The 70,896-nt window shown below is 49.4% G+C and overlaps 1 protein-coding gene across 1 annotated transcript; it reads right to left on the minus strand.

Moving 5' to 3' along the window:
• Positions 1 to 23,907: 23,907 nt before the first annotated feature.
• Positions 23,908 to 56,191, minus strand: CD9 (CD9 molecule). The gene is made up of 8 exons (XM_037068078.1): positions 55,984 to 56,191; positions 34,947 to 35,049; positions 28,804 to 28,901; positions 28,064 to 28,138; positions 26,466 to 26,564; positions 26,235 to 26,324; positions 25,530 to 25,613; positions 23,908 to 24,413 (listed from the first exon to the last, which is right to left on the minus strand). Exons 1-8 carry the CDS (start codon positions 56,047 to 56,049, stop codon positions 24,348 to 24,350), a joined length of 681 nt encoding a protein of 226 aa, XP_036923973.1. The 5' UTR covers positions 56,050 to 56,191; the 3' UTR covers positions 23,908 to 24,347.
• Positions 56,192 to 70,896: the final 14,705 nt, after the last annotated feature.

A 70,896-nucleotide genomic window follows, 5' to 3' on the forward strand; every position in this document is an offset into this window, starting at 1 on the left:
AAATAATGGTCATAAAGTTGCTGATCGAGGTCAGGAGAACAATGCATGAATGAGGTGAGACTTTCAACAAGGAGGCAGAAAATATAAGGAAGTACCAACCAGAAATCAAAGAGCTGAAGAATATAATTACCAAACTGAAAAACTCAGTAGAAGGGTTCAATAAGAGACGAGTAGAAGGAAGCATCAGTGAACTTGAGGACATGAGAGTGGAATTCGTCCAGTCAGGGGAGCAAAAAGAAAAAGAATGAAAGAGTAAAGGTAAGTTAAGTGACTTATAGGATACCATCAAGAGGAGCAACATTTGCATTACAAGAGTCCCAGGAGGAGAGGGAGAAAGAGCTTTCTCAAGGAAATAATGGCTGAGCTTTCCTAACCTGGGGAAAGAAACAGACTAGAAAGCCAAGAAAATTCCAAGCAAGATGAATGAAGTTTAAAATCCCATGCCGTTTCTGTGGTTTACTTTTCTCTATTTTAGTGTTTAGGGATTGTCCACCGTCTCCAATATTTCCAGCGCTGCTGGAGTCCTGGCAAAGGCGGCCAGAAGGGCAGCTGCCAGAGGCTGTGGAGGAGGAGAGGAGAGGGAGGGGCGTGCCCGTGTGGGCCCTTTGTAGTCAGGTATTTACAAATCTGGAGTTTCTTCCTTGTAACAAATATCAGAGGTATTTTTCCTGGCTCTCAGACTTGGGGAAGGTATCCTGGCCTCCCTGTTCATAGAAGCACATCCAGGAGAGGAAGCGCCTGGGGGTCAGGCAAGGCCAGGCCAACCTGGAGGGGTAAACTAAGGCTCCTGGATGGAAGGGGTCCAGGGGAATTTTGGGATTCCATATGACCATCCTGTTCAAGGCCTCTCCTGAGGGGAGTGGTCCTGAACCATGTGGCCTTGCTTTCTTGGGCCACCGATGATTGGTCCAGCATTGGCACTCACCCAAAGGCAGCCCCAGGGGTCTGTGATGGGCCTGTGCCCATATGGGAGCCATGGTGATGGGCCGGGCCTTTTGGTAGAGGGGCAGAAGCAGGAAGCTGTCCAGAAAGAGCAGAGGAAGAGGCAGCCCACCGGAGAGGTGGTCCTGGGTCCTGAGCACTGCCCCCTTCCTGAATTATGAGGCCCACTGTGTGGCTGCCTCTGGGCTCCCTTTAGAACCTTCTTACTGTCCATTCCTTACAAGAATCCCCTCATTTTTAAACCTGATCGAGCGAGAGTGATTGTAACAACCAGACGAGGCAAGTGAGGCCAGCCCAGACTGCAGAGCCTCCAGTGGTCTGCTCCGTCCCACTCACAGGGCCCGGCTGAGGCCGGCGGCTGCCCACACTTGTGGCAGAAAAGGAATTTATTTTAGCATATTCGATTCCCAGGGAACCCCCTGGTTCCTGAGGTTTGTAGGGATGCCTGAGGCTCTTTCGGGTAAGATTTCAGACTGGAAGCCAAGGTGGGGAGGGGGAGAAAGGAAGGGCCAAGGGGCCGCGGGTAAGAGAGTTTTCAGTCATAGCATCGCAACTTAGATCAGTTGTGGAGTGTGTTTTGCGTGTTACGCATAACAGGCAAACCACCAGTTCACGTTTTAAAGCATATATTTACCTACTTGACTATTTCACAATTCAAAAGGCACAGAAAGGAGTCCTCTGACAATTCTCCTTCCTTTCCATCCGGCAGCTGCCCTCCCCTGGGGTCACCATCTTTGAATTGCTGGCATCCTCCCAGAAATGTTTTATGTACATATAAGCAAACATACTCATATACACATTCTTCCCTATCACATTTATTACAAAAATGTTAGCATATTTTTCCACTGTCCCAAACCTTGTTTTTTTGTTTTGTTTTTTTTTCATTGTAAATCATTTACCAACTTCTCCTCCCTGAGGGCAGATTCGAGACCATTCCTGTACCAACAATGTGGCCCTCACTCACTCGCATTCTTAAAAGGACTTCTGCCAGGGCGACAGGGGGTGGCGGCCCTTTGGGACGGTGCGTGTGCAAGTGTATTCATGTGCATAGATGCACGTGCATGTGTTTGCGTGCATGTTTGCATATGCGTGTGGCCTGCTCTCTCTTCAAGTTCAGTTCCCCTCCCACTAAAGCATGACAAGAATATTCCTCGGGGGTGTTGAGAGGGTGGAATGAGGGCGTGTTGAGAAACTACCTTGTGAATGGTTGAGTCCCAGGCGTGAGAGGCCAGTCTCAGACTGCCGGACTCGGACATCTTGTCCATTTTCCCTTGAGGACACTTCTGACCTCTGCTTCTCTCTCATCCAACTCCACATTCTCGGTCGATGGGTCATCCCCACCACAGGGAGCAAAGAGTAGGTGGTTCCCCCGGGCCTCCCACCCACACTCACCTACTGGTTTACTGGCACCTGCCCCACCTCCTCTCCGGGGCACCTGAAGCCTCCTCAGAAACCGGCCCTACTGTTTACTCAGCCTTCCTCCCCAACTTCTGAATCTGCAACCTCTCTCTTTCCTGGGTCCTTCTGATCAGCACTGGAACTACTCAGACGTTTCCTGTTTGAATAGGTAAACCCTGTCTGCTGGGGGAGGGGGCAAGCCCCCACTCCTGAGTGCGGTGTTGCTGAAATAACGCGGGGGTCTCCCTCTCTAGTGAAGAGGGCTGGGAACCTCTTTCTGGTGCATGGGGTTTCCCAAGTATTGCAGGGGCCTTTCTCCCCAATGCTGGGGACCCCTTCCGGATGGTGGGGCTTCCTCCTTAGAGTAGGGATCCCCCCTCAGCGCAGGGAAATTAGGGCTCAGGGTTTCCAAAGGAGCTGGGCAGCTGCCTCCTCACCGTGAGAGGTCAGAGCCACCCTTCAAATCCTGAAGTTGCCTCCGTAGCGTGGGGAGCTCCCTTCTCATTGCAGTGGCGCCTGGGCCCCCCCTCGAAAAACGCGGGTTTCCTTAGTACGAGTGTACCCTACCTACTGAGTATGGGGGTACTGTGCTGGGGTTTCTTACTCAGCATGGCGGAGCAGTACCCCTCAGGTCTGGGGACTTTCCAGTGCAGCTGCGGGGGCTCCCTCCACCGCGTGGTTACGGGGGAGGGGTGTCTGAAACCACCGCTTTGGTGCACAGGGTTTCTAAAGTAAGGGGGGCAGGGAGGGGGGCGGTCACCCTTTCAAGTGAAGAAGGGTGGGTAACCCCTTCTACAGTTGGGTGTAGAATTCCCAAAGTACTGCAGAATTCCCAAAGTAGTACACAAGTGCAAAAAGAAAACAAAATGGGGAAAAAGAAGAAAAAGAGAGTGAACCCTCTCGTGACCCCACATCACCCTCAGCTGGTTCTCTTTCCCCTTCCATTCACTCCTCAGCCCATTGTGTTGTTTTTAACCCAACGTTTATTCAGCTCCATGTGTCGTCGGGTGCTGTCTAAGCACTTGTGTGTCTTGACCCCTCTAACCCTCAGGACAACAGCCCAAGGAAGCAGGTGCTGTTACTAATCCATTTGACAGACGAGGACGCTGGGGCTGGAAAGGTTAAGAGGGATCACACTGAGTACCATCCACTCACAAGCAGTCAGTCCTGGTGCTGGTCTCAAAACCAGGCTTGGGACGTGCTGGTTCCTTAAATCTCGGTATTCCTGTCTCTCTTCTCATGCTGCCTCCTTTCCTTAGGTGAGCTCATCCATTTCAATGAGCATTGTGTGCTGCCTGACTTCCCTCTTATCCTCTGCCCAGATCTTCCTTCTGACCCAAGCCTCTTGGCTCTCATGGCTACTCGCCCTCTTCAATTGGACATCTCATAGATACTCACAACTGCTCCCAGCTGAATGTAGGACGGGTTTAGCAGCTGGAATGTTTTCACTTGGGTTCTGGAGGCCACGTAGGAGTCTTAGTGGGGGAGGGGAGGGGTAGAATGGGGCGTGTCTGGGAAGGTGGAGGCTTTAGTGAGCCTCCAGCCCCGCCCATGCTCCTCACTGGGTCGGGTACCCTTCCTCGATGAACTCCTTCCTCCTACCTTGGTTTCTGCTTACCCGTCACTTTCCTGGGGAGGTATTTCCTAAGGTCCCTCCTACAGCTCCAGTGCCCTCACTGTGGCTCTCCGTGTCCTCTGCTGCCTGTGTCAGATCACTTCTGATTCTGGATGGTCGTCGCCCGTTTTCTTGCTGGTGCCCTGTCCCCCCCATGTAGCGTTTTGGCAAGTTGGTTTCCCCCTAGATCCCATGTGCACCATGCCTTGCACACAGACAGCACTCCAATATGTGTGCTGTTCCATTCACCGTGACGGGTCAATGACGCAGATCTGTCTGGAACTGTGTGGGAGGAAAAAGAATTGCCAGATGGCGCGGTTGGTTCAAGAGAAGTCGAAGGGAGAAGCATGGAAATGGAAAAAATGGGAATGCAGATAGCAGTGTAGGTGTGTCCTGTCTGGGGTGTCTCTTAACCTGAACATCAAGGGGTGGTAAAAACAGCACGGCTTTCAAAGGTGTGAAATCTAGGTTCAAATCCCGACTCCACCACTTACTGCAGTGTGATCTAGAGAACGTTCCTGAACCTGCTTGTTTCTCATTGACATAGTTTCTGAAACTGCTTGGCATGACACCAGTGAAGCCAAGGCTCTGCTCCTGGTTTTGTCCCTAACCGTGCAAATGGCCTCCCCTCTCCATGCCTCTGCTCCCCATCTGCAAAATGAGAGCTGCGGCCAGAGCGTTTGTAAGGGTACCACTATGCTTAAGGCCCTTTAGCTTGCTGTACATTTCTCGGATTGCGGCTCTGGGCATTGGACTCAGGAGGAACAGCTGTCCTGGAAAGATGAGGTGATGTTTCACCCAGCGATCCTACCCTCCCAAGAAATCACAGCCCTGTCCACCCAGCAGAGCAATTAGAGAAGCTGTTACGTGGACTGAACAGCTCCCACCACAGAGTCTGTCATCACCTCTCAAAAGCATTCTCTTGGGGATTATATGGACTCTGGTCACCTCTCACTAGCAGGGAGGCTGGAATTGCTGATAGGACTCGGAGCTCATGAGACCCCACGGGTTTAAAGAAAGCATTACCTCCTTTCAGCCTCACAGAAGCCCTGGGGACGTGCTCTGACTGAGCACGGAGCACATGGCAGGTATGGGGGGCGCGTGTTAGTTAGGTTTCTAACTAATGCAATAGAATGTGTGTATACAGATCCAGAAAGAGATTTATTTAAAGGATTTGGCTGACATGATTGTGGAGACTGGGGAGTCCAAAGTCTGCAGGGTGGGCTGTCAGGCTGGTGACCCAGGGAAAAGCCAATGTTGTGGTTCAAGTCTGAAGACTGTTTGCTGCAGAATTTCTTCTTGCTCAGGGAAGGCCAGTTTTTTGGTTCCATTCAGACCTTCAACTGATTGGATGCGGCCCACCCTCAGCATGTCGAGAACCTGCTTCATTCAAAGTGCACAGATTTAAATGTAACTCTCATCCCAAAACACCCTCACAAAAACACCCAGAATGATGTTTGACCAAATACCTCGGCACCATGGTCCAGCCAAGTTGACACACAGAACTAACTAACATAGGGGCTGCTCAATCCCTACAGGGGTTGTGGTGCCCATTTACGATGAGGAAACCAAGGCTCAGAGCAGCAAAGATGTTTACTCAGAGCCCCAGAGCTACGGCAACATGTGATTATCAAGGAGGCACCTCCAGGTGGCACATGATAATACTAGAAAAACAACCTTCAAGTGGCCAGAACCGAGACACAAGAGGTCATGATTGGAACCAGGTGGGAGGTTGGGTTACTGTACCTCTCAGTATCTAGTTAGGATTGGCTCATCTTCCCCCTCCCCCCCCCACCCGGCATTGTGAAAAGACCAGTGTCTTCCCAAGGTTTCTAAGATTGCCTGGGGTGGAGGTCGGGATGCATCTCGGGGTCAGTCCTTGCCTGAGTTCCTGCTTCTGCCCAGGACTTGTCACCACTGCCTGCATGCTTCCTGTTTGTCAGCTAGCAACCTTTGTCCTTCATTTCAAAATCCACCTCCTCCCACCCCACCAGGGGACATCTGTGTTTGTGTTAGGCTTCACTGATGGCCTGGGAAAGTGAAGGGAATTCACAGAATGGTGATGCCACCTGCAAATTGGATGTTAGACCAGGTGTTCTTAGGATACAAGGTTCTCTTCGCCATTTCTATAGCTCTGGCTCCGGCTCCCTATTGCTTGGCATTTCTCTCCCCTCATTTCCCTTCCTCTTTATTTCTTTGCCTTCTCTATCACTATCCTCTTCCTCTCAGAAATATAAATCAAATCTCTTCCATTTCCTCTTGCAGGGGAATTCCTCCATCTCTTAATCATCTTGGCTCCGGGTCTCCCTCTAGGTCCCAGGAGTGAGTAAGTGATTTCTGAGAATTCTCCCCACTCCTTGTATTTAATTACATTTTTTCCACGACTATTTATCCCCATTATACTGTGGTCCATCTCTGCACGCCCCGCCCCCCCGCCACCCGGCCCCTGCTTTCTGAGAATTCTTAATGAGAGCAGGCAGGCCTTCTGCCTCCCTGGGTGTTCTAAAAAAGGTGGGGTTTGGTTCTTTCTCCCGCAGGAGTTGGCATGAGGAGGTATCTGAGGCGAACTTGGGCACTGCCCTTCCCACCACCAGCCAGGTGAGAAGGCCACCTCCAACCTGTCTCATCTTTGGCAGGTGAATCTCTGTTTCAAGAAAAGATTCTCAGTCTAACCTCAGCGGGAGGCTCCAGGCTCTGATCCCACACAACACTGAATTGGCCTCTCCTGTGCCCTATGAGTAGGTGCAGTGGCCAGAGGGCAGGAGGGTCTCATTGTGAAATTGCACTTGACATTCTGGCAACTGTCAAATTCTGTGCTCAGTGAATACCCACTGCGGAGTCCATAGTATACCCCTCCATTGGGAATACTTTAGTCTCTTGTATTCGAAGCCCTTCCTACATGCCTCTTAGGTATCTACATACCCTGGTCCCTGTTGTGGGCATTGAAGGCTGGACATGAGGCACCCTGAAATTCATACCTCCAGGTTCCAGAAGCCGTTGGTTCCCGAAGTGAGTGTGGTACTGGAGGCTGGTGCTATGGGCTTTGGAGGCAAAGTAGTTGCACCTTGAATCCTGACTCTGTCATTTTGTGTGTGGATTTGGGTAAATTACTTCACCTCTCTGAACATTAGTTTCTTCATTGGTAAAAATGGGGATCATAACACGTCTGTCGTGAGGGCTGCTCAGAGGACAAAAAAAGGTAAGACATGGCAAGCACTTGGCACCAAACCTACCAGTTTAAGTCAAGGCCCAGGGAGCAGGGAACCTGGGTCCTGCCCTCTGTAGCTTCTGGTCTCTAAGAGCAGTGGGGCCTCACCTGATGAACCCACTGGTCCCCTAGCCCGGCTTTCACTAGGACTTAGAAAAGGCCCCCTGGATGCCATTGGGAGATCTGACCTGGTTTTAGGCAATGTCACTAAGGAGGTCAGTGGGGACCGCATCACTCTCGTAAGCAAAGGCAGATTGACAGCCTGGGGCCCGGAGGTCCAGGAAGCTCATTTATTCAAGTTGAGATGCCCCAGTTCACTGAATGATACCCCCAAATGACCTAGCCTGGGCCATGGGCAGAGGTCCCCTCTGCTGCCTCTTGTGCCTTCCCCTCTCGGTGAGCTGGCAAACTGCACTTAGGGGTGGGTGGCCTTTGAAGAACACAGCATTCTAGCTGAATGCTTGTGTTCTCTTACCCAGAGAGTTTGGACAGAAGAGCAGAAGAGAGTCTAAGTATATTCATTCAATGATTTTCAGTGCCCTAACCAGTGTGGCTCAGTTGGTTGGGTGTTGTCTCGCAAAGCAAAAGGTTGCCAGTTTGATTCCCAGTCAGGGCACATGCTTGGGTTGTGGGTTTGGTCCCCGGTTGGGGCGCGTATGAGAGGCAACTGATCCGTGTTTCTCTCCCAAATCAAAGTTTCTCTCCCTTACTCCCTCCCCACCCTTTCCCTCTCTGTAAAAATAAATAAAACCTAAAGAAATTTTTTTAGTGATGACCTTTGGTGTGTTAGGCAGTGTCAACTTTAGACCTAGCCCTGGTGGCCAGTTCTCCACTTCCCCACCCAGCGTGCTCTTCAGTCCTCTGCTCCACGCACGGACTTGACCCGAGGAGCTCTGGGACTCTGCCCACGGGTCATCCCTGGGCCTCAGTTCCAGCAGAGTAATCTGGAGTCAGCTGGCTCCTGCTGGCTAGTGTGGAGTCATGGAGATTGAGTTGCCAGAATGGTACCGATGAACTGGTTTTGTGTGACTAAATTTGTTTATCTAGACAGAGGCCCAGAAAAGGGTTATTTGCCCAGGGCCTTGCATATCTTGGAGGTGGTCCTAGTTCTGGGCAGTTTGCCAGGCTCTGGAACAAAATAGACAATGTCCTTTTGTCAAAAGGACATTGTCAAATGTCAAAATAGACATTTGTCAAACTGTCCAATGTCAGACAGGTTCCTCCAGGGACTTATATTCTCACTGAGGGAGACAAATTGGGGTCACAGGAACTATGAAAAGGAAGACAGCGGGTTAAGGCGGGTAGATTGCCACCAGGAGGGCTAGGTGGGAAGTGCTCACTGATAAGAGGGCACTTGAAAAGCAGTGAGTGAGAAATGTGCCTCTGCGTATCTGGGGACAAGCTCTCCAGGCGGAAGAAACAGGAAGTGGAAGTGGGTGCTTGCTTGGCCTGAGCCAGAGGGAAAACCACAAGGGCACAGATAGTGGGACCAGTTTCTGCTGTTCAGGCCAAAAACCTTGGAGCCATCCTTGACCTCTCCTATCCGCAAATACTATTATCTTTACCTTCAAAATTATATCCACTTCTCTCTACCTCTTTCCCACTACCCTGGTCCAAGCCACCTTTGTCTCTCACCTGTATTAACCCTGCATCCTCCTCCCTGGTTTCCTGACCATTTATCTATTCTCCAAACAGAGGAGGCTTTTAAAGACGTAAACCAGATCAGCATGCTTCCTCTCCTCAAATCCTATGACAATAGCCCATCTCATTCAGAGTAGAATGCAAAGTCCCTGGAATAGCCTAGGAGACCATCTGGCTTCTTGCTTTCTTTCTGACCTCCTCTCCCTCTTTCCCCCTCTGCTCCAGACTTGCTAGCCTCAGTGCTGTTCCTGGGACCTGTTAGTTCCCTCCTGCCTTAGGCCTTTGCACTGGCTGTTGTATCAAAATAGCTTAACTGTCCTTGTTTACTTCCTAATTGTCTGTTTTCCCTCCCTTAATCAGCTCTTCACAGGCAGGGTCTTTTGTTTTGTTCACTGCTGTCTCTCCAACACCTAGCACAGTGTTGGCACAGAGCGGGAAACTAGGCAACAGTGAGGTCTGTCTGGGAAAAGCCCAGCCATTTTAATATAATGAGATTGGTTCATGTGACATTGGTGTAGCCTAGCAGCCAAGGAGAGTGGACTGGAATGTGCCTATGTGAACAATGATGACTTCACTGTGCTAGCCAGTGGGAGAGGTAGATGCTGTTGAGTGAGCGTGTGTGCTGTCATAGCTGTTGCATTAGAAATGACTGAGTGAGTAGAGCAGCAAATGTGCATCAAACTTTGCATTAACCTGGAATATTTGTCCGTGGAAACTATTTGGATAATTCAGAAGGCCACAGCTGTGGGCAACTTGTGATTGGCAGCTTCATCACAACAACTTGCCTGCTTATGCATCACATCTCATGCAGAGATTTTTGTGAAACATCAAATCACCCAGGTGACTCAGCCCCCTATAGCCCAGATTTGGTGTCCTGTGACTTCTGGCTTTTCCTAAAACTAAAGTCACTTTTGAAAGGGAAGAGATTACAGACCATTGATTAGATTCAGGAAAATACAATGAGGCAGCTGATGGCGACTGGGAGAACTGTGTGAGGTCCCAAGGTGCCTACTTTGAAGGGGACTGAGGTGTCATTGTCCTATGTAATGTTCCTTGTATATAATGTTTTCTTCAATAAACGTCTTTATTTTTTGTATTACATGGCTGGATACCTTCTGGACAGATCTCATATTTATTAAATGAATCAATTAACAGATTATTATGAACTATGTAATCTAAATCAGACAAAGAGAAAGTGACATCATGAGGGTGAAAGGCAGGGGAAAGGTGGTGAGGTGGAGGCACTGGGTAGGGGTGGAAAACAGTGGAACTTGGAGTAGTGGAGGCAATGAGTTTAAGTGACAGGAAAAGATTAGAGAGTGTGACACAGCCTTGCATTGTGACTTTGTCATTTGATCATTATTAGAGGACATCATACAAGCTTAGTTTGTATAGTCTAATACACACCTAGGCTGTATGGCCTACCCTATTGTTCCTTGGCTACAAACCTGTACAGCATGTTACTGTACTGAATACTGAACTGTAGGCAATTACAACACAATGATAATTATTTGTATATGTAAACATATCTAAATATAGAAAAGACAGAGAAAAAAATACTGTACAAAAGATTTTATAAGTGAAGATTTTACAGGGGGACAGGGACCAGAGGGGAGAGGGGAGGGAATTTCAGGGGAAAAGGGGAAGGATTTACAGGAACTAGTATAAAGGACACATGGACAACAACTAAGGGGGTGGAAATGGGAGGGAGGGGGGGAGCACGGTGGGATGGGCTGGGATGGGAGTAAAAGACAGAAAACTGTACTTGAAAAATAATTAAATAAAAAAAAGATTTTACAAGTGATACACCTGTACATACAGGTGTATCATTTGCTGGGAATGAGGCTCACAGGATTAGAAGTGGCTCTGGGAAAGCTGGTGAGTGAGCGGTGAGTCAGTGAAGGCTCTGGACTTTACTGTGCGTCACTGTGGACTTTATAAACACTGCATACTTAGGCTACACTAAATTTATTTTTAAAATTTTTCTTTCTTCAAAGAAAAATTCAACTTAGTTTACTTTATAATTATATAAACTTTTAAATTTTATTAGGTGGAAAGTTACAGTAAGCACTGTGTTACATGGCAACATGACAGCTACGATATCACCAGGTGATAAAAATTTTTCAGCTTTGTTATGATCGTATGGGACCATCAACCTGTACGTGGCCTTCCGTTGAGAGGAATGTCATTACCTGGGGCTTCATGTCGCTTTCTGATCTCTAAAACTGGAGTGAGGTGATGAAAACCGTCTAGGGTAACGTTTTTCAAATTGAGAGACCTGGCTCCTCAGTGAATCACAAAATTAAGCTAGTGCATCTATAAAAACGAAGTAGAACAAACTGGGAAATAGCAGAACACAATGCACGTAGCAAGGGTGAGTATCATATTATAAAACTTCATTTCACTTAGGTATGTGTAGACCTGGGTATTTACATATAATGTGTATGTACACTGAGTCACCCATATGGATGGGTCATGGACAAACAAATTTGGAAGCCACTACCCATGAGAGTGGGTGAGGAGGCTGAAAAGGGAGGGTGTAGGTCATTGGAAAGATTTTACTGTGAATCCTCAAACAACTGAGACTTTACAGGGGTAGTGCGGGAGAGAAAGATATTACTACAGCGTCAAAACTCTAAAACATATCCCAGCAACTGTAGATGATTGTAGCGAGGTGATTCTTAGTCCTTGCTCAACCCGTCCCTGCCCTTCCCCAGCCCAGAATCTGCTCCCCTGCCCCCCTCCCCCCCCGCCCTCCCCCCAGCACTTTTCGAACTCCCTGAGCAGCCTAGCAACCTGCCTCTAATGGAAGGTNCCATGAGAGTGGGTGAGGAGGCTGAAAAGGGAGGGTGTAGGTCATTGGAAAGATTTTACTGTGAATCCTCAAACAACTGAGACTTTACAGGGGTAGTGCTGGAGAGAAAGATATTACTACAGCGTCAAAACTCTAAAACATATCCCAGCAACTGTAGATGATTGTAGCGAGGTGATTCTTAGTCCTTGCTCAACCGGTCCCTGCCCTTCCCCAGCCCAGAATCTGCTCCCCTGCCCCCTCCCCCCCGCCCCCCCCCAGCACTTTTCGAACTCCCTGAGCAGCCTAGCAACCTGCCTCTAATGGAAGGTCACAGGCGGTTTCCTCACTCTTACTCTCCAAGTGTGCTTGTCAGTGAGAATAGCAACACAGTACTAAGGTCAGCCAGCGTTTACCCAGCCTCTCTACCTGCTCTATAGCAACCCTGCAAAGGTACAAATTACTCCTCGCTTTAAGGAGGAGAGCCACGAATTCAGGGGTGGCCCCAGGTCAGTCCTTAGCAGAGCCAGGGCTTGAACTCAGGGCTGTTTCACTGCCCAGCGAACCCTCTGCAGTTCGACCCCAGAGCCCCCCTCCCTGGCTGGTTGATTCACGCTTACAACCACCTCACAGCATGAAATTCAGATTTCTTGCTTCTGTACAAGTACAAATCGCTACATCTCATGGATGTTGGGTTTTATAGTTCTGCCTTTCAGTGAGTGGTGGTGGGCACAGTGTGTATTAAGGTAAAGAGTTGATTCAAAGGAGACCGGATAAGGGTAATGCCTGCATTTGGAGTGGAGAGATATGTAAATCTGGGTAGAAAGAATGAGACCAGGATATGTCAGCCTACTTTGTTTTGTGTTTCCCAGAATTGATTTGGGGCTGCTGTGCAGACGATCTCTGTCTGGGTCCCAACTTGCTAATCACTGGGATTCAGCATGAATTCCATAATATCCCATGGCACAGATGAAGGAATGAGCTTCGTTTATTTGTTGGAGGGTGTGGGAAGGGAAAATTTACAAGCCCTGGGTCAGCAAGACCCTGGCCTGTTTTACCGGCCAAATAGAGAAGCAATCCTGTTAATGGAAGGGCCCGGAGGCTGCTCAGGGCTAGTCATTCCGGATTTGGGTTGCTTGCTGTTGCCGGTCCTTGGGACCGGCCCAGTGCTGGGAGGCCTCAAGCCCAGGTCATGAACTGTGGTGTTCCTTCGGACAGCCCTCCTCCCAGCACAACGGGGACCTGAGGATTTTAGCATCTTCGTTGAGGTGGAGTTCTAACACTCTCATGTAATGGTCAGTGTAGCATTGTGGGAGGGGCGAGAGCACCGGTGGTCCACAACCAGACCATTTATTGTGTGTCCACTATGTGCTAAGCACTTTCTATTTGCACCCAGTAAGCCAAGCAAGTAGGGCGCATGGGTTGCAATCGTACACTCTCTTGTCTCCCCTTGTTCCTTGGTTGTGTTTTGTGGGGGCAGTTCTCTTTGCTCAGGATAGATGTGTGGGAGTCCATGGCTTTCCTGATAACTTTTAGGGTAAAGATGATTAAATTTCAAAGTAAAATAGCCAGTTATTTACCAGCAAAAATGAGTTCATTTGGGAATAGCAGAGGAATTGCTATCTGGGACATGCAAACAATGACAAACGGGCAAGTCTGGAGAACAAAGGAGGGGAAGGAAAGTTATAGTGAAAAAGGAGATAGTTGGGAGGGGTGATTATGAGCAGAAGTCCACTGGAGCTCTGACCAGTGTGGCTCAGTTGGTTGGTCATCGCCCCGCAAAGCAAAAGGTTACCGGTTCAATTCCCAGTTAAGGCACATGCCTAGGTTTTGGGTTTGATTCCCAGTTGGGGTGTGTGTGAGAAGCAGCCAATTGATGTTTCTCTCACACATCAATGTTTCTCTTCCTTTGTTTCTCCCTCCCTTCTCTCTAAAAGTAAATAATACATTTTATTTATTATTAAAACAATCAGAAAACTGTACTTGAACAAGAATTAAATAAAATAAAATAATAAAATAAAATAGAACAATCAGCCTATTGGAGGAGAATAAGCGTTCAGGGTGGCAGTGGATTCTCATGGCTGAGTGTGGTGGTTTCTCACTTGCCGGGCTGTTGCTGGGCAAGGAGAAAATCTTCCCTTCATTCTGGGGCAATAAAGTAAGTTTCCTTCTGCCCAAATTTGTAAAGTAAGCACAACAGGTCATATGTTCATGAGAGCTATACTTTCAGGGTTTCCTGACTCGATTTGAATTAGATTTTTCTTTCTTTCTTTTCATAAGTACTACAGTGACTTTGAGTTGTTAAACACAGCCTTTGTTCCGGATTTACCAGGTGCAGTGACAGGGAATGGTCAGAGCGTCCCATTATAGTCAAAGTTGTCATCACTTTCCTTGTGTCAGGAGAGGCCTGATGCCGCCAAACGGACGTGGCCAGCTTTTCCTTGTCTGCTCAATTCTGCTCCCCTAACTGCATTTTCTGGGCCAGCATTGGTAGAAGGTGTTTGATAAGAGGCAGAGAATGCGGTCCTCTCGGAATCAGCCTCTCCACAGCTGTCAGGGGCAGACCCTGAACTAGGGACATGGCCCCTCATTGGGGTCTGAGTCTTGCCTTTGCAGGCCGCATTCTCTGAGCTGCTGGGTCCTGTAACCCCACCTACTCCCCTGTTCCCCCAGCACTAGGCCGGCAGCTTTCTCCTGTGGGTATTATTTGCGCATTTCCTTATTGTTCTCTTTTTAATTTTACAGTCTTCCGAACTTGTTTAACCAATTCCCTATATTAAACTCATGCTGATAAATTAATTACCTGTTTTGGACCCTGTCTTTTTGACTAGACTCTTAATTATCCATTGGTAATTTAACAATTTCCAACTGACCACAATTGAAAGGAGATGTAGATTTATTCTAAACATTAACAGCCAATTATTTACGGAGAAAATGATTAAACATTTGCTTATGTCAGCCAAGGTTTGATAAAATACTACTTTCCCTGGGAGAGAGAAATCTATACTTAACTGAAGTGTTGTGGCCTTCCTTTGCTTTAAACCCAGAGGATGCTCAATGAGTCACTCATGAGTCAAACTAAGAATACACCTTCCATCATATTAGCATCACCTGGAGAACCTGGGAGCAAGAAAGGAGGTGATAGGGGACTCCATGCTGGCCCAGAAGGAAATGCTAGGGTAGCCTGATACAAAGGGCATTGGCCACTGAATTGGAGTCTAGGTTTTCTTAGGTCTGGTGGGGGCAGGAGGCATGGTGGAAGAGAGGGCAAAGCTCTCCCTGGATGTCTCTTGACATCAAGGGCTCGGGTTTTTTTTTTTTTTTTTTTAAGAGATTCAGAGGATTCCTAACTTTCGTTTGCTGAATTGCTATCTTCGTATTTTTGTTCTTCTGTTTGTCTTTTTTTCCCTCCGTTGCAAAGATTAAGAAAAGTGGACCAGACAGAGTTGGTGCCTCTTTATAAACTAAAGCGATGGTGGCCAGGTACACGCTGCTGCCTTTTGTCCAAACACCAGAACAACTGACCACTGTTGCTGCCACTCACCACTGTTTTAGTGGAGTTGTGTGGTCCTCGGCCTCTTCTCCTGCCTCCTCCTCCCCCTCCCCTCCCCTCCCCTCCTCTCCTCTCCTTCCTGTACCACTTCCCTCCTTTCTCTGTTCCCTTCCTCCTCTTCCTCTCCCTCTTCCTTATCCTCCTGCTCTCCCTCTTCTCCCCCTTCTCCTCCTTCTCCTCCATAGCTACCTTCTTTTTTCTCCAGTGCCATTTTAGGGATTTTGGAGGAGTTTTATTCCCCACTTGGCACAGTGCCTCTGTCCCGTATGCCTCCTAGTTAAAAAAAAAAAAGTATGTGGCGGGGGTGGGGTGGGGTGGACACAGTGGGACTGGGGAGCAGAGCAGCAAGCCACCTCTGAGAAGACCAAAGTACCAGTGGAGCAGGTTAAAGCTCTGGGCACCTGCCAAGCAGGCTGCCATTTGAGTTAGCTGTGACTGTGACTCTGGAAGGTATGAGTCGGGCACTGTGGCAGAGACAACAAAAGAGGAGACTGCCTCTAGGACTTTTGTCCCAGCTCCGGAGGGGGCAGAACCCACAGAGCAACAGCTCCTAGCAGTGTACCCAGGGATCCTCCAGGTAGAGCCCCTTACCCAGCAGCCAGTGGGCCAAACTCAGAATAGGGTGGGACAACAGGAAGATGAGGAGTGGATGATGATGGGCATGCCCTTGTGGGTTCAGGATGTCTGGAGGGACATTTGGATTCACCTACGAGAGCCCAAGAAGGTCCTCACTGTTTTCCACTGGCACAATCATTCGGCTGCGGTCTTTGTCTCCTCCATTGGCCTGAAGGACATTATGACGCATAGAAAAGCCCTCACTAATTTAGCCCAGCAAGCCTTAAATGTCAGTCAGACAAGCCTTTCTCTACTGAATACCGAAGTGTCGCAAATGAGAAAAACTGTCCTCCAAAATGGGATGGCTCTGTATCTTGTTTCTGTATCACAAGAAGGCACCTATGTCATAATTCAAACAGAACATTGTGTGTTCATACCCGATGAATCTGCCCATGTATCATCTTTATTAAATTACAGAAGGACCCAAGTAAAAGCCCTTAGTGATCTGACTCCTGGCCTAGGGGACTTAGTAAATCAGTGATTGGAATCCTGGTTCTTGGTAGAGAAAATTGTTACTTATTTTGGGAAAGATCTTCATCTACGTTTTCTCTTGCATGTGCCTGTCTCGTTGCTGGTCTCTGCCTCCTGTGCAGCCAGGTAGCTGCCAAGTGAGCCACCTCCGTGCCAGTGAAACCCTGTGCTGACTGTTCAGAACACACTGTGGAAGGGGACTGCTGTGTGACATTGTAAGAGCTGGTCATGAACCGTGGGGTGTTGAGGAGGTTATCGAGAGGATGCGACTGCTGGTTGAGCTGGATTTCACCTGGGAATCTCCATGGAGGTTTCGGACCGATAGCATTCTTGCAGGGTGTGTTAGAACAGCTCCACTGGACCCTCACTGGTCCCTCACTGCCTTGCTTGGCCGGAAGGTCAGCAGAGGTTCTACGCTGGGATAAGATCTGATCTTGCCGCATTGACAAAGGGGAAGCAGATGGTTTGGGGGAGTCCAATTTAAAAAGAAAGAAACTGAATTAGTTCTCCAGGGGCTTGCAAGCCAAAGCTTAAGTGAAAACTATTACATTAGCTGCTCAGGCCTCCCCAAGCCAGCACTGTAATAGAGGGCAGGTCGGGAGGTGTTGGGGGGAGGGGATGGGGAAAACAGCCTGGTGCAATAAAGTCCTTAGACTCTGATGACCCCTGGTTTGGGAACCATGGACCTGCAGCGGGCTCTCCACTGACTCCATTGTTCACAGATTTGTGTGCACAATTCTACTTCTTTTGGAGTGTGGTCACACTCATTTGAGGAGAACACCCCCCTCCGCTGGCATATTTTCTACAAGAATTTCACTGCAGACCCCCTTAGGGTGTAAAGACTATGGGGCGGGTCTCATCTAGGGTGGCTGTACCAAGTGGTCTTTGAGCCAGTCAGCTCTAACCTGGGACGGTGTCCCTGGAAGTTCTTTCTACCTAAGTTCCTGTGTTCGGAAGACCCTGGGGGTCCTTAACATTGATCCTTCCTTAGCCACAAGCACTGGAGCCAGGGATCCATGTCCTGACGTAAGATAATAGGGATGCTTTTTTTTTTTAACCTCATCAATACCTCTATTTTTTAAGTAGGAAAGCTAAGACATTTCCTGAAAAATGAAGTCCATTGTACAATGCGTAATTAGTCAAAGATCTGAAATACAATTGGTGTCCTAACCATTTCCCAACTTTAATCAATACACATTATTCCTCTTAAGAAGAGGTGACGAATTGCCCATATTAAAAAAGTAAAAGTAAAGGCGGGCTCTCTTGTTGCTCATGCCTCATCTCAGGTGTGAACTTTTTATTTTCTTCAGATTGAGAGACTGACAGGCTGCCTACTGTGCTGAGGAGGCGCCTACTTCTTTCTCCTCAACTCTCAAGGGTCCCAGGGGAGCAATGGGCAGTGGTAACTCACCCCAGGCAAGTCCCCTGAACCTGTCCCCAAGGCCCCCTTTTGTCTTTCTAGTGAGTGGGCAGCAGCCCCACCTTGGCCACTTCTTTCCTATAACATTTCTAGGGAGCCAAGGCAGAGGCCCCACCTAGACTCTCTCCTGTTGCTTCTTCTACTTTAAGTCCTTCCTTTGTTTCACTGTCCTTATCTTTAATAAACGTACTCTCACGATTAAAAAAATACTGAAAAATAATCTCTCTCTGTACCCTTAACGTCTCTCTAATCTTTTTGTTTCATTAACTAGCACTCCAGAGTAAAGACAGTAATGGCTTCATATTTCTTTAGAATATTAACTAAATTAGGTTTCCCATTTGGTAAACCCATGACTAATGCAATTTGGTTTTAAAGCTTGTATTTTATGACTCTAGCTTGATTGTATCTTAATCATCAAGCTAGAGTCATAAGAAAGTAACGATATTGTCACTTGAAGGTCGTTTCAGTCTGTTCACCGTGTAATCAGACACCTGTAACTGAACTCCAGCAGAAAGGCTAAGGAATTCACGGATCCTTCTCCTGAGCACATCAGGGGAAGTGCTAACACACTGGACATTTAAAAAGACAATGGCCGTAGAAAAGCTTCTTGAAACTTTTCATAATAAAACAATACAGAAGTGGGAAACTTTGTGATTTTTTTTTTTTGGTTTTCAATAACAAGATCATTCAAACTTTATACTTGTGTGACACTGTGAGGTTTAAAGAATGAAATATGAAAGGTTTACAGAAAAGCAAGGTATAATGAATAAAATAAGTAAGAGAACTCCATAATATATTTGAAATATGAAAGACTGTACTATATCACTTGCAGGCACAAAGTTCCTTAAGTTCCAAGCAAGTCTTGTCAACCCTCATCACTCATTAGGACAATTTCAAAGGGGCCAGCTTACCAGTAAGCAATGCGCTACAAATGCCTCTTTCCACTACCTACTTCTTAGGACAAACATGTTTATACTTTTAAGTCTCGTGAATACTATAAGCATGGTGACTGTATACCACTGCTGGGTGAAACTTCCTGTCTTCATGATTTCTTCAGTCTTTTTTCTTCAATGAACAAAAGATTTTCTAAAAAGTCTGAACCTTCTAAGTACACCTTATCTCTTGAGGGGATCCCATCAGCAGTTAGTAATGTGGTTGGCATCCATCTTTCCACCCCATTGAATGCACGCTCCAGACAAAATTTGTGCAAGTCAGGAGATGGGGCAAAGTTTTTCAGTGCTCTTATTTCATAGAACTCGGAGGGTTCCAACCAAATTTCTTTTGATATGAAACTTTTGGTTGCATTGGATGGAGATGAGCAGACAGGCAGCCTCCACCACCACCAAATGGCCAAATCTTGGTAGACCTGCGGTGGCCCACGCAGGCAGCCCAGAAAAAATGCAGAGTGGAAGTGGCATCGCCGCGGTGTGTGAACATCCTGAGCCAGGTGCTCCAGTTGGGCCACGCCCACAGGTCGGCATGCGCAGTCCAGGGGCGCACATGGGTGGGAAGTGGTACAGGGCAGAGCGGCCATGTTTTTGCCGGGTCACCAGGCATCGAGAGGTCTGGGGTGGGGTCAGGGTCAGGGTCCAGATCAGGATGGGGGCGTTGAGTCAGGATCAAGAGGCTCAGTCCTAGTGGCCTGTGAGGCCAGGTAAGCACAGCAGCAATACAGGGATGCTTCTTACTGGACGGTGCCAAAAAACCTGTTTAGAACATTTTTGCTAAGAATGTGAGATGCAGAAAGATGTAGAGATGATACTGGGGCAGGAGAGGGGAACAGAGGCCATATGAAGATCTGGGAGACAAGCCACTGTCTCAGGTCCCGACTTCTGGCCTGTTGGACACTCCAGGCTGGAACGTACAGAATCAGAAGTCGTGGTATGGCTGCTGAGATGCTGAGCATCCTTCCAACAAACCCTCTTGTTGGGAACCAACCAGCAGCTGTCCCTTGACACAGTTGGGATGGATGAGATGCATCTGCACAGAAGGGGCAACTGTGGTTGGATTTCCTGTCTATCTCTCCTTGCATGTTTGTTCTTGCGATTAATAGGTGGTGGGATTTTTAGACACCTGCACTTCAGGGTCAATGATCCACAAAATTCCAATGAAGTTGTACAAAATAATCTCTTGGCCATAGAACAAAGTCCCCCCTAATGAAGTAGCCCCTGAATATCTAAAAGTTGATGAATAACAGCCCCTCCTCTACCTTGGACAGGAATATATATTAATTAGAATTAGACAGGCAAAGAAACAGGAGAAGCTGGTTAGCTATTCAAACTAAGCACGTAGAAACAATTACCAAGGAGTCAGAGTCCCTATTACATAAAGAAACATTTTAGACAAAGATAGATAGCTAAGTTAGACATCACAAAGGCCTTATAATAAATTTCCTATAACTTCTGCTCAGTCTAGTGTATCCTTTTGCCCCATGTCAAATTCTAAGAACTTTAATAAACAATAAGACACTTAAACTCTGTACATAGAGCTATTTCTAATTGTCTGATTAATGGCTCTCCTGGTCAAAACAACCTTTGTTTAACATAACTGAAACTGGAAATTCTTGTACTTTTCCTGGTTATCTCTGTATTGTTTTTTTCTGCTTAACTGATCATGCCATACACCTGCTCCTTTAGTGTTACATAACAATCTCTATAAAAATAAAGCTTAAATTAAACTCTGCGAGTTTGGTCAGACCCACAGAGGCTGGCTGTTCTCCGGCATCCAACCGGGTGTCTGACTCTTCTTCATTTGTGGTCTGCGCCAACCATCCTTCAGGGACTCTGAACCCTGCCGAGGCTGGACCCTGGCACCCCATAATTTAAGGATTTTCGTGCTCTTACTTTAATCTCGAAAGCCCAAGAATGGCACTGAGTATGAAAAAAATGCAACAATTTCAGAGGTAAAACATTATTTTGAAACATTTTGGGGTTTGCCATAGAAATAGAAACTTCCCTTACATTAACCTTTATCAGAGGTCCTCCCTGACTCACCCTTGCCACCTCCATATATATATATATATTTTTTTTTTTTCTTAGTGACCTTCATCTTTATAAGCGCTTAGGGATGGAAGGGGTGTAGGAATCCTTCAAGTCCCCGTCAGTACAAGAATTGTCACAACCCCATCTCCAGCCTCTCCTGGGGAGCCTCTTCAATGTTGGGGATCCTGGTTTTAATTTTTTTTTTGTGTCCGGACAAAATCTGTTTCCCTGTGACTCTCACCCATCCGTTCTTATTGTGGCCTCTGAGACAACTCATACTCCTGGTATGGCCCTACAGCCCTCTAGATGTTTGAAAACGAAGATCATTGTGCTCCTCCCGACCCCCCGGCCCCCGGTGAGAATTCCCTGGTCCTTCCTTCACTTTCCACTGGGACAACTTGGTTTTAGGTTCCTCCCCAGTAAGGCCTGTCCCCTTCAGGTTTCTCTGGAGTTAGTTGGCCACCTTCTTCTTCTTCTTTTTTTAAAAAATTCAGTCCTTACCTGACGATAGGTTTATTGATAGAGACATTAAGAAATATTATTGTTAGAGAAAAACAATGATTGGTTGCCTCCTAAAGGTACCCTGACTGGGGATCAAGCCCTCAAAGTTTTGGTGCGTGGGATGATGCTCCAACCAATTGAACCACGAGACCAGGACTGACCATCTTTCTTTTTAAGGAACGGCTTCAGACTGAAGCATCACGCTGCCTTCGGACCCAACCACTGTATCTGTGACTGTTGTCTCTCTCCATCCGCACACCCACCTCTCTGGATGGAGCCCAACACAGCTTCATTTAAGTTTGTGGGAAGCTGTATTTCCATGTCTTATTTCAAATGAAATTGCTTCCCAACCCTGCATTTTATGACTTCTTCCGATCAAAAGATGTTCCAGTTTGTTCCTGTTAAATTTCCTCTTATGATATTAATCTTGGGAGGCACCCTGTGTGAAACTGGAGAAAGTGGAGAAAGAAAAACCCGGATTCAAGTTTGTATTCAGAATGATCTTGGGACAAATATTTAACTTCTTCGAACCTCAAGTTCTCCAACTGTAAAATGAAATAAAACATTCACAACTCACTTGTCCCTTTCCTACCTTCACCATAGGTTGGAAAAATTAAATGTTCTCAGCTTCCCCTACAGTTGTGACTACCCATGTGGCAAATCTGGGCCAATGATAAACAAATGGAAGTTGGCCTCCAGTCTGTTGGAGGAAGCTTTTGCATTTTAGCTAAAAGGGGTAGCCTTAGCAAGCATATGTCCTTCTCCCTTACTTCCTGGTGTGAATGTAGAGATAGTTGGAGCTGCAGCAGCTACCTTGTGACTATGAGGGAAGAGCCAAGAGAATCAGAGATGCCACCTTTGACAGCGCCTAGCTGCTAAGTCAACACCTGTAGTTGCCTCCAGACTTATGAGGGGGAAATCCCATTATCTAACCAGCCAAACAGGTGCCCAACCTACTCAAGTTATAAGGATCAGGGACTGTGGATTGCTTGATTTCACCTCCTTACACATGTGCAGGCTGGGCTCTGCCCTTGCGCCGCTCTGCTTTAGAGGGCGTGGAGATGGGCTCTTGTGAGGAGAGGGCCAGGAGTTTGAGGATTTTAAAGCATTTTCACTGCTTGAAGGGCACCCGGTAAAGTAATAACCTTTTACTATCCAGCTGCTTTTACTCAAATTTGTTTCACTGGGCTGCCTTTAACATTGAACCAAGAGGCCAACGTACCCAGCTGTGTATTTCTTTTGCTTAAGGAGATTCTTTCTGGACCCACAGCTACTGCTGCGCTTGGCAGAGTCTGTTGCCTTTTTGTGATCTAAAACTTCCTAGAGGCCCTTTGCTCCAAAAACCTTTCAGGTCCTGAAGGCTATACACCATCTTGGTTTACCCTTAACCCCAGAGTGTCACCTGGACAGGTTTGCCAGGAGTCAGGGCAAGCTTGTTTCCCTGGATTGACAGCAGGGTGGACCAACTGGTTCCTTTCCAGATGTTTGCTAGCTCTCCGTGATCCCTCCTCTTCTGGTCCTGGGCCCAGTCTATAGGTCAGAGGGTGGCTGGCTCTTTACTACATGCACCCCTTTCCTCTACCTGCCAGTTGACTGTACAGAGATAGATATTTGACTGAAAACGGGTCCGATGTGTGAGCAATATATCGACTGGTTGCTTCTTGCACACACCCAACTGGGGACCTGGCCCACAATCCAGGTATGTGTCCTGGCTGGGAATCAAAACAGCGATCTTTCAGTTCCCAGACTGGCATTCAATGCACTGAGCCACACCAGCCAGGGAAGCTGTCATTTTGTAGCTCACACAAATGGTTGCCTTTTTTGCTGGCTCACGTCAACTTCTCCAACTCCTGGCCAATGTGTGTTTAGCTATACTATTGTACACAGCTCAGGGTTTCTGCAGAACCCATACCACCAACGTCAGAGGAACAAGGGCCCACACAGATTTGTCTTTCTGGGCTTGTGCTTCCTAGTTCCAGCTTCTTCTTGCCCTCCGCCAGCTCACATCCGTATGTCCTTCCTATCTGCCCTGTGAGCTTCAAGCTCCAGGGTCAGATGCAAAGACAGTCATCTTACAGAGATTGCTTAGCCAGCTCCAGTGATTGTGTAAGGGCAAATCCTTGTAATAGCCCTTCCTGGCTGGTGTAGCTCAGTGGATTGAGTGCTGGCCTGTGAACCAAAGGGTTGCTGGTTTGATTCCTAGTCAGGGCACATGACTGGGTTGTAGGCCAGGTCCCCAGTAGGGGGCCCGTGAGTGCAACCACACAATGATGTTTCTTTCTCTTTCTTCCCTCTTTTCCCTGTCTAAAAGTAAATTTTTCTTTGTACATAATACTTAACATTCTGCTTCTTAGATTAAACCCTGATGGGTATGTACTCATGAATCAACCAACAGATATTAATTGATAACAAATACTGAGTAGCTATTTGCACCAGACACTTGGTCCTAAGTGCTGGGGGCACAGCAGTGAGTAAAACGAAGTCCCTGCCATCGGGGAGCCCCCATTTATTGTGGTATCCCCAAGAAGCACCACACTGCTGCAAGAGTCCTGGGCTGGGTTTTAGTGTGGTTGACTCTATTACTAAATGTATGACCTTGGGTCAGAATCCCTGCCTCTCTCCACACCTCGAGTTCTTGATTAGTAAAGTAGGAAGACCAACCTTCTTCTCATAAAAATGCAGTTAAAGCAAATAGCAGTTGAAAGACATTTGAGACATACAGAGCTCTAAAAAACAAAGGAAGCAAAAAACTCCCCCAAACCAGTCCAGAATACTGTCATAATCTTTTATTATGTATCAAATTGTCATCAACATAAGTTACAATCTGATTAAATTTGATAGACATTTTTTAAATCTATTCAAAAACAAAAAAAATTCTCTTTATGTACAATATCTTTTGTCTAGAGTCTAGCAAATATAGTACCTTTCATTGCAGGATTTCTGCTCAACATAATAAGCAAAAACAACCAAAAATTATAAACCAAAGCAAACCAAATCCCTTAATCTCTCAACTATCCATACTGAACAAAGCGTTAAAAAGATAAACACAGAATAACTGTCTTTGTTGTTTAGAAATGCAGAATGAATACTAAAAGTTAGTGGCCAAAAAAAGAAAACAAAACAAAAATGAAAACAATACCAAAACCCCAGGAAAACAAACAGCCAACGCTCTTCAGGGGTAAACCTTCCCGCTCAGGAGTGCGAGCTGACTCTAGACCATCTCTCGGTTCTTTCGGATGTTGCAGCACAGGATCATACTGAAGATCATGCCAAATATCTGGAAGACAGGAAGGAACGGGAGGAACCGTAGCTTTGTGGAAGGAAAGACATGAGTCATTCAGGCCAAGACAAAGGACCGGGAATATGGCAACCAGGAGGCTACATGAGTTAAATGTCAAGGCAAGAAGAGGGACATAGGCTAGATAACGGGAAGGATCACTGACTGGTGGGACTCTGGGAGTCTCCAGCCACTTGCTAATGCAAGCTACACAGCAACTTCCCTGGAGAACTTTCAAGGTGAGGCAAACTCAGAGCTAACCTGAATGCGTGAATTCCAAATATTCCAACTTTCGCTTCTGCCTTTGTGTGTGTGTGTTTTATATTCTATTTGAAAAGGTATTGTTATTCCTTTTACTGAAAGCTACTCCAAGCTTTTTAAAGATGTAGATGAGAGGTACAAATAACCACTAAGAAAGGAAGCAGTTTTCTCTTTTGGGGTAGTCTTGGGAGGGGCAGAGGAGGGCTGTGTCCCCTGCAGGGCTCTCATCACTCCCTCCTGGGGAAAGAGGAGAAGGCCTCAGGGAAGCTTGCGGACCCTTGATGGTTCTGGGAGCTGATTACTCAAGAGCAGATTATTTGGTACTTTCAGTCTTCCTTTTGGTGGTCCACCCCTGGATGCCTATTAGGTGAAATAATTCATATCCATGTAGCTTTTATTGAACTACTTTCTTGGGAAAAAGAACAGGCGCATGATGGAAACATGTTTTGGAGATTACCCCAGCATAGCTAGTAGGTCTGGGGTGATCTAGACCCTCACATGGGCCTATATCTGTGCCTGGTCCGTGCACGGTCCGTGCACTAGCAGCACTGGTGTCCCCTTATACTTACCCCTGAACCTCACTGGCTGAGAGAATGGATTCTGGAGACACACTGCGTTCAAATCCCAAACGCTTCCCTCATGAGCTCAGCGACTTTGATCAACTTACTCAACCTCTCCATTGCTCCATCCCCTAGTTTCTAAAATGGGAATGCTAAGAGTTCCCACCCTATAGGTATGCGAGGATTCAATCAGTTGATAAATGTGTAGCACTTAACCCAGAGCCTGGCCAGAGCATGCACTCAAGCAATGTTAGCTATGAAGAGGACCCCCGCCCCCGACATCCAGGACACTTACCATCACCACGGCGATCCCAATGCCCACTGCGCCGATGATATGGAACTTGTTGTGGAAGACTTCTTTGATGGCCTCAGGGCAGGACTTAGGGGGCAAACCAAGACCTTGGTTACACACACTCCCTGCTCTGGGCATACCCCCTTCCTCCCATGGCACCCATATCACTCAGGTCATTGGTGGTTCCAGAGAAAGGGTGGGGAACAGGAGTGTTCAGGTGCCTTGGTTGGTAGATGGGAAGAAGAATCAAAAGAGATATAAGAAGGTGGGTCCCTTATATTCGGGTAAGAAATCATGGAAGAGGGGTAAGTCCCTGCTTTGGGTCTATTTCTTGTCTGGGATTACACCCTATAATTAAGAATAGGTTTAGAATTAGCCCTAGCTTCCAACCCTGAGCTGTTTCTGGGTCTAAAAAGCAAGAGGCACGAGGGGCAGCGATGTGTAGTTCCCTCGCCAGATCACTGCAGGCAGCTGGAACACTTTGCTGTTTCCCTGGTCTGGCCTTGGTCTGGCCGTTCTTGAGGACAGAGGCACCAGGGCGGGGGAGAAATGACACTGTCGCCCTGGGAGCTTCCTGGTGGAAGAGGTATTTATGAAGCACTTGAATGCCTGTCCTCCCAGAACGAGGGGGCAGATTTCACTTCTACCCTTGTGGAATTTGCCCAGAACATGTGGGCAGGGCATAAAAGTCTTGCTCTTCAAGTTTACCTTTGTTGTGAAGGCTGAGAGTACATCCTTTTGGGGGCAGATGTCTGCAATGAATTGTTCCACACCCCCTGCCACACCACAGCAATTCAACTGCAGAGGAAAGGGCAGGGATGAAGGTAAGAGAAACACATAAAAAAATGATTGAAACAGAGGGGCACTGGTCTGGCACAGCAAATACCGCAGGTGCCCGAGTTCTGTAAACCGGCTGGAGTCCCTGCCAAGACGACATACCGCGTAGTGGATGGCTTTCAGCGTTTCCCGCTGGAGCTCGTCCTTGGATTTCAGCTTGTCGTAGGTGTCCACGTAAAATTTCTGGAGTTCCTTAATCACCTGTGAGGGACAGATACATGAGAGAGAGTAGCAGGACAAATGAACAAATGTCACCTGTTCCGTCTCCCTCACGTTTAGCTAACAAGTTCTTGTGCCTGGAAAACGTTTCTGAGCAGATTGCCTCTCTCTCGGCACCTTGGGGGCCCTCGCTCTCCCCCAACATTCTCTAGGAACCTGCTCCTGCCATTCCCCTTCCCCTGCGCCTGTGGCTGGTCCCTTCAGCCCCACTCAGTGTCTTCCTTTCTTTCTGAGAACAAACTGGAATCTCCTCAGTCTACACCATAATCATAATCACAATCCAAATCCTTCTCTGATCTGGCTAGTTCCTCAGGCTTCCATCTTCTTTGGCCTTCACTCAGAGACTGTGTTGCTTTTGGCAAATTAACCAAGCCCCTCTGTCCATCACTTTCTGCATGTTTAGGATGGAGATTATATTCATCTCTACCCGAGAGATTATTGTGAAAATTCCAATGGCACATTGCATGTCCTTAACACAGTGTCTGCTACAGAGTAAATGTGGAGTAAGTATTAGTTATTACAATGTAAAATAAAAGCAGTATCATCATCCTGTACCTGGTTAATGGATGCCTGTTTCTTGGCTCTCCCGCCCCCACAACATCAATAAACTGACCAACGTCCAGCATTTCTCCTTCAGTATCTCTCTCAGTTATCCCTTCTAGTTCTACAACTGCAGCCTCTATTACCGGAACAATTAAATCTTTAAAAAAATAAAACAGGTTTCCTGCATCTAGTATCTTCTTTCCTCCCACCTGCTAACCATGACAATACAGCCCTTCCTAAAACACTGCTCTGACGTGGCCCATCCTGGCCCGTAACTCTCTGGTCTCCTCCCCATTGGGACTGAGCTCAGCTGTGCTCAGTACCCTGTTTGCCACCAACTTTCCTCCTGAAATCTTTTATTCAAGGGTTAGGGCAATGGCCTCTTCTGCATGAAGCCAAAGATCCCCCCTTCCACACCCCACCCCTTCAAGTTCCATGGGACTTTTGGATATAAGCGACTTCTACGACCGTTATCAAATGCATGTCTTTCTGCCACACAAGGTGGCCAAGGTCCTTACAGTGAAGACAACAGTTCTCGCATCTCCATATCCTGCATACTACTTGGCTCATATTTATAGATTAGGTGAAGGAGCACGGGCGTCCAGCCCCGAAAGCCATGTTTTCCTAAGCCATCCTTCCAGAAGAGCCGGGAAGGGCTGCTGAGGTGTGAGACGCACGCAGACACTGAGACCCAGCGGCCAGTTCCCGAACAGCTGCCACGTGCCAGCTGTTCAGGGGAGTGGGAGCAGTGGCTGGCCCACCGTGGGGGCTGGCCCAACATGTGCCCAGTGCAGTATAGACGCTCACGCGCCCTGCCCTGCGGAAGCTCGCGTTCTGAGGGGCCAGCGGGACCCCCTTCTGCCCTCATTATCCCACCGCTGCAAAGCCCAGACCCGGACCGCTGCAGGTCCCAAGAGACCCGACAGGGAAAAACCTACCTCATCTTTGTGCGAGTATCCCCAGATGGCCGCAGCTATTTCAAGCGCAAATATCACCAAGAGGAAGCCAAAGAACTGGAAGGCAATAAGAGGGCGGGGTGAGGAGCAACCCTAGCCAACCGGAAAAAGCAAAGAGCATTCTGGAGAACAAGGAGGAGCCACGATGACTCTCTGAGGACTGGGCGTCTGGGGACACAAGTGAAGACGCTCACAGAACTGCAAAAGTGACGCCCAGGGGAGGAGCCGCAGCTGGAGGAGGGAAAGAACTGGGCACGGCTGAGCTGGAACTGCCATTTCCAAGGAGCTAATCAGGAACCAGCGATAAAATGCTGTTGCTCACTCACAACAGTCACAGATTTGAAGAAATAAAAAGTGAATTTTTCCTCAGACTCTGGAGTCTGAGGAAAATTGCAACACATTTTTGAAACAAGAGAAAGCAAATGTACCTGTGGATTCAGGGGGGAAAAAGCAAATGAACCAAGTCCTGGCATTTCATTGCCTTAGGGAGGTGGTAAGATTCAGAATCCAGAGAGGCGGAGGAGGGAGGCTGCACCGCAGAGGAAGAGGACGAGTCCACTGTGCGGCCAGGAGGCTGGGCAGGCCTGGCATGGAGGCCCCTGGGGGGGGGGGCGAGGGCAGCTCACGCCCGTGGGGTGTCCTGTTCACGCCACCACCTGTCCTGTGGAACTTTGGGGGCAGAGGGCCCGGGAGGGGGCGTGGGGAACCCAAGGGACACTCACCAGTCCCAGCATGCACTGGGACTCCTGCACGGCCCCGCAGCAGCCCAGGAAGCCCACCAGCATCATGAGGGCGCCGGCTCCAATCAGAATATAAACTCCTGGGGGAGAGAACGGAGGACAGAGGACGAGACATGGAGGCATCAGTGTGGCGGCCGCTATTTCCCGCGGTTGCTTTGTCCCTCCCCTCTATGTGAGGGCGCTGCCCTCCACCCCTACCATCTGGGGAGGAAGGGCCGCCTCCTCCAAAGGCAGCCCCTCCCACCATGGCGCGCAGGTCTCCTTCCCAGCAGTCTCTCTCCTAGGACCGCCGCACCCCATCAAGCCCTCACTCCCACCTCACCCTCCGCGCCCCTGGAAGGTGCCTATTACCCTGCACTGGGACAAAGAGTATCCTCGGAGCCGCCAGATCCTCCTCAGGACACACACTGGTCTAGCCTGTCAGCCATTTCCAGCTTGAAGAATCCACTCACGCTGACTGAGACAGACCCTCCAAACTCAGGGTAAATTCCCGGGACTGTCGCACCCCCTGCTGCCTCTACCTGACAGGAGAAGCTGCCGGAGCAAGCTTGCGGCAGCAAGGGGCTGCGCACGCTCAGGCGGCCAGCTCGGCCTGCACAGTTAGTAACAGGGAGGCGAAGGGAGAGCAGCTCGCTCCAGTGCGAAGGAGACAGGCCTGGTGTCAGGGGACCCTTGGTTTGGTTCTAACTCTGCAACTAATTTCTGTGCGATTTGGGGTAGGACACTTTCCCTCCCTTGGGCTCAAATTCTTTATCAGTAAAATGAGAGGGTGGTTGCTAGAAAATTTCAAAAGGCCCCCCCCACTTATAGCACACTAACGAGATCTTAAGGTTGCAATGTAGTTGCTGTAGGTGTGCAAAGGATCAATCTTTTTGTTGGGCAGGGTGGGGGGTGGGCAGCGAGTGACACCGTTTCTAAGCCCTCAATTGTAGTGACCGATGGCCAGGGGGCGGTAGGAAGGGCTGTGACTTCTACAGTTTCGGACTGTGCCCCCCATACTGCGCATTCCTGGGACAGGGGACGAAGTGGAGCATACTAGCCCCAGTCACCCTCAGGGAGTGCCCAGAGGGGCCTCTTTGGCAGTTACATTCTGGAGAAGCCCCGGTTGTTCTGCAGGGACCACTCCCTTACCTGGCTCTCCCACCACACAGGCCGTGTGGAAAACCTGGCGGAGAGGCCCCGACCCCCCCCGTCTTTCAGGCTTGTGCTACCCACCCTCTGGAGGGGCTGCTGAGAGCACAGGCTCTGAAGGCCCAAGGCCTGGGTCTGAAAGCCAGCATTGTGACCCTGGGAAGGCCGCTTAATTTGTGCGTGCAACACTTTCTGTCTTCAGAACGGGGGTGGCAGTGACGTCCATCAGGCGGTTGTGAGGATTCAGTGGTATATAATCAAAATGTGCACAAAAGTAATGTGCGCTGCTGTTCACCTTACTACAAAGCATGGAGGACAATTATTGCTGATCGCTGTGATGACTTTTATACATTTGCTGACCCCTCCCTGCTAACTGGCACCAGGGCAACTTGAAGTAGGGGCTGAAAGCGAGAGGTTCTATGATGTTTCTAACACAATACACAACAGGATGCAGCAGTGAGAGGCCTGAGCAGGTGTCAGTGACTTCACTGCCCCACATCTGTCCCCCTAGTACGGGGCTGAGGCTTTGCAGGCAACAAACCCTGCAGTCTGCCTGCAGCTGAAGCGCACGGGCAGCATCAAGCAGAAGGCACACAAGGGAGCGTTTGTGTCTCTTCCCTTTCCCACCCACATCTGTCGTGATGTCAAGTCACGTGGTTTACTGGCAAACCCCTATGCTGTATGAATATGGCTATTGTTCCCGTGCATGCCTGGCCCAGACTGGGCAAGGGGACAAATGCAGCTTGTCCTCAAGTCAAGTCCCATCCTCCCAGGCAGTCCAATGCTATGGGGCCACAGGCCGGACTCGAGAGGCAGGACAGCTCTGCGCCTGAGCCCTGCGGGAGGAGGGCTCTGACATGGGGATGCCAGTGTGCCCAGGCCGTGACATGGCCCCAGCTTCTCCCCACCTCATCGGAGCAAGACAACGCAAGATGAGTCACTCTTCCAGCTCCATAGCAGGGGCTGAATGAATAGGAGGTTCTAAGAGATCAAAGGGATTTACAAGCATGTGAAATCTGTTGAGTGGGAATGAACAGAGACATGTTTTCTCTAAGTCCAGATCCCAGGTGGTAAGCCCAGAAATGCTGGCAGAAGTTGGGGTGCTGGGTGAGTAGCATTTGGGAGCAGTGACAGGAAAAGGTATTTCCCGAGCAGAGAGAGAGAGAGAGAGAGAGAGAGAGAAGAGAGAAGAAAGGCCTTGGTTAATATGACATATTCATTGTTGTTGAGCTGACGAAGACTTGAAGACAAAGGGTCTTGTTGGTTTTAAATCTTGCTTAAGCAGCTGCAGACCTGGGGTACCTCGGTGTCCCCTCTCCAGTTCCCTGGCAGCTCTTTATGGGGATTTTAGCAGCAGCTACAGGGTGGCTGCTCTACAAACAGCTCTCTGGAAACTGTGGGACCACCGCAGGGTGCGGGCTGCTTCTTCCCCCTGCACAGCTCCTCCTAGCTTCCACCCTAGGCTCATCAGCAAAGGCCGGCCATGACAGATGACAAAGCGTCCCCTTCATAAAACAAGTGAATGTGGGCTTTCTGTCTGACTCATGGAAAAAGTTATTTGTCATGGAGCCTTCTCTAGGATTACTGTGTTAATTTGCTTAAGGCATGTTTGTTCTGCTTTTCTTCAGGCTGACATTATAGCTGGTTTTTAAAAAAGTCTCTTGGTGTAGCAGTGGCAGATGCCAGGGTGTCCTTTACACCAGAAATGGGGCATGTTTTTTACCTGTTTATCAGGGCTCTGGGCTTTGGCTGGGCAGAGAACGCACCAGCCACCTCAACCACCTCAACCCCATCTTGCGAAAAGCACTCACCCCACCTATTTGTGTGGAGAATAAAACCCAGCAGAGCTTCTGGCCTCCACTTGCTTAGCATGGTTTATTATCTCCAATTAACACAATCAGGGTTCCCAGGAACCCCAATGACTCTGCTCCCCAAGGATCTCGGGGTCCTTTGCCACCCCACTGATAGTTGTCCTCATTAATGAGCACCACCGTGAACCCCTCTGCCAGGCACAGAGTTCTCCGCCTCAGAGAGGTGTGCGGGTGTGCACCCTGCCAGTTTCAGGATGGGGAAGACGAAGCACAGAACAATAGAACAAGCTGTCCCAGGCCACAAGCTGGAAATGGGCAAGTCAGCTGACTGTGGGCAATGCTGCGTGTCCTGGAAATTGTCAGGCACCATGTCATAAAAGGGGACTGATTGGTTCTTGGGAGTGTGGAAGACTGCGTGCGGCCTCTGGTTGCCCTCTTTTGGTGGCTATGTTCTGGGATTCTGGGAGGACACCAAGGAGTTAAGAAGGGCTGCTGGCCTGAGACCAAGAAAATGAAGTTCCCCAACATGTTGCAGCCTGGGATTACAGATACTGCTGACAGGCTGACTCTCCCAGGTCCTGACTGCAGAGAAGGCCTATATAAGGCTGGCTGTCAGCTCTTCTGGATTCTCTACGGGCTGTTTTGAATGTTGGAAAGTTTCTTTTCCACTTGCTTCTCCATCTGGTTATGCATTCTTTCTCTGCTTTGGAAGCTGTGGTCCTGCTGGGGTCCTTCAGGTTTCCTGACAGGCCAGCCGTGTGGTGAGGCTGGCCCTACAGATGGTTAGGGGTTGCCCTACAGATGGTTAGGGGGCCCGTGCAAGGGGTGGTTACTCCTTAATGTTGGGGACAGAGACTGGGGTGGAGCTGGCACTCTACTGGAAGAGGGGCAATGGGTCGATACCAAGGTTGGTGTCACAGCTGGAGTGGGAAGGGGACAGAGTGTATGAAGCCTCCTCTGCCCTTTGTCCACAGATGACAATCATTCAGCTTCCCAAAGCACTCAGTGAAGGGCAGGGGGCCCAGCCAGACCAAGGTGGCCACCCAGCAGACTGATGGTCAAGTGTCACTCACATCACCCTCTGTTCCCTGGGCTTCTGCAAACTGAGCTCTTTCCCAGGGGGTCTAGCTACAAAGGGTCCATTTCCTCTGTTAGAGCTTAAGGAGGCAGCTGCCACTGACCCTCAACTAGGGATTGCTGTGTCTCTTTGGGATTGTGCCTTCAAATCCCTAACCTTGTTGCTTAAGGTAGGACCACTGGCCATGGGTGGGGTAGGGAGGAGGTTGAAAGAGCCTGTAATGACCCAGGGTAGCCGAGTCTTGTGAGGTTCCCAGAGGCAGGTCCTGGCTCCCTAAACAGCATGCTCACCACTCTCCTACCACTCTACCTGGCTTTCCCACCTGTCACCTGCTGGCCCGGGCCACCGATACTTGGGGTTTCTCTCCCGCAACTACAATTTGGGCAAAGTCAAAGACCAAAAGAGCCCCCGGCCTGCCCCCACTCCTGGGGAATATCCAGTCAGTGTAGCTATTTTCTATTTTCTATTTCTGCATAGGGGAGACCCACCCAAAATCCAGCACAAGTCATACAAGAGGCAACTTCTACAGGACTGGGCTCATATCCCAGCGCTGCCTTTTGATGGGTATGCGCTGAGACAGGTTATTTCACTTTCTAGGCCTCGGTGTCTTCAATGAGATGGTAATCGTTCCATGTACCTTAGAGAGTTACTGGGATTCCATTATATAATAAAAGTATGTGAGACAGTGAATGACACCCAGAGAAGGGCTTTGGGGAGAGTATGGGAGCCAGGCCCCCTGCAGAGAACAATGGGAGATGCCCAGGGGCTCTCCTTAGGATGACCTGCCTGAGATGGGCACCCCAGCTTCCATTCTTCCAGCAAATCTGCTCTCCCTGCCCTCCCCAAAGAGGATTCCCTGCTCCCTGGTGTGGCCGGACAGGAGAGGACAGGGTGCGGACTGCTCATGTTCCCCCCTCAGCACCCGCCCCGCCCTCCTGCCCCCGCTGCTCCAGTTCCTCCAGCTCCGCAGGGCAGCATTCCGGGGCTGCCGCAGACTCACAAAAAGGAAGCTGTTGCCGACACAAGTCAGGGTGCTATGGCGACCCACTCCCTAAAAACCCTGCGCGCAGTTTAAAACAAAAATGCATTGTGTTTTTCTTTCCCTCACTTTTTTTTTTCTCACAATAGGGAGGCACACCCTAAAAAAACCCCAACTGACGACAACAAAAATAAAAGCAGAGCAGAAGCCCACAAGTCCGGGCGCCATGTAATCAAGTGGGCCGGGCCTGTCTGGAGGTGGGGAGAGGGCTGCACGCGGGCAGCCACGGTGGTCTTCCTGAAGGCCTGGGCGATAAGTCCCTCCGACTGTTTTCTTCTTCTTTTTTTAAAAATAACTTCTTGGGTGGGCGGGAAGGAAATGACCAAACTTAAACTTTGAGCCTGACGACATGACAGCACCAGCCTAAAAATAGGGGGCTGCTTTTGTTTCTCGCAAATGAAATGTTTCCCGTCCCCACACTGGGAAGAAAGGAGAGCCACAGATTCTGCATGCTGTCCTGGACACTGACCGGCCGACTGCGTTGGACAGGCCTCGGTGCTCCCACCTGTCCCGAGGAGGTGTTTGCGTAGTGACGCGGAAACAGTGCTGCGGCGAAGCCTGCGCACAGGGAAGCCTGCGGCCAAAGTCAGTTCTTGCTTACGCTGGGAATCTTTTCCCTGGAGCAAAAGCGCTGCTGGTCTCTCTTACTCATTTTACTGTCACTATCCAGGGCAAAGGTCTTTTGGGTCTCAGAGCCCCTATCTAAACACCCCTCCTTGTCCTGGCACTGTGCATTCCCCAGGACAAAGGAGTGAGCCTGAGAAGACATGAAATGAAGAGGGGATCAGGGACGATGAGAACGGAGGCTCTGAAGCCCTCAGCAGTGGCAGCGACTTTGGTGGCCAACTTCACATCAGAGAAAAGCCCAAAGGCCAGGCTTAGTCAGCATGAAAAAAGAAACGACATCAGACAAGTGCAAATTCATGGGCACAACCACACAAAAGCAAGGCTTGGGAGGGACATGCCTGGCCAATGTGGCCAGAGCAAATGTCTTTCCCAAGGCCACGCCCCTGGGTCAACATGGCGTCTGCAGAGTCGGAGGAAGTACCAAGCCTCCCATGCTTACCTGTGTAGAAGCTGGAATGAGAATTTTCTTGCTCGAAGATGCTCTTGGTCTGAGAGTCGAATCGGAGCCATAGTCCAATGGCAAGGACTGCAATCCCAGTAAGCTGCAAGGAATACAGGATGTTGGCATTAATCCTGGCTGCCAGGGAGAGCACAGTCCTCGAGAGCTGAAGGTAGTCTACACTTAGGCTCTGTCCCTCACCCATGTATCTGTAGTAGCAGCAGCCAGTGTGGGGATGGGAGTCGGGGATCAATCCATTTACTAAAAATACCAGTAAGCTGGGAATAAATAATTGCATACCAGCAGCAGAATGGGTTACTTTATGGACAAAGGAATACTATACAGCAGTGAAGATGAACAGACTGTAGCAATGTGCAATACTATGAGTGCATCTCAAGATATTAAACAAATTGAAAGATGTTAAAAAGAACCACAAGAATACATTCAGCATGATTCCATAGAGTTAAATATTACTGTACCATTTAAGGGTGTATACAGATGACAAAGAGAAAAGTGATTATTATAAAGTCACGGTGGTGACCTGTCATGGGAGGGAGGGAATTCTCACAAGGGAGGAGCATGTTGTGGGGCCAGGGTCTGGGGCACTTTCAATATCCTAGCTTTTGACTTGGGTGGCAGGGACACAGATACTCACTGCATAGTTATTCTTGAAACTGTTCACGTTTCACGCACTACTGTGTGTATACACCGTACAGCAAAAAAAGTTGCTCAAAGGGCATGTCCATGCAGCAATGAGGGCAGCTGTGATTCCTCGCCAGACCTCAGAGTCCCCCTAGGCTGTTCACATCGGGTCCTTTCCCTTTCCACGCAGGGTGGCCTTACAAGCAGACCTGCCCCATTCCAGGTTTTAGGTGCCTGCTTCTTCATGAGTGATCCTTATAAGCACCAGACAAGAAACCTCCAAGTAATCTTCCAATCCTAAGAAAATCCCACTTCATAGCTGGGCAAGTTGAGATACTGGACCATAAAGGGCAGACTTTCCCAAAAAAGAGCCAAACGGAGGTGCCAAATCCTGGCCTGGCACTGTTGAACTAGATGCCTGCGGAGGTGGCCTCCTGCCAAGCCCTCCTCCCACCCCCAGGGCCAGCTGAGCTCCGTCTCTCACACTCGTACCAGGGCTTGCTGGGGAGTGAGTCAGGCTGCAGTGTAGTGGCCAGCTGGACGCATGAGGGGGTGGGCTCTGGGCCAACGCCCAGGCACCAGGTTTTGCTGGCCCATTCTTGGCAAGAGACGTTCTACGTCAGTGCCCTGCTCTTCAGGAAGCTTAGTTCTCTGCTGGAGGAGCTGGGATAGCCTGGTGGTGTGGACAGGCCTCTCTTTCCATCCTGCTTTGCTCTCCTCCTTTTCCCCATGACTTCACAGTGGATTTGGATGTGTTGGGCGACCCGAGACCTCTGCCTGTGTAGTCCAAACCTCACCTACACCCGCAGAATTGAACTCTGCCCTGGTGTGTTTCCCCATTGAGGGGCTGGAATTTCTGGTTCAGAGTTCTCCTGCTTCGGTTTTCCCATCTGTAAACCAGGAATGGTGAGATGTGGCCCAGGCATGCTTATTAAGTATGGCTAAAAATAAGATTGTATATTGCAAGTATTAGAAGTGATGGTGAGAATTACTGCACTCCTACCCCCTTGGAGAGTCACTCAGCATCTTCCCAAACTAAGGTGCAGTCCTCATCTTGAGGATGTGAAGGAGCAGGAATTTTAGAGTTCCAACAAACCANCGAGACCTCTGCCTGTGTAGTCCAAACCTCACCTACACCTGCAGAATTGAACTCTGCCCTGGTGTGTTTCCCCATTGAGGGGCTGGAATTCCTGGCTCAGAGTTCTCCTGCTTCGGTTTTCCCATCTGTAAACCAGGAATGGTGAGATGTGGCCCAGGCGTGCTTATTAAGTATGGCTAAAAATAAGATTGTATATTGCAAGTATTAGAAGTGATGGTGAGAATTACTGCACTCCTACCCCCTTGGAGAGTCACTCAGCATCTTCCCAAACTAAGGTGCAGTCCTCATCTTGAGGATGTGAAGGAGCAGGAATTTTAGAGTTCCAACAAACCAGAGAGGTTTGGGTTCAAGCAAATGTGGTGGGTCTTCCCTCTTATTAAGAAAAGACATGCAGGTGAGCGAGGGTCTCCGGGCCTGATCCAATGACAGCGGGCATGGCTCTGTGGGGATTACAAGCCCCCCATTCCCAATTGGACACTCTGGTTTAGACTGTGTTCTCCTGACTCAGGAGCACCGCCGTTAGAGCAGGGACACGGTGGGGCCCACCTGGGACATCCCCGTATGCTGGGTACTAGATTGACCTTAGTGGATTAACACTAAGTACCACGTGGGTTCTTTTTTTTTATTAATCCTTACCCAAGGACATCTTTTCATTGCTTTTAGAGACAGGGGAAGGGAGAGAGATTGAGAGATTGAGAGAGACACAGACACATACTGATGTGAAACAAACATTAGTTGTTGCCTTCTTGTACTCATCCTGACTGGGGATCAAACCTACAACCCCGGCATGTGCCCTGACTGGGAATCGAACCTGTGACTTTTCGTCTGTAGGACAATGCTCCAACCAACTGAGCCACACCAGCTAGGGCCTAAATGGGTATAGACTCCATGGTGGGCAGACCCTGGCCTACCTCCCCTGGGGTCCTGGAGAGTTAAAAGAAAGAAGGCGATGCTTCCCCTTTTCCCCGACCCCAACACATGGAGGCCCAATCGGACCCCTGGAAAATGGAAGACAGGTTGCTGGCCTCCTTGTGGACTCAAAAGCACAGCCTGAGAACCCTGCAGGCTGGTGCTTCACGTACCCTCGGAGGCAGTTCTAACTTTTGGCGAGCACTTAGCCACAGGCCTTCTCCTCAGTCCTCCCTCTCACCCTCACCTGACGTCATTGTTGCTGAGGGCACCTGGGACCTAAGAGAGGCAGTGTCCTTTCTTGTCCTTTCTGCTCTAGGCTTGTGCTTATCAAAGAATTATCTTCACGTCATATTATTCTCCCAGTTGATAAAGTTACTCACCCACCCCACCCCTTCCTCTGCCAGGAAAGCCCTTAAGCCAGTCATCATGAAAAGAATAAAAACAGCCCCAGCCAAAAGAATTAAAGTACGAAAGATGGTGGAAGGCTACACCGAGCCCAGAAGCTTCTCCTGGGCAGGAGCTGGGTCTCTTTGGGAGCGATGCCCTGCTTGGACGACGACAGGGCTCCCAAATAGTAAACCTCCAACGAGAAGGCCTCTCCCACATTCATAATGTTAAGGATGCTGTGCCAATCTGCAGAAGTCCAGTCGTATATCTGGTCTACACGCAAAGGTGGCAAGAAGGACATTTCCCGGAGAACTGGAACCAGAAAGGGAAAGACTTCAGTTCTCACCCTGGACAAGGCCAAGGCCAGACACAGGAACTGGAGTCCTGCATGTCTGCACCCCATCCTGAATCTCACATTGCACTGCTTGGCTGTCAATGCCAGACCACTTTGTAGAATTGGAGAAGGAAAAGCAACTGGCTCCGGACACATGGAAAAAAGTGGTACTAGATCTCGGTCTCATCTGTAAAACTTCCCTGTAAGAGGGACAGGGCGGTGGGAGGCAGGGCTGAGGAATGAGCCTCTGGACGTTTTTGATTGGATTACTGTGTTGATTGGCCTGAGGAGAGGCTGTGTAAGCCATTAACTGCCCCATTTTCCGTAATGCTATTGGAGAAATTGCTTCAGTTGGTTGGGTCACCATGGCTGGGGGCGCCACAGAGCCACGAAATGGGTATAATTGGCGTCGCTGAGTGATGGCTTCCCCAGTCCTGCGTGCAGCACCATCTAAGGAGTTCAGAGAACTTCCACGGAGAACCACTTTTTGGTGTGGCACAGAGAGGTTCCCCGGCCCCCAACCTGCTCTTGCCCCCAGTTACCCGTACTTGAATAGTAGAAGAAACCAAATGGGAAGGGACCAGCAAGAACCAAAGAGAACTTTGACCTTCAAAAAAGGGCACTCAGTCAATGATTAAGGGACCCCATAAAGTGAGAAAACTGGGTCTGCGGAGCCTAGAAGTTGACGGTTTCCTCTCGGGTTAATAACTGACACGTGGCAGGAACATCGGCCATATGGTTGCCGTGGCTGCTGCCTCACCGTTGCCCACCATTGTCGGAGCTGCAGGTCTGAGGTGGATGCTCAGTTAGACAACTCCCTGCTCACAGAGCCCTGGAAAGGGGACAGAGACCTGTCTGAGGCCACCAACTGGTCTGGATGGATGGAAGTCAAACGTCCGGTGTCTCTCTACCCTCAGGGCCAGGCCCTGCCCTGCCTAGTTACCTCTCATTTCCAGTTGCAGCCAAAGGGAAACCTGCTGGTTTTGTTGAGAAAAGCTTCTGTGCCTTTGGGCCAGAAATGGTCTCCTCCACAGCGCAGGGAGGAAAAGGATCGTTTTCTCCAACATGGTTTTATTGGAAATGTCTTCATTTCTTCAAAGAATTCATTTACTTCTTAGAAGATGGGCCATAAGCACTACACAGACCAAACTGAGGATGTCCTACAAAATACTTGACCGGAACTTCTCAACACGGTCAAGGTCATGAAAAACAAGGAGAGACAGAAACTGGCACAGACCAGAGGAGAGGAGGGAGACACGCCAACTGTCACAGTGTCGTGGAGGTGGGACAACTGGAAAAACCGGTGAAGCTGAGGAAGTCTAGTCTAGTTAACAGCGAGAAGCCCACGCTGGTTTCTTAGCTGTGACAACTGTGCCATGGCAACAGAGGACGGTAACAACAGGGGGCATGAGTCGGGATATAAGGGAACCCTATACTATCTTCAGAATTAAAAAAAATAGAGGGAGGAGAAAGGAAGGAGCAAGAGATGAAGAGAAACATTGATCCGCTCCCTTCCATAGGCACCCCAAATGGGGACCAAACCTGCAACCCAGGCATGTGCCCTGTCTGGGAATTGAACCAGTGACCTTTTGGTTTGTGGGACGAGGCCCCACCAACTGAGCCACACCAGCCAGGGTTCTCTGCAACTTTTCTGTACATCTAAAACTTTTCTAAAACTAAAAGCATATCGAACGTAAAACTATATCTAACATGAAGAAAAACCTGGCTGGCGTGGCTCGGTGGATTGCGTGCCGGCCTGCGAACCAAAGATGGGGCCTCTCTTTCAAGGCTTCCTGTCTCCTTCCAGAACCTGCTCCACCAATCCACCTCTTTCCTGCCTCTGCGCTCTGCCACTGTTTCATCCTTTGCCAACACACGCGGGCAGGTCTGTCTACCCTAAAACAAACGGAAAACAGAACCCCTCTTCCTCCAACCTCACTCTGAAAGGCTGCAGACAACGCCGTCTTCACATTTGCTGATCTCGCAGCAGCACGGCAGCATTCATCCCTGCGTCCTCCTCCCCTGCCCCATGGGTGGGATCACTCAGGCTTTCCTCCTCTTGGAATGCAGTCCTGGCCACCGAGGCCTGTTGTCTCCCCACCAAGATCTTCCCAGGCTCCTCCCAGGCAAATGTGGTTCTGTGGGCTCCAAATCTGTCCTCTCCAGCATCCTCACGCCCTCCCTTCCCCCCATGTTTGTGCTCGTCTCCTGTCTCTAACCAGAGCTTACGCTCCTCCTCCTCGAGGGCAGGGCCACTCCTTCCTCATTTCTGTCGCTCTCCCGCCCCCTCCACACTTTGGATAAAAATGTCATTAGTAAATAATTATTCCACAAATAAATGATTGCTTCAATACAAGAGAATCTCTGAAACCCACCAGAATTTCCTCCTGGTCCTCCCCCCTTGGACAAGCCTCTTTCCCTACCTGGCTTTTCATCCGGATCCACCTTCTGATATCACACAAGAAAAGTCAGACCACAGGAAATACTGAGAAAAACCCACAGGGTTATGTGGTGAGTGTCCCAGTGACATAGAGGGGCAAGTCCAGTTCAGACTTTTGAAAATTAGAGTTTACGAGTCCATGTACCGTTGTCCTCAGCCCCTGATGGGGGTTCAGGTGGACACTCAGATTTCTGATGAGCACACAACACAGGTAACCCTGTCACCTGGGGCTTATGTCAACTTCAGGAGACAAGAAACGTGGTACTACTTCCTGAAGCTTAGGCCCGCAGCGACCAGTTTCCTGATCTCCTCTCTCACCACCATAAACACAATGCAGTAAAGGCACCCACGCATAGCTCAGGATTGTGGTGAGTCACACCACAGTCTCGCTATAGCAACAGGCCCAGAAACCTTACACTTGAACACACACCTGGAGTTAAAGGAAACGGCCCCAGTTCCAAAGGAGGATTGAAAACAAATCAAAGAGTGATGCCGTGTAGGGGCACCTGGCTGCTCTGGACCCTGGGCCAAGTTTGCAAAACTGGTTCCAGTTAGAACCTGAGGAGCTGTTTAGTAGAGGCGGCCCTACTGAGGGAAAGATGAGGAGGACGTTTCTGTGTGTTGGGGGGAGGGTACTGTATCCCGTCCCTCAGGTGGGAAGCACCATGTCTGCCTGTGGGACAAGTCCCACTCTAGTGAAAAATCCTTTCATAGCAAATGAACTGGGCAACCTTGGTGAGACACCCCCCCAGCCCAGCACCCCGTCCCCTAGGCCCCTTCTTTCTTCTGTAATATGACCTGACTGGTCACATTTTTTTTTTTTAAGGACAAAATACTCATTCTGCTTTCTCTTCCAGCTGTCCCAGAAAGTGGAGAGCAGATCATTGTCCACAGTGGTTTCCCTCTGAGGCTGGCCTCAGCCTTGTGGTCACATCTGTCCCTGGAGGTGGGCAGTGGTGACAGGAAAGGCTTAGGGAGCACTTTCTTTTTTAATGTCCCATTGTCCTCCAAGAAAGCAGTGGCTATCTGGTTACTTCGGCGAGACTGGGGTCAAAGAGATGGTACAAAATTTTTCAGTAAGGGGCAGGTGGCGTAACAGAAAGAACGGTGAGCAGGAAGCAGGAGACCTTGTCTCTGTTACCTGTCACTTGCATGCCCGTGTCACCCAGGGCCTGGTTTGCACAGGGCGAATGTGGGAATCCCCCGGGGGAATTCAAAACATGCACCCGGCTCCGCCCCATCCCAGGGAAGTCTGCGTGCCCAGGCGGTTCCTTGCGCAACCCTGTCACAGAGGGCTGGACCAGCTGAAGGGTGTGGACTGCAGTCTAATTCTGGCCCTACCACCTCGGAGCTGTATGGCACTACACACTTTCTTGGCTTCTTTGAACCTTAGTGTTCTCATTTGTTAAAAAAAATTGTCTGATACCTGTCCTGCCTTTGACCTAGGCAGAAGGTGAATGTTAAATGAGGCGATGCATATAAATCACTCCAAAAATGGTGAAGTGCTACAGCCAGACACATTCTGTAGCGAAAAAAGTGGTAACAACAACAATGACCCTTGAGAAAGACGCGAGACGACAGTGGGCGATTCATGGCATTTGGCAGACGCCGGCTGCGTGTCCTCCTGTGATCTGAGGAGGAGGCCGGGCAGGAGCGAGGCGACTTAGGACACTGGGGTTCTATTTTCTGGTTTCTGTGAGCGTCAGTGAGTGCTGTGTGGTGGGGGAGGTGGACACATTTACCTTCTTCACACCCATGCACTGCCTCTGGAGCTCCGCTAGGATCAGATGGGAACAGCCACAGAGAAGTGGGGAAGGAAGGTTAAAGGGAGATTGTTGACTAAGACTGGAGGTCTCTGTCCTTCCCTGGATCACAGACTGCCTTCTGTGGGTGCATTAACTTTGCCGGAAAGGAGTCATTAAAGGGGCCGATCACAGAGAGGCTGGGCATTTTACTCTCTACTTCCTCCCTCCCTTGGGTAAGAAGGCTGATACGCATCAGCCTGGCTTCTGTTTTGTTTTTTAACGTGCTGGACTTTGCAGACCTCTTGACATGGTTGCCCACTGTGCCCAGGAAATCAGCAAGAGACTGAACACTGAAAATGCAATTTCCCCCACCAGCCTTTTCTGGGGCCCGAAAGACCAGTCATGCTTTAGGGAAGCCTCGGAGTGGAGATAAGGGCCTCGATGCTCATACAGGCTTCAACAGTTAAAAACAAGTCAGGCCACCCAGACCTGTGGGCTCTGGGCCTCACCCGTCCCCATGGCAACCCTGGCTCACCACTGAATGCCAAGCCTCAGATGGGCTGATTCACCGTCAGGAGGCTGGTCCTGGCACTGCCAGCAAGAACAAACAGGCGCCCAAGCCCCACTGCCTCTCCTAATCCTGTCCCGTAGCAGCTTCCTCCCCCAGCTCTCAGTGAAGGCTGGCGCTGATGTCTTCCAAAGGGCAAAGCTGCTTGGGCAGGAACAGGGGTCTAGGAGCCTCCTTATCCATTCCTACCCATGATAAAACCACCACCAAAACCAAATGTCACTCTGCTCAGCAGCAAAAAACTGACATGGTTTGCTTTCATTAAAGATTTCAGTAAGCTGTTAGTTCACAGCAAAATGTAAAGAAATCAACCAGGGCTATCACTGACTTCAGTGCTATCTATTAGAAATGAGCTGAAAAGCTCAGGAATCACAGTTCTGGAGAGCAAGGCCCCCAGTGAGTGTGAGCATCCTGGGGGCTACTTCGCTCCTCTAGGCAACCTCTGCTCTTGGGGCTTCTACTGAGCTCCCCATCTAGGGGCAGTGTCCAAATCTTCGAGGAAGCTGGTATCCTCAAAGGCCACTGGGAAACGTTTTTCTAGGCCAGGGGTTGTCCCGTGTGGTCTCTAGACCAGCTGCAGCAGCAGCAGCACCTGGGAACTCAGTCAATGAGAAGGGTGAGTGGGGTGGGGCCCAGCCACCTGTGTTTTAACAAGTGTCCCGGAAGATTCTGATGCTTGGTCAAGTTTGACAGCCACTGCCCTAGGGCTTCGTATAAATGTCGAACCAATAGGGCAGACATAGCAAATCTCTCGCTGGGGGTTCTGAAGCCACAGGCCAGCTTTCCAAAGGCCAGTGGGGAAGGGACACAGCCACGGGGCGAGCATGTGTGTGAGCTTTCTCTCTGAGCTCAAGGTTCCTGTGTGTGTGTCAGGAAGGGACCACAGGCTCCACCCAGCAGGGAGCAGAATCCCACCCTTTCGCTTTATACTGTGGAATCTGGAGAGTCAGGCTCAAATGCTCCCTCCGCCACCGACCCCTGCCCCAGCTGCACACGGGGACTCAGCCTAAAGACTCTGCTGCACAGAGACCGTTGAGGGGAGGACACAGGACAGCTAAGCAGGGAGGAAACAAGACAGACACTGGCGGGACAACGCCACCTTGAACCCACTGAGCCTGGGAAGTCATAGTAAATGGTTCAAGTTAGAACCTGCATCTGGCTTTCAAAAGCACATTCCCTGCACAAGTTCAGCCCTGCAAATGCTCCTCCCCAAGGAGCTGAGATGCCTCCTGCTGTGTCTGAAGCAGGACACCCTTGGAAAAAACTTCACCCTGATTTCTGCCCCTGTGTTTTCCTTAGGCCAGGCTATGTATGCAAGTAGATTCTTCCTCCAACCATCCTGAATTTAAATAAATAAATAAATAAATAAATAAATATAAAATAAGGAAGTAAATTTTAAAGAATACATGCAGAGGCCGATGATCAATGATGTTGTAGGTTATTTAGCTTTACTGTTCACCTGACTCCGGGCAGCCTTTCTGCCCATCAGCAGCCTCTCCAGAAGCTGGGGAAAGGAAAAGAAGCAATATAATAATAGTAGCAATTCTTATCTCTGTGTGTCCCACATTGTAGGAGGTGATTTATGTATATTATCTCATTTAATCCTCTCGTCACTCTTATTTTATAGCTGAAACAGGCTCTGAGAGGTTGAGCAACAATTTGCTGGAAACAGCCCAGGCAGCAGGAGGCGCAGCGCAGGGTGGGCGGTGGCCCATGCAGACAGCGCAGCCCGCAGCCCGCAGCCCTCTTCCCGGCACTGAGCTGCACACTGTGCTGCCTGGGGAAGGGGAAGAATGAGAATGCCAAAGAACTTTTCTTGAGAAGAGGAGCACGGTTTGGACATGTCGAATTTGGCAACATGCTGACCTAAAGGTTAATCTGCCTGCTGTAGCCAGGTGACTCAGATTCAGGGCACCGGCCCCAGCCGAGGGGAAGGCCAAGTGGCGAGGAAGACACTAACCACTAAACTCTTTGAGGTTTCTCTCTTCCTCTTTTGAGTCATGAAGAGGTGGTGGTCTCAAGCCCACAGTCATTGGGTCCCCTTAGGGCTCACTCTCCCTTCCTTTCTTTTCTTTCCCTGGTGTCCACACAAGCAATAGTGACTTTGGCTCTGCCTTCCTCTGGGGTCTGCTTCATGGTGTCAAGAAAGTTCTAGATAATAAGAATCCATCCCTTTCCCCCTTTAAAAAAGGACTTTATTTATTTATTTTAGAGAGGGGAAAAAACATCCATGTGTGGTTGTTTCTTGCACACCCCCTACTGGGGACCTGCCCAGCAACCCAGGCATGTGCCCTGACTGGGAATTGAACCCGCAACCCTTTGGGTTTGCAGGCTGTCACCCAATCCACTGAGCCATACCAGCCAGTGATCCATCACCTTCTGAAAACACAAGTGAGCTGAAGGAGAGCTGCTAAGGTCACCCACCCTTCTTGGTTTGGAAGCAGAATAGATTTCTTCTTGTGATTCTTGTTGTTAAATTCCCAGATAGACTCCAAAAAGAAGCCTCTACCCACTGGGCAGCCTTATGGGGCCATTTCCAGCAAAGTGAAAAACCAGTCCCTTTCCTCACCTACCTTTCCCAGACCAAGGAAGTCTTTGAAATGGGCATTTTGTAGACAGACAGAAAGACGAGCCTGCTAATTCATCTTCTAAAAGGAAGGAAGCCTAGTGGTAAAACTGCAGCTTTGAGCGATCCCGGGCAATGTGGCTTTACAGAGCTGGAGCAGTAAGCTATGGATGAGTGTGAAGGTTTAGGACAACCTTGATCTCTGGAAAATGTTGGGAGGTGTTATTATAGTAACTCCACAGCAGCTGTGGAAGCTGACATCTGAGCATCACAATAATGGCTTTACCTTAAACATCTCTTAATGACCCTAAGACTTTGGTTCGATTATTGTCTTCGCTGTCCAAATAAGGAAAGTGAGGCTTAAGGAATCACCAATCCATTGCTGGGAATCTCCACTTCTAAAGAGTCAACTTCCACCCTGGCTGGTGTAGCTCAGTGGATTGAGCGTGGGCCTGCGAACCACACGATCGCGGTTCGATTCCCAGTCAGGGCACATGCCTGGGTTGCAGGCTAGTTCCCAGCAGGGGATGCATGAGAGGCAACCATACATTGATATTTCTCTCCCTCTCTCCTTCCCTTCCCCTCTACAGATAAATAAATAAAAAATATTAAAAAAATAAATAGTCAACATCCCCCCTGACAATCACCATGTGTGTGTTACTACATGTTGTGCATGTGTGTTACTACATACATGTTGCTCTCTTCCACATCATGGCAGGTTGGGAGGTTGACAGCAAGAAGAAATCCAACCATCCCGGAGAAGCCAGAAGCCAGGTCTTTGGGGAAGCCAACTCCTGCCTCTGGGGCCAGATTAGCACCCTGCACACTGAGAAGATCATGTCACATACCTTACCACCTATATAACTCAACATAAAAAAAAAAATCAAAATTATAAAATTGGTACACACAAGTTCAAAAAAGTGGTTACTTGCCCCACAATTGCTTGGGCTCGCCTGCATTGCTGGCATCCTAAGCACACATTCAGCCTGCCCCTGCACAGCCTCCTTTTCTAGGGATTCTAGGGCACGTGGGGGGCCCCCTGGAGGGAGGGGTGATGGAGGCTCAATAGCTACAACCTGTGGGTGCTGTCTTTTCCCTATGCCTGGCCCTTCTGAGCAATTGTGTTTGAATGTTTAAGCCTGGGCTCAGGCCAGTGCAGCGATAATGGGCACATTCCCTGTGGGAGCGAGTGAGAGTTCCCAGGGACAGGACAAGTCCTACTGTGAGGCTGCGACAACCCCTTCAGAACCTAAGAGTGCTGGTGGAACTGCCTGACACCCTTCGAGGTCATTATGACCATCCCAGTTTGAGATGGGGAAAATAGGCTCAGAGAGGGAAACTAACTTGCCCAGGGTCACGGAGCAGGTCTGGAGTGACTTAGCTGCCAGCTGTCTCCTTCTGTCACATTTGCCTCATCCCCAGTGAAAGGGAGGTAGAGTGGCCTCCTCTCTGGAGTGTGGCAGAGGATGAAGGGCCTTGTAAACTTTTTCTCAGCATACTTTTATGGAACTTCGGGAGCGACCTGGCCTGAATAAGTTCAAGTGTTGAGAAATCCTCCATTCCAAGAACAAAGTCAACCTCACTTAAAAGACAGAGCCCTTGGCCCCGGCCGGGTAGCTCAGTCATTCACAGCACCATCCTGATGCGCCAAGGTTGCAGGTTTGACCTTCGGTCAGGGCACACATGAGGGCCAGCCAATGAATGCATGGATGGGTGGAACGACAAATCCATGTTTCTGTCTCTCTCTCAAATCAATAACTTAATAAAACCCCAGAGCCCTTATTCTGCCTAAGAGGAGAAAACCTTCAGCTAATATAATGTGCTGGTGTTAAGTAGCTTGGGGCTGAGGGATTGGGAAGGAAGGCCTGTGCCCAAGGTAACCTCATTTCTAAGCAAGAAATCTCATTTCAAGTTTCCACTGCCTGCTTGCCAGACATGTAGCATATACTAGCCAGCCCATAAATCTGTTTGTTGCTGAAAGTAGGCATTCTGATCTTAACCAAAATTATCCCATGTGGAGGATTGTTTGGGGATGTTTTGCTTTAAATTCATTTGTTTCCATTGCATATGCCTCACTGAGATGTCCTGTGGTCACACACACACTTTTGCTTATGTACCTTACTTAGCCCTGTGGACCAGCTGGTTTTTGTTTATTTATTTATTTACTTACTTATTTTTAGAGGGGAAGGAGAGAGGGAGAGAAACATCAATGTATGGTTGCCTTTTGTGCGTCCCCTGCTGGTAGTTAGCCTGCAAGGAACCGGCCTGCAACCCAGGCATGTGCCCTGACTGGGAATCGAACCGCGATCATCTGGTTCGCAGGCCCGAGCTCAATCCACTGAGCTACACCAGCCAGGGCTGGACCAGCTGGTTTTCACTCCAACCACATAACGGGTTACCAGTCACCCACATGGCCCTGAGTATTAGAAGATGCCCCTTTTTTCTACACATTATTAAGCAATGCCACATGGTGCATGGATTGGCAGTGTTGGCAAATGGCCCTCCTCCCCCATCATAGGTCACTCTCAGTACCAAGCCAGCAAAGGGTCAAGAGTCACGATTCCCGAACTGCTCTAACCTATGACCTGCCCTATGCTTGCTTTCACTTTAGGTCTCTTAATTATTAGATAGCAGGCACCCCAATGTTTGCTCAAGCACCCCAATGTTTGCTATGTTCCACATTCCATTCAAAGCACTTCTTCTGTATTGTTTAAGTTCCACAACAGACCCACCAGGTAGGTAACATTAACTTCCATGTTTTTAGATGAGGAAACTTGAGCACAGAAGTTAAGCAGCTTCTCTGAGATCACTTGGCAAATAAGTGGCCGAGTTAGAACTTGAACCCCAAATAGTCTGAGTGCAAAGCCCACATTTTCAACCATTTTGCTAAACTGTTCGTCTTTTTGATCCATTTTGTGAATTTCAGAACCTAATTGTTTCATTTGTGTCTTTTCTCCCCCGCAGGCACATCTGATCCCATATTAAAAGTGCCGTCTTCTATTCTTACAGGTCTCATGATAGCCCACCTGCAAGAGCAGAGGGCCTACTCTCTGACAGGAAGGCACCTGCAAAAGCCACATGGCCCACAGGTGCAATCTGAGCCTGGCCTCGTGCTGGCGGAGCCTCAGGTGGACAGGATCTAGAGAGAGTGCCTGCACCTTCTCTTGCTGGCCTCTGCTGAGAGCTTTGCCACATCCTTGCTGCACTGGCCAGGAAGTCAGCATGGACACAAGCACCAGGCTGGGCAACAGCCTTCTCGAAGTAACTTGGCACATTTTCTTCTTGTCCTCGCTTCAGTGCAGATGCTGCTGCAGCTGCCCACTAGTCACTGTGTCCACAGGTGAGGCTGTGGTCCAGCAAGTGGCCACTGTCCCTATATCCCCTATAGGAATAACCCCAAGGTGGGACTCAGCTGCTGCCCTGTCCACGCAGCACCATCCTGCCAGCAAAGGGAATGAGACAGCATCACTGCGGGTCTGGGCCTGGGATCCTGGGGGGCACCTACAACACGAGGATAAGGCCAGCTTCCCATAATGCTCATGGTCCCTCCCTAAATTATTAGAGGTAATTTAATTCCCATTTGAAATGAGTTTTCTGGTCTGTGGGAAACCAGATGCTATCTAGTCTTAGTCAGGGCCATAACTTGACTGGAGGGGGAGAGCAGAGTATGAGTAGATTTCCCCAGGATACAGGAAGGGAGCTTTAAAAGGTTTGAGTGTAACACTGGAACCCACAGTCCCACATTGCAAGAAGCAGGTTGTTCGCGTTGCATTGGGGTGAGCAGGAGGAAGACACTTCACAGGAAGGGTTTCCTGCCTCTGGAGTTCACACTGCTGTGCTGAAGTCCATGCTGACTTCCTGGCCAGTGCAGCTCTGGGGAGCAGAGCTGCTCAGGCACAGGGCTGCCGAGGGGGCTTGCCACCAGGGAGGGGCACTGGTGTGAGGTGCACACGCAAACTGACTCGTTGCAATTGCTCACCTACAAGGGAAGCGGTGATTCTGATTTGAACCTGTGAATAAAGATGTCTCCATCCGATTGAGCTACTATGACAAAGTACCATAGACTGGGCGGCTTCCAGATGCCAATAATTTCTTTTTCATGGTTCTAGAAGCTGGGGAGTCCAAGATCAAGGTGCCAGCAGATTCTGTATCTGGTGAGGAATTGCTTCCTGGTTCATAGAGGGCTATCTTCGTGCTGTAATCACACAAGGCAGAAGCAAAGAGGGCACTCTCTGGGGCCTCTTCTTCTAAGGGCACTAATGCTACTCATGAGGGTTCCATCCTCATGACCCAATCACCTCCAAAGGGAGGATTTCACACATGAATTTTGGGGAGACACACTCAGTCTATAGAAAACCATCTCTTAAAAACACCAAACTTTTAATGACTTGAAAAGCAATGAGTTCGTGACTAAGTATGATTTCACCGATCTTTTCATTTAAAGCTTTAATAAATCAATTTTACCACTTTTTATGCTATTGATTCAATGTAGACTTAAAGACAAATTAACACTAAAATGCTATAGGAATTTGTTTTGCATTCAGTAGAACAGTCTGGTTTACTTTATCATACTTTTAACCCCCAGTCAAGGACTTTCTGCTGTGATCCATGCGTTAAATTTCTGCACTTGGACATGAACATGCAGCTCAGACTGGAGGATAAGCAAGGGGCTGCCTCCTGAGCCCTTTGAAGGCAGCGGCTTGGTCGAGGTCAAGGGCCATTAGCCTGCCCGGGCCTGAGGCGTTCACTGGAAACTTGATGAATGTTGGGTGAGCTTTGTATGGTTACTTTCTTAACAGAGCCAGCAAAAGCCACTGTTTCTGCCACCCTGGGCAATGTTCGGCGAGAGGACTGAACAAGAAGGACCCTAAAATCCCAAATTTCTCATTTTTCTCCAAGCCAGTAGTCCTCAAACCTCTCTAGAATCAAATAAATATGGCATCTTCCAAGTCATGGCTTCATCTTTCCTTGCTATTTAACCAGGCTGCCTGTCATCTCCTCAAGAGTCCAAGTCCCCAGACGACCCCCTGGGGATATTCCTGCTTTCCAAGGTCCTCAGGGGCGAGGCTTTGAGCCTCCATCTCGTGGGAAGGAGGAGGAGGGAGAGACAGAACTCCACCCCTCCTAAACAAAGACAGTTCACCCACACTATGGGAAACCCTAACCGAAGAAGCAAAACTTGGCTGGAAGCTCATAAAGTTGGATTCTGCATGTGGACTAGAAATGCAAACACTCGTTAAATTAATTGAGAGTCAAAGCCACTCCTTGGGCAATGATTAAGCAGAGAGTCAGAGCAAAATGGCTGGGGAGGCAGGCTCCCTAGTCTTGGCTGCTCTGGATTGCCAGGGGCACTTAGTACTCTGTAATGCTCTTCTCAGAGTCCTCTGACTACACCACCAAGCAACCCCCAGTGAGTGGTGAGGCAAACCCGCTTCTTGTGGCAGAAACATGGGATTCAACACAGAGTGGGGTTTGTCTGGCAACCAAGGGAGAGAGCCCAATATGAGGTGTTCATAACTGAAGTCCAGGAGCCTCCAGAAAAAAAGCAAAGAAATAGGTATAATTGGAGGCAAGTCCTAGTGAATGCATGGAATTCCCTAAAAAAGTTAAGATCCACCAGTCTAGGAGGAAAGCATACTGTACTTAAAAAGCACTAAGTATTTTTGGGGGGGGGGTTTGGGGCGAGGGGAGGAATTACCGGATGAATGTTAATTATTATAAAATTATCTCATCTGGAGACAGGATGCTGCTTTCCACAGCTGCACGCCATCACTTGATGGAAAATGAAAATGTCCCTGGACCAGCATTACTTTTTCCACAGAATGAAACCAAGCAAGGAATCTGCAGTCTGACTTCAAAACCATAAACAACAAGTGTATTAAGATTGGCCCTTTTGGTCTCCTGCGTTCCCTCAGTTGCAGAGAACAGCTCTGGGGAGCTGAGAACACGGGTCCAATAGGCTCTCATCCAGATTTTCAACCCCCAAACAACGGCGTCATGGTTCTTCTGTAAGAGGTAAAGATCATTTCTTCAGGACTTTGGTTGAAGAGACCCTCGGCAGGTCCACAGAAAGTCCCCCTGACCCCAACACAGGGGGAGGAGGAACAGGGAACCTAAATATGCAACTTCCTGAACAGCTTCACTCTCCTGCCCCCAACTCGACACAGGTGGACTTGGAACCCACAGCCCCAACGAGGCAGCAGGACCACGGGAGCCACAGGAACTGGGATCTCAGGTCCCTCACCCTCAGAGCCAGACACACCTGAGAAAGCCCGTCAAGGCTCGTGTTCTTTAGAAAAAAGGTGCTTTTGTAAGTCAAAGGTATTATTAAGTTCCAGACTGTGTGACCAATTCCCAAAGCCACACCTCCTCATGGCATGAAATCCAACAGGAAAAAAAGAGGCAACTCAAACACAGGACACACAGCCCTGGAAGGGGCCAGATTCACATCCAACAGAAAAGGAAGATGCGAGAGCGCGGATTTGTGAGGTCCGTGGCAGAGACGCGCAGACAGCAAAGGGGGTGCTCTGCTCGGCAGGGATGGCCCTCAACAGGGCTGCTATCAAAGCCCTTCCGAGTTCAGGTCTTAACTAGCAGCTCCTTCCTCTGAGGACATAAGAGTAAGGTCTGGAACAGCGCCCATGGGCCACTCTGAAAAGAAAGGGGCAGAGCATGTGCGTAGAGGAATCCTTCCCATCACTCCCCGCCCCGCCCCCGCCGTCAAAATCAGGAGCGTAAGACTCTTTGTTGTCGACAACTATTGTGAACAAGTGGGGGAATGCCAGTGAGGTTGCGGGTAGGGGAGAGGTCTGATTTTCAGTAGGAGATGCAGTCACCTGGCCTCACCTCACTTCTTCCCAAAGCTGCCAGTCTCAATACAAACACAGCTGGCTGTTCCAGAGCTCGGGCTGTCCGGGTGCCAAAATCAGGAAGCCATTTTACTTAACAGCCCCAGCTGCTGGCTTGGGCCCCCTGGTAAAGGCAACAGTTTCTGGGAGAAGCAGCAGGTTGGGTGGGAGGGGCTTTTCCCTCCCTCCAACTAGTGGACGCCCTGCCCAGACCCCGAAACAGCCATGCAGCTTTATTTTTAGAAGTGGAGCTGCCTCCCAAACTTGTAGCCACACATGAAATGGAGTCAGTGCACATCCAGAGCTGGAAGAATGCCTGTGGATGGGGAATGTGCTCCTGGGCAACCTGTGGTCTGCACTTCCACACTTTTTAGGGAATTGCTCCCCACCGCTCCACTCCCTCAATCTATTTTCAACTGGTGGGCAACAATACTACAGGAAGTTTACTCTGAAATCAGTACTAAGTGCATCACATACATTCTCTCATTTCCCCTCCCTCCCCCACAGGGCAGGCACCAGCGGAATCTGGTGATGCGTAAATCCAATCCAGAGCTGCTGCTCAGACCACTCGGCTGTACCACCAAAATGGCTGAGGGAGATGAGTACAGGGACCCCAGACAGAGAGACCTCACTCAGGGAAGCAGGGGGAACTGTAAGGTTAACAGGAAAGAGACATAAGAATCAGGCCCCAGAGGTAAAGGTCAAATGAAACCAAGCTCTGCAGACCAGCCTTAGTGTTCACTGTACATTCCATTTCCCTTCAGGCCGTGCGGAATGCCTGGTTGCTTTAGGCAGTGGTGACGGGGGCTGGAGCACAAAAGCAACCTGCCCCAGACTTCCAAGTGCGCTGGGGACACAGCTGGACTACCAGCTACTCTCTGAATTCCCATTCAGGTCCCTCCCTGCCTCTGCTTCAAAGAAGCCTCTGTCAGGTCCAAGGCAACACCATTTCTGAGGAAAAGAGAAGTCGCTTGCTATTTCCATCAGTGAGTTGGGGATAGGCGGTGAAAGGAAGGAACAAGGGGGCAGAGGGAGATGTGGGGTAGGAACTGAGCCATTTCAGTGCGGGACTAGGGTTTGGGGGACACAGGTTCCTGACCTGGCCCTAACCTTGGTTCTCCACCTATGGCTTGAGTTCACCGCTCTGACACCAGTGAAATGTTTTCCTTCTCAACGTTTTTTCTTTTTTGGGGGGGGGGGATCTTGCCACATGACCCTGGATAAGTCATTTAACCTTTCTGGGGACTAGTTTTCCTGGTCATCACTAAAATGGGGATAATGCTTTCTTTTCTGGCTATGTAGCCTGAGGGCTTGGACTTGTAAGACTGCTAAATGCTTCACCAGTAAATTGTACTATTCCTTTATTCCATCATCGTTAGAGGGACCCTGATACTATTGGACAAAAACTAATTCAGAAGAACGTAGCTACTGCTTCCTGCCTATACCAGCCACCCTGGTTGGTTTTGCGATGGAGACGGCGGACAGGACTAGAGTAAGGGACATGGGGTTGTAGTATTGGCTCTGTCGCTGTGGTCCTGGGCAAATCACCCCTCTCTGGTTCTCTGCTTTCTCACTGTAAATGAGAGGGCTGGAATGGATAACATCTAAAGCCATTCCTAGCTCTAAACCCAAACATTCCCAGAGTGAATCATTTGTTTCAGAGGACACAGGTGACCAGCAGCACTTAGCCCAGGCAGGGGCAGCTCTAAGTGTGGATGGGGTGGCAAGTTGGAGACAGGAAGAGGCTGAGCGGATACTGGAGTGGTACCCGGAGCCTTCCATCAGGCTCCCACATGTGCTACTGAACAGATGGGGTGTGAGGGGGCACTGGTGGTCAGAGGCTCCCCCCGGCCCCTGATGCAGCCTAGACGGATGGCTGAGAGAGAACCAATAGACTGGCAGGCGACAGGCTGTGTTAGGGAGGGAAGAGAAAAACTCTCCAAAGGACAGAGGTGGGGCCAGCTCGCCTTGTGACATTCTCTTCTGGTGTCAGGAGTTGCTGAGAGGAGGAGCAAGCCTGGCAGCTAGCTGCCTGGCTGCTGGGAACACCAAGAAGGGGAGGTGCCCACCACAGGAGGGTGTCCTTAAAGCTGGCTAAGGGTTGGGCAGGGGCACACCTATGTGCCATCCACACAAGTGCAAGTATTAGGCATGGTGACTCTTGCAAAGGCAGTCCAGTCTCTTTGCTGGTCAGCTCCAGAGAGAGGATTAAATATCAGATCTGCCCCAGGTTCATGGGGACCCCGGTGACCAGCTCCAAGGGAATAAGTACATTTTTTTGTTACCAGCCTCTAGTGGGATGCCCCTGTTTTTACAGCCATCTCTCTTGGAAAGGAACCTCCTTCCCAAACTCCTTTCTGACTGCAAATACTGTCCATCCACGTGCAGGAGACATGGCCCTCAGAGCCAGAGCACAAAGGTTCCCTATTCCTTGTTTCTGTCTCTGGGTGGTCCCTCAGACCCCCAAGGGAAGGTGTCAAGGGGCACTCCCCTTTTCTACTGCCTCCCCAGGCTTCCCATAGCACAGAGGTAGAGTGCCGCCAGCAGCGGGAGTCCTGGAGTCGCCTGCCCGGTGTCCGCCCCCCGCCCCCCCACCCCCCGCCGTGAAAGTGCGCTCCCGGTGGCCCCACCTCGCCACTCGGGTGGGCAGCGGGCACAGGCGCGAGGCTGCAGGCCCTGGGACCAGTACCCGATCTCTCCCGGAAACGGAGAAACACTCTCTTCCCAGTAAAAGCGCCCACGGGCAACCTGCCCCTCCTCTCCCCAACTCTCCCAGAATTCTCCCCAGTCCAGATACTTATCGCCCTGGGGGGGGGGAGGGGGCGTCAAGACAAGCTAGTCTTTCAGGTAATTTGGAGGGACCTCGGACTTTCTCACGGTGGCTTAGAACCAAAGTTTGAAAGAATAGGGGAAGGAGGGAGGCTGAAGGTTCCCCTTCGAGTGTGGAGGGCCCCCGACTCCAACTTGGGGACAGGGTCCGGGCCACGCACGGCCCACGCGCCCCTTCCTCTCCAGTGTAAACGTGCCAAAACCTCTCGGCGCAGCTTCCCCGGCCACCTAAGACTCTCAGAGCGCCTGCATCCTCCCCTTCTCCGGCCCCCCACTTGTGAGACTCCCCCCAGTCGGGAACAGCACTGCCTGCCTAGGTCCTCTCCAGCCCGGGTCTCGAGCGCCCAGGAACGCGGGTTCTCCGCTTCGCCCCGCCGCCTTTCCCTCCACTCCCTTCACTCGGAGGGGCAGACGGAAACCGCAGCCCACAACCTCCACGTCCCAGCGCACCGGGGCCCCGCGTCCCCTAGCCTGCCGGGCTTCGGCGAGCCCCCCAAGAACGTGCCCGCCCCGCCCGTCTACGGACCCGGCAGAGCAGCGCCCTTTCTCCTCTGCTCCGAGGCCCCCGGGCGGACAGTGCCAGTTACCGCTGCCTCGACCGCGGGCAGGGTCTCCGCGGCGGGCGGGTGGCCCCGGAGAGGAGCGCGCGGCTGTCGCGCTCACTCACCCAGAAGATGAAGTTAAAGCCGAAGAGCAGGTATTTGATGCACTTGGTGCCTCCTTTGACCGGCATGGCGAGGGCTGGACTGGCCTGGGCTGCACTGATGCGGGACGGAGGCGCGCTGCCGGGACACGCAGGACCAGGCGGGGACTGAGGAGCTGGCGGCTGCGGGCGGGCCTCCGGGCTGCACTTTTAAAAAGAGCCCCTCCTTCCAGCGAGCGGCGGGAGGCGGTGCGCAAGCCGGGACCCCACCCCCGGCCCCCGCCCGGGCCCCACCTGCCCCGCCCACGCCCCGCGGCCCGCCCACGCCCCGCGGCCTGCCTCCGCCCAGGTTCCCGGGATCCTGGCTCCCGAGGCCCTCCGGCCCCGCCCTTGTCTCTTTCCCCCATTGTCTCCCGCTCGGCCGGCTCCGCGCCCGACGGGCCTTTCCCTCCCTCCCCTGTGCTCTCTCTCTTTCCTCCCAGCCAACCAACCAGGGGTCTCTGCACACCGCCACCCCAGGCGCCTTGTACCTGGGAGTTAAGTGGAAGCCTCACCTCTCCGGTTCTCGCCCGGTAGATTTGGGCCTTCCCGCCCGGGCCCTCTACTTTGGTAGAGGGAGAACTTACAACGGGTCGGCTCGCCGCCCCAAGCCGCTGGCCGCGCAGTGTGGGCACTTCTGGTTTTGGTCTCGATCTGGAGAGAAGCTGTCAGGCTTTATTTCTCTCGGGGCGGCTCCTTGAAAACACTCACTGAGGACTCTCGTATTTGGCACCTCATGCGGAGTAGGGGGAATTAGAAGCTTGTAGTCCAGGTGGGAAGATAGTCCGCTGGTTTATGGAAGTAATTCTCTAATGTCCATCACCGAATATGGCAGAAGATGGGGCAGCCCGGGACGCTTCCTGGGCTTGCGGTTTAGGTGCCCCAGGAGGGGCAGAGAGAATTTGTAGCTGGGCCTCTGTTCTTGCCTCTGCTGCACGTCGCCCTCTCTTGCTCTTGGGACGGACTTTTTTTCCAGTTTCTCACCAGAAAGGAGATTCCTCCTTCTTTGCAAGTTCCAAAACCCCTTCGTATCTTTTTCAAAATGAGGTTACCTTAAGTGTTCATTTTTGTTACAAAAGCAAAACCCACTCATTATAGAAACATAAGAAAATACCAAGCAAAAAGAGCGTAACTCAAAATTTCACGCACCAGAATTTTTGTTTTTTTCCTTATTTTTTCTAGCACTTTGTAGCTCTTATTTGGCTGTTTATTTTCGGTGTTCGATTAGTCTCATTGAGTTATTCATTAAAAAACACTTTTCACTATCTACTTATGAGGGCCCATTATTAGGAGCAGGAAGGAGTTGCGCCTGTTTTTCCTCTCCAGGAACTCTGAGTCCACTTGGGGAGCGATTCAGGCAGCTGGACCGCTGGAGGAGGGGATCGGGTGCTGAGTGTATGGGGGCGGGGGCGGGAAGAGGGAGAGGTAGATAGATAGATATGGCGGGAAGATTAAAGGAGCTAAAAGGAGGGGCCTCTGACTCAGACTTGGGAGCTTCAGGCCCACGGGGAAAGTTGTTGCAGACCTAGGGAATCTTGGGTAAAGCCTGGAATTGGGGCTGCCCGGGATCTGGGCTGGACTCACAGTGTGGGGAGGTGTGTGGGAAGGTGAAGGTGGGGTGAAGTGCAGAGGAACCTCCTGGTCCTAGACTTTGCATTTTGAGGTGAGGGGCCAGTGAAAGGTTAAGGGCTGTGTAGTTCAGTTCAATCCCTACCTTTAGTTGGGTGGGGGAGGGCAGGAGGGGAAGGCAGTTGTCCTCCTAAGGGTAATGACCATTGTTTGCATGTCCAGGCCTTGGCTCAGAGTTTTGGTGAATTAAGACGGAAGTTGAGGTGTTGTACCTGGGGACCCGCAGTCTGGTGCTGTGAGGGAAGCAGCAGATGAAAGGCAAGCTGAGGGCTGAGTGGAGATCAGGAGGCTGTTGAGTGGTTCAGGTGAGAAACAAAGAGAAGTGAACTAAACTGGGGCGATGCAGTGGGACCCGAGAGAATGCAGCAAAACCAGAAGAGGGAACAAACGACATCGGAGTCGGAGCAGCAGGAAACAGATTACCGAGAACTCTGTCCATTTATGCTGCTTCTGTGTTTCTTGAGTGCCTGCTATGTTTCATGTATTGTACCGTATGCTGACATGAATTGACCTCTATCCCCCATGAAAGACTCAGTTATAGGGCAGATGGAATGTTTGCTTGGGGCGGGGCAGTGAGGGGGGAGATGTGGCCTGGAAATAGGCAGAGGCACAGGGTGTGTCCCCAGCTCTGCCTGAGTTAGGAGAGAGATGTCCCAGTGCAGGGGATGCTCCAAGAACCAACTTTGGAGGGCAAGTCAGCAGACCAGCTGAGGAGGGAGGAGGAAGGAACTGTTTAAAGGCACAGAGCGCGAAGCCACAGGCAGCTGGCCGTTGGAGAAACCACCAGCAGTGGGCGAGACTGACAGCAAAGGAGGAGGAGGAAGGAGCAGAGAAAACGGGGTCCCCTTACATGTTGCCTAATGTCAAGAGCAGCCAAGCAGAGGAAGTGTTGTGTCACTGAGGATGGCTGGGCACTGGAGCCTGTGAGGCACTGGGACGTAGAGAAGCAGACAATGCCCCATGGTGCTGGGGAGTCAGAGCTCCTCCTCTTGGGAGAACAGGTCTAAGGAAAGAAAATATTTTATTTTTTCACATTCGACTCCCCCTCCCCGCCATTAACAAGCACGGTGGGGAGGAATTTAGTAAATGTTTAAGCTTATAATAGAAACTACTTCTTAGGGTAACTGTGAGTACTGAGAAAGGTAATCAGCAGCAGGACTTACTTAGTACAGTGCCTGCCCTGGAAATGCTCACAATGTTGGCTCTTGTTACTGTTATTGTTATTATTTACACTCCAGAAACAATTGTCGGGGGACTACAGTTACACACCAAATTACACACAGTCAAAAGAATCCTTGTAGCGTGAAGTGAGGAGGTCGGGTTCTGTTCTTGGTTGGACCATTTCATTTATTTTGGACAGGTCACTTGTTCCCTCTGGGCATCAGTCTCTTCACCTGAACTGCAAGCATTTTGGATTACCTGTCCCCTCCACCCTGGCATTCTCCAGTGCAATAAGCCTCTGGGCCAGCCTGTGTTTGTTACAGGCAGTCTAGTTTTACAGGCAACCAGGAAAAGGAGAGATGGAAAAAATATGCTTTGCTTTAGCAGCAAGGGGAAAATCTGGGTAAGCCCCTGAGTCAGAGATCACATGGAGACATGAGGCCTTCCAGGATTTGTAGTGCTGGAGTGGGAAACCTTTCCCTCCCTTTCCTCAGGGCCTCCTGTTTCTGGAAAAAAACCTGGGTCGGATGAGGGTCCCTCTGCTTTGGCTCTTGTGCCCCCCCTGGTGGTAATATTTGAACATGCAGGGGCCTGGTGTGCTAATGACCCCTCACCTCCATATCCCTGGGATGGCTCATCCCTGCAGCTATGGGAGGCAACAGGAAGGGCCCACACTCACAGGTCACTGAGGCCCCCCCAGCCACCACACCAGTGACCATTTGGAGGCTTGTTTTCTTCTTGATGCTGCTGTGGCATTTGGCCCTGCTGACCATCCTTCTTTTCAGATACTTCTCCCTCAGAGTCTCTGGTACACTCCTTTGGTTCACTCCCTTTACTTCTAGAAACACATTTATGTATGTATGTATGTATGTATGTATTTTATAGAGAGAAGGAAAAAGAAGGAGCGAGGAAGAGAAACATCTATGTGAGAGAGAAACATCTATCAGTTGCCTCTCATATGCACTCCGACCAGGGACTGAACCTGCAACCTGAATACAACTGGGGATCGAACTGGCTCCCTTTCACTCTGTGGGATGATGCAACCAACTGAGCCATGCTGGTCAGTGCTGGAAACTTCTTTCTGTTCCTTTTACTGAGCTCAAATGCTACCACTCTATGAGGACTTCCTCCAAGCCCGCGTTTTCCTCCATGGCTTACTTTGCCCCTGTCATGTGTGATTCATTGCTTTCCATCCTGTTCCTCTGTGTGTGCACAATTTGGCAGTGAGGTCCTCTAGTGTGCACTTGCCTCGGATTCATTTCTGAGCTCCCCAGAGTGCCCAGTCGCTTGCCTGCCCCGAGCAGGCCCTCTGCCAACATGTGGGAAAACTGTGAAGGCGTGGGGCTTCCTCAGGCTCTGCTCCTCTGCCCTGTGTGCCCTCCCTCAGCTCTCTCGCTAGCACTCATCCCCTCTTCTTACTCCCACCATTTCTCTCTTTTTTTAAAAAAAATTATTTATTTATTTTTAGAGAGAGAGGAAGAGAGGGAGAGAAACATCAGTGTGAGAAGGAAACATAGATCGAGGGGACCAAAACCACAACCTAGGCCTGTGCCCTGACTGGAATCGAACCGACAACCTTTCCCTTTGTGGAACAATGCCCAGCCAACTGAGCCACACTAGCCAGTGCTGCACCAGTGACTTTTAGACAAGATCAGGTGCATTCAGGGTGGTATGGCCGTAGGCTGCATCAGTGACTTTCAAAGAAAACGTTTCCCTGTCTTTTAGAGTGACCGAAGATCCCAATTGTAAGTATTGGAGTAGGTTATGCTCTTACTGATATGCTGAAACACAGTCTAACTTTGAAGGCTTTCTAGGGGAGTAAGGACACCTACAAGACATGAAGTGGGAGTTTGTTTGGCATTGCTTCCATCTGTAAGACAAAGAGATATTTAGAATGTTTTTTGCTAAATGTACCCAAATATTTTCATCGTGTTTGAAAGGAGTAAGTTCTTTGTAACATGGGGGTAAACATGAGGAAAGTAGTGACAAGAGTATGTTATTGTTTTTGAAAGATGACTTTCAGGTCTTCTTGAAGTTCAGTGGTCCGTTGTTCATTTGGGACTTTCTATACTTTGGTGTGATGAGTCCAAGGTTTTATTCCTGCCAGCTTCACTGCGATTGGGGCAGTGAGGAGTATGTCTCAAGGTCCAGTCAGTCTTTCTTCTAGTTGGCTTCTGGGGATCTTGTCTTCCAAGTCTTGAATAGCACTTTATCTCTAAGCACAAAGGATTGTAGCAAACCTCTGGGGGAGAGACTTTTAATACAAGTGAGGTCATTAATTATAGCTGAGATCTGCCCATACACAATTTCATAAGGACTCAGTTGAATCCCACTTCAAGGAGCCACCCTTATCCTGAGCAGGGCAATAGGTAAAACTTGATCCCAATGGAGATGAGTTTCTTGGCACAGCTTGGGTATATTTTTCTTCAAGGTGTGATTCATCTTCTCCACCTTCCCAGAAGCTTGATGTTTCCATGCTGTGTGGAGTCTCCACTTGATTTGTGAAAATGTACTAACCTTCTGTGTACTTTTTGAATGGAAAGCAGGTCTATTTTCACTCCGGATGCTGCCACAGAAGCTAAAGTGAGGGGTTACTTCCTTCAGTAATGCTTTCACTGCCTCCGAGGACTTCTCAGTTCTCGTGGGATAGGCTTCAACCCATCCTGAAAAGGTGTCAGCAGAGACTAACAGATATTTCCACCCTTGGACCCTCAGCATCCGGGTGAAGTGCATTTGCCAGTCCCCAAATGGGCACTGCCCTGGGTATTGTTTCCCTTCTTTCTTTTGATGGGAATCTGTCTTAGGGTTGTTCTTCTGGCACACAACACAACTAGCTGTTGTTTTTTAGTGTGGCGTTAGAAATTCCAGGACTTGTGAACCACAGTTGAATATACATGGTCAATGTGTCCCTTACACAGTGAGTGACCTCGTGCGAATGCTTCATGACTGGCTCTCCTAACTGTTCAGGAAACAGTATAACTTTTTCCTTATTCTTTCTCCATCTGTTATTGGGACCTTCCCTTCTTCACCAACTCCAGCTCTTCACTCTCTCTAAGTCTGCAGTCAAATATTCAGGGTCAAATTGTGACAAGCCCAGAACAGGTGCCGAAGGCCTTATAAATGCTCCTTTAGCAGGCTTTTTGTTGTTGTTGCTTGAGCAGCCAGATTGTTTCTGTTAGCCACTGTGGTGTCCTCTTTCTGATGCCCCAGGCAGTGTGTAACTGCCACCCGTAAGGCACCTGGTCAGCTTCTAATTACTTTAAAGTTTCTGCTGCCTGCCTAATTTCCTTTTTACTACAGGTTAATAGTCCTCTTTCCTTCCAGGCCAAACCATGTCTGTGCAAAATGAGGAAAGCATACCTGGAGTCAGTGTACACATTCATTCTCTTTTCCTGTAATAATTCCAGTGTCCTCATTGAAGCGATCAGTTCAGCTTTCTGGGCAGGGGTTCCCCGCGGTAAGGCCTTGGCTTCTACTGTTACTTCAAGAGTCTGAACTGAATACCCAGCCTTTCTGTTTCCCTTGTCCATATAACTGCTTCCATCTGCATAGAGTCCAGTCTGCCTCTTCTAGAGGATGGTCCTATAAAGCAATCTGCTAGAATACACTTCATCAATTATTTCAGCACAGTCATGCACTACTGTGGCTGAGTCAGGCTTTGGGAGAAGGGAGTCAGGGTTTAACTTACAGTTTGGAGGGAGACATTGGGATTGTTGAGAAGAGTGACTTGGGTATCTGCCCATTCTTACAGCAGTGAGCCACAAATTTCCTTTTTTGCTCAACACTTGGTGGGGTGCATAAACGATGATAGGCTGTCCCAAAGAAAACTTTTTATCTTCCTGTAAAAGCTCGCAGGTGGCTGCCACAGCGGTCCAGCAGGCTGGCCATCCCAGGACAGGGAAATCTAGTTTCTTGGACAAATATGCGGTGCGCTATGGAATGTTACTAAGCATTTGGATGAGGATACCTGGGGCAATGCCTTGCCTTTCATGAACACATAATTAAAAGGGCTTTAGTAGGTTTGGAAGCCCCAAAGCTAGTGCAGAAGCCAGGTGCACCTTCAGGGACTCAAGAGGCTGAGAGCACTCCTTTGCCCATTCTAGAGGGCTATATCTGGTCCTTTCAGAGCTTCATACAATGGTTTAGCAATGAACCCCAGGTTTGGAATCCAATGGCAACAGTAGCCCACCATTCCCTGGAAACCTCTGAACTGTTGCCTGGTGTTGGGAACTCTCATTTGAATTATGGTTTCTCTTCTGTTTCCAGTAAGACTCCTCTTGCCAGGTTCAGGTAGGAACCCAAGAAACCCTACTGCTTGTTGGCAAATCTGGGTTTTCTGTGCTGATACTTTATAGCCACAAGATGCAAAACATTTCGAGGTAGCTAGCTATAGTATTAGTTAAACATTACTGAAATGATGTCCTGGTAATTAAGAGGTCATCTACATATTGTAACAGAGTTCCTCCTTGTAGTTTTAAATCCTTTTAAGTCCTGGCTCTGGGTCTTCCCCCAAATCATGGAGAATTCTTGGACCCTTGTGATTAAGGCTGTCCAGCAGTACTGAGTCTTGTCTTGAGAATCTGGGCCCTGCCATTCAAAAGCAAACAATGGTTAAGAGTGTCCATCAGCTGGAATGCAAAAGAGGGCACTTTTTAAGTCCAATACTGGGCACCAGAGGCTGTCTCCAGGTATACTGTTCATCAAAGTATAACGAATTCAGGACAGTGGGGTGAACGCCCTGTACAATGTCATTTATGGCCCTTACATCATGTACATGCCGACACTCATTTGAGCGGGGTTTCTTAACAGGCAATACGTGTGTATTGTATGGGGGGCAGCAGGGCCAAATGAGCCCATATTCCTGAAACTGCTATATTATTGGGCGTATTCCTTCTAGGGTCTCTTTCTGCAAGGGATACTGCCTCTTGCTGGGAGTCCCTGTCCCTCGTTTGAGGTCAGGTTTAACAGAAGGGGCTCACTTAGGGCTCCCTGGCTTTTCAGCAGCTGACACAATGGGGTTAACAAATTCTCGGTTTCTTTGGGCCAGGGTCGCTTTTCTTCTTCTCGTGGTTCCATAAGGAGCTTCCAGGCCTGCTCTGGAGGGACCTGCCGTTCTTCTGGAGCAAAAGCGGTCTGAGCACAGAGTTCGGAGGGCAGGTCCCTTCCCAGAGAGGAAGTGGACACTCAGGAGTGTGTAAGAATTTATGAATTAAAACTGTCTCTCCCACAGCACATTCTAAGAGCGTCAGGAAAAGTTGGCTCACAGCTGGAGGCCTGTTGACCACAGCACGTGTCGCTTCGGTATCTATGGGGAAGTCTACAATTGGCCCCCCACTGTTACTTTTACCCGAGGTTCCAGGGGATGACTTTCATAGGTTGTAATGATAGAACATCCAGGCCCTGTCACTCATCCTCAGAGCAAGTTTCTTTCCCAGCATAACTCTCTGCTTCTCAGACTCTGCCTTCCTTTGCCCTTGCTTGGGACACTCATTTTTTCCAGTGCCTCTTTCCTTTGCTATATGCATACTGATCAGTGACAAGCAGCATTTTAGACCAGGGTTGGGTGCCTCTTGCCCATGAATGACATTGCCCTGAGACCCATTCCAGGAGGACAGTGGGTGCTTGGACCTTTTCCTATTCTCTGTTATTATAAACTTTAAAGGCAATGTCTACTAATTGGGGAGGATTCATGTCTATTCCTCCCTCTAACTTCTGAAGTTTCTTTCTGATGTCAGGTACACTTTGAGAGATAAAGGTCATATTTGCCATTCTAGTATTTTGATAAATATCTAGTACTTTGATAAAACAACTCTAATTGCAGTATAGTATAGTAATTTAAAGAACTGTTCAGTGGCCAGCACTCTCCTGAGTCCAGATTATACATAAACTAAGTAGTATTATAATAAAAAATCATTTTCTTTTTAGTCATAGGCTCATAAGCACAGGTGGAACAATCAGCCAAAATTTGCCCCAAAGGTCTGTTTCCCAGAATGGAAGCTCCCCCACCATTCTACCAGACAGAACTCTGTGGCTTCACCCAAACCAGAAGGCACCCCAGTTCCTGATCACCTATCTAAGTTGTGACAGGGTAGTGCAATCCTGAAAGTGCAGCGATTCAGCTGAAAGTGAAGGCAACAAGGGAGCAGTGAGTCGGAGGAGTCTCTAAGTGAAATCACTTGGCAGCTGCTAGGGAGTCTCCAAATTTGCACCCCGTGGCCCCCTAGTCCAGGCAGCCAATGACACCCCTCCCCAAATACCCAGATTTACTGGAGAGTTCTAAAGCTGTCCTGGAAGGAATGGCCAGAATATGAAACTGGAAAAGTGGCATTCATGCTGCTTGTCACTACCAGAACCAGTCAGTAGAGACAAAGATTGAATCTTTACCGGCGCTTTATTCAGATGGCTGGTTGTTTACCCTAAAAAACCATCTTAACATTGCATCTCAAGCTGACCTTTTTAATGAGATGAAAAAGGTAGGTAAGAATTCAGGTAGGTTTGGAATTCAGGGGAAAAGGTTAGATAAAAGTTGCAGCCCAGCGATTTCCCCACCATCCCAGCAATGGCGGACATTCCCACTCTGGAGGGCAATGGCTCAAATACCATCTTGATCCCTTACAGTCCTCCTGGGGCACAAAGGTCAAATTGCTTGTGAGCCTCCTGAAGTCAGGGCAAGTCCAGTCAACATTCCAGTTCCTGCAACGACAGCTTTGTACGTGCGTTAATCCCTAAGCCTCCTAACTAGAGGCGAAAGCTAAAAATTTTTAAGTCTTGAATTCCCTTAACAACTTGGCATTTCCAGTTTATACCCTTCATCTCCCACCACCTTGGAGCTCTGGGATCTGTTTTCTTTAGAAGACTGGGGGCCAGGGAGGTGCTGTTTAATATTGTAGATGTGAAAACTGTCCACTCCTGAGCGATTTTGTACTCAGATTTCACCAGTTTTCCCACTAATGTCCTTTTTTTTTTGTTCCAGAATCTAGTTGAACATCCCAATTTGCATTCCTTTTAATTCTCTGAACGCACTGGGCTTTGTTCCTGTCGCTCCACCTTTGACCTTGTCATCCTCTGTGTCTACAGTAACTTTCCTGTTCCCAGCAAACTCTTATTCATCTTGCAGCAAACTGTTTTTAAGGTCAGGGTTAGGGTGGGGAACTTGGTAGGAGTGGGGTTTAGGGACCTGGCTGTCAGCAGTAGTAAGTGAGAAGGATTGCCACGCCCCCTTCTATACGCAGGATCTCATGAGTGTAGAAGGATCTCATGAGTCCAAATGACTTGGACTGTCATTTGGTTTTTAGGAACCCTTTATGCAAATCTAAGCAAAGGCTCACATATGTTAGTACTCACTCCCCTCCTCTCCCAGCTGTGGTTACTTAAGGGAATGTGTCTACAGGTGACTTTCATGGCACAGTGCAGGCTGCTGGTGGCAGAGCTAGACCCAGAACTCAGGTCTCCTGACGTCTGGTGTCATTGGCTCCTTTTGTCCTTTGTGTTTTACCTGTCCCCACTTTTTTCTCTTGTTCAGTGTGGGTGTGCTTTGGTGTAACATTTGGCTCAGTTTGGTGGGTGGTGGGTGTTCTGTGGTTTCTTAACTACCTTGTACATTTAGAGCAGTTGCATCATCTTTGGCTTTGGGGACTTTCCTCAGGCTCCTCCAGGCTAGACTGTCACTGGTGTCCCCACCATCCTTTCACCCACCTCTGTCACATAGGCCAGGAACCCCCAGGAAATGTCAGCCCCCAGGCTCCCCAATTCTGTCCATGACATAGAACTTGGTGCAGACTTCCACCACCACCACCATCTTTTCTGCCCCGAGTCCACACTGCTTGGGGCGCTTTCCCTCACCCACCACCCTCTGGGGCCCTTTAGGAGGCTAGCTCTACATGCATCTTTCTCTAAATTTAATTTTTATGTAGACCATTTGTTTACATGATTAAAAGTAAAGATGTAAAGAAGTAGGCAGGGGAAGTATCTGCCCTGGAAACTGTTGTGGATTAAGAGATTTAGGAGACATGTGCGCAAGTGCTGTGTGTGAGCCTTACTCGGGTCCTGATTCAAATGGGCCAGTTATTTAAAACAGTTTTGTAGGCAATTAGGGAAATTGAAATATGGACTAAGTGTTAGATAATATTAAGGAAATGTTGCTAATTTTATTGGAGGTGATGCATACTGAATTGTATATGGCTAGAATGATATGATGTCTGCCTCTTCCCAAAAAGTGAGAAGTGGAATTGTAATGGGGAATGTATACACTATACTAATATAAAGCTACCCATGTTAATCCTAAAAAATATTAAACACAGCTTGTTACTCTAACCTGATTTTTCTCTCAAAGCTGAAGTTTTCATGTTAACAATTTTCTTTTTGAAATATACTTCACTAGAACCGACAGGTTCAGTTCCTGTGTAAACCTTAGAAACAGTCTGACCTTGGGGGCCTGCTCACTCAAGGACACTGACCATAGTGTCCTTGCTATGTCCCATGTAGGGACCTGCAAGGACACAGACTGTATGGTCACACCCCCTCCCCCAATCTCTTTGTTCTGCTTTTCCTCTCTTCCCTCCTTGTAAAAACCTCTGCCTACACTAAAATGTTAAGTTGTAACCGTAACTTAGTATCTCCCAGCTAGTAATCAAGGTCATGTCAACCTTGTGCTTCATTCGGTTCTGGTTGCAGCTGGCATGGGCCACAAACCACAGGTGTCCCAGGAAGGTTGGAATGCTAAGACAAATGGATAACACTGGAACAAAGGGAGTGAGTTTAGGAAGAAGTTGTGTGACCCCCCTTTAAGAATCCCCCCAACTTTACTCCCAAGAGAAAGGGCATGTCTATTTTGCACCTAGGAATTTTCTCCCTCCTGGATTCCCACCAAGTTCCTGTAAGAATTGCTGGCTTGACCAGAGATGTTAAGATGGACTTTGAGACATGAGTCCCCCGCATCTTCCAGGTGGCCAGCATCTGAATAAGCCACTTTCCTTTACACCAGGCGCTGTCGCTCCAATATTGACTTTTGACGTGGCAGGCAGGCAGCCAGACCTGCCTTGGGTTACAGGAGCAGCTCAGCAAAACGATGGTCATTGTTGATGCTGGGCGACAGGTAAAGGGATCATCATACTATTCTCTCTTGTGCATGTGAGACTTCTATAACAATACCCACAACAACACAGAATCTCCACCCAACCTCGTCGCCTGTCAGTCTGGTTCCCCCATCACCAATATTATATCCTTCTTTATGCAAATGATGCATATTAGTATTCACTTCTCCCTCCCCTCCTTTTTTTAGCCCCTTGCTACTGACACCCTTGCTTTCCCCTTTTACTATACGTGGTAGGCAGAGTCATTCCCCTTCCTCCAAATGTCCACATCCTAATCCCTGGAACTTGTGCATTTGTTACTTTATGTGGCAAAAGGGACTTCGCCAATGTGATTGAGGTCAAGGATTTAAGATGGGGAGATTATCCTGAATTATCCAGGTGGACCCAGGCTCATGATGTGGATCCTTAGAACCAGACAATCTCCCCCGTGGCCAGAGAGAGGTGTGACCAAAGGTCAGAGGGACAAGACAGGGCTGGTTTTGAAGCTGAAGGAAGGGGCCACAAGCCAAGCACAAGAACAGCTTTGAGGAGCTGAAAAAGGCCAGGAAACGCCTTTTCTTCAGAGTCTCCAGGAGGGATGACAGCCTCGCTGGCACATTGATCTTAGCCCAGTGAGACCCACGTGTCAGACCTCTGACCTTCCGAAATGTAATGTGATAAATATGTGTGTCCAGGCTTGCGGTAGTTTGTTACAGCAGCGATGGGAACTGAGCTCAGTGTGTCTTGGGGCTATTTCTGTACCAGGGTAGGGATTGCATGAGCATCAGTTCCTCAGTTACACAGGGGGTCTGGAGTCTGACAGGTCTGGGCTTGAGACCTGGCTCTGCCACACATTAGCTGTGCAATTTGGGGCAAGTTACGTTAACCTCTCTGAGCTTGTCTCCTTGTCTGTAAAGAAGTCAGTAAGAGCACCTGTCTCACAGGGTTGCTCTGTGGATTAAACCATGTAATGCATACAAAACATTGAGCATACTTCCTGGCACATAGTGAATGCTAAAAAAAAATGACAGCTGTTACTAACAGCATTAACATTATTATTACCATAACACAGAGCTTTCCCTTGGTTCTCCAGGTCCGACCAGCTTTTGTGAATGCCTGTTTCTGCAGGAAACTTCCCTCTTGTCTTTCGAACTTGTTTCCTTTGGTGTGTGAGCCCCACTTCCCTGGACAGGGGTCAGCGGAGTGAGGGTGGGGGCTTTATGCAGGCCTCTCTGCTCTAGGCGTTCGGATTGCATACTGCCCGAGGGATCGATCCATCCATAGGCAGCTTCCAAGGGACTGCTCTCTCATTCTCTCCAAAGCTGAGATTCTCTCCCTGCTGTGCTAAGGGTGTGTCAAGGGTACAGCTGGTACATTTTTTCTGCCTTTTAGATGAGTGAGGGGTGGCAGGAGTTGGTAGGAGTGTGGACTTGAAGGTCAGAGCCGTGGGATCTAATCCCAGCTCTGCTACTTACTTGGCTGGGTGGCCCAGAGAATATGTTAAGTCCTGTTTGAAGACTGTTTTAAAAAATCTGTAGAAAAGGGATGAAAACACCTACCTTCCAGGATCCCCGTGGGCCCCCGTGGAAAGGATCCCCAACATGGTGCACACTCAGTACACCCTGCCTCCCTTCCTTCCTGCTGTGGCCACACCTCCTGGGGTCCTTAACTGCTTCTTGGGGAGGAGATTTAGAGGCCACCCCTCCCTCTCTCTGCTACTCTGGGAGTGCAGGAAAGTCTCAGTCTTCAGCCCTTCCCTGCCCAACTTCTGGCCTCCTCTCCAGGGTGGCTTCCCAGCTGGGGCACCCTCTCTCCTCTTTGTGGGGAGTACTGTCCTCTCTCACTGCTGAAGACCGAGGCACAGCCACCCCCTCCCTTCTTCTCTGGCCTCTGTGCCTGGTGGTGGGCGGGGACTTTCCTCTCCCCACCACACAAACCCATAGATGCTAATGCTTTTGTTAGGCTTAGAAAAACCACCTTATTTTTAGCTCTGGCTTCATCCATCACACTGCACGCCCCTCAGCATGAACTTGTCCAGATCTGCAAGTTGTTTTCCCAAACCCTTCCAGCCACAGAAATGCACTCAGATGATGTTTACGTGATCTCTGTCCATGCCCTCTTTGTCACCCCTGCCACCCCCTTCGCTGGCATATGTGCTTCTGCCACAAACACTCTCCCCAGGGTTCCTCCATGATCCTGAAAGGTGTTTTCATTCCTTTATTACAAGCAGGTACTTGCTCTTCCCATCTCCTGTGCCCATCCCCTGTCCTTCTCTCCAGCAGAGACAACAGTTCCAGGAAAACCAAAGGCTGGAGGGGACAGGGGAAGATGATGGGAAGGAGACATTATTTATTGGCTTCTTGGCCTGCAAGGCCAGCTGGGGAGGGTGCGTTTATGTAACTCTCTGTGCACCCACAAAACGCACACACCCACATTCTCTCTCTCTCCCCGCCCCCCCCACACACTGTATCCTGTGTTCCCTGACATGGGGTTGCCTGTGGCTGGATTCGCCTGTTATCCCAGGCCAAAGTGGTTAACCAAGAGATTACTACACTTTCCCTCTCAATTTAAATTTAAGATGAACAAACAACCCCTTTTGGAACAAAGGGTCTTAAGCTAACACTGACACAGAAACCCAGGCTTCTTTCTGAACAGAGTTGTGCAGTGTTTCCCCAGGCCTGGCGGAGTGAGTACCTTCGTCTCCTTGGAGGTCGGTGGCTGGGTCCCAACTGCCTTTAGCATGAATTCCACTGTCAGTAGAGCTCCTTCTGGGGACTGCTCCACCTGTAAGCCTAGATAAGAAGTTCCTTGAAGACCTGGGGCATTTTGTGCTCATTCTTTTATCCCTAGTCCTCAGGGTAAAACTCAGATTCCTTAGTGACTCGCCTACCATAACAGGCAGTTAGGCAGATGTGAGCAGAGCAGGCAAAGACAATGGGTTGTGGAGGCAGGGAGGAAGGCCCAGGTGCCTAGCAACGGGTAAAAGAGGGACAGCGAGGATCTCGCCCCCAGGGTGATCCTTCTTCTCCCAGCATGC

This window comes from Sturnira hondurensis, unplaced genomic scaffold (genome assembly GCF_014824575.4).
Source record: "Sturnira hondurensis isolate 20B ecotype Veracruz unplaced genomic scaffold, ASM1482457v3 Scaffold0017436, whole genome shotgun sequence".
Taxonomy (NCBI): Eukaryota; Metazoa; Chordata; class Mammalia; order Chiroptera; family Phyllostomidae; genus Sturnira; species Sturnira hondurensis.

Excerpts from the sequence above, each read along its gene's own strand:
- CD9 (XM_037068078.1), bottom strand. The coding sequence starts at position 56,049 with ATGCCGGTCAAAGGAGGCACCAAGTGCATCAAATACCTGCTCTTCGGC. Across the intron at positions 26,325-26,465 it reads TGAAAGCCATCCACTACGCG|TTGAATTGCTGTGGTGTGGC; the intron begins GTATGTCGTCTT and ends TTTCCTCTGCAG. Across the intron at positions 24,414-25,529 it reads TTGGGATCGCCGTGGTGATG|ATATTTGGCATGATCTTCAG; the intron begins GTAAGTGTCCTG and ends CCTGTCTTCCAG.